This window comes from Marmota marmota, unplaced genomic scaffold, assembly GCF_001458135.2.
Source record: "Marmota marmota marmota unplaced genomic scaffold, marMar, whole genome shotgun sequence".
Classification (NCBI taxonomy): Eukaryota; Metazoa; Chordata; class Mammalia; order Rodentia; family Sciuridae; genus Marmota; species Marmota marmota.
Window position 1 is genome coordinate 32,993,477 of NW_026000174.1, and position 71,606 is coordinate 33,065,082.

The 71,606-nt window shown below is 44.8% G+C and overlaps 2 protein-coding genes across 3 annotated transcripts in view; both read left to right on the plus strand.

The window, feature by feature from the left end:
- Positions 1-5,624: 5,624 nt before the first annotated feature.
- On the plus strand, positions 5,625-56,476 carry Slc6a5 (solute carrier family 6 member 5). The gene is made up of 16 exons (XM_015476395.2): positions 5,625-5,898; positions 7,226-7,762; positions 10,338-10,476; positions 13,045-13,176; positions 13,486-13,659; positions 21,207-21,348; positions 24,063-24,195; positions 31,573-31,707; positions 33,404-33,507; positions 35,302-35,426; positions 41,414-41,526; positions 42,221-42,352; positions 43,262-43,361; positions 49,877-49,977; positions 53,942-54,109; positions 56,253-56,476. The coding sequence occupies exons 1-16, from the start codon at positions 5,896-5,898 to the stop codon at positions 56,406-56,408; spliced, it is 2,394 nt and encodes a 797-aa protein (XP_015331881.1). The 5' UTR covers positions 5,625-5,895; the 3' UTR covers positions 56,409-56,476.
- A 14,979-nt stretch (positions 56,477-71,455) lies between these two features.
- Nell1 (neural EGFL like 1) overlaps positions 71,456-71,606 on the plus strand; it is an 801,023-nt gene continuing 800,872 nt past the window's right edge. The window contains exon 1 of one of the 2 annotated variants that reach the window (XM_048788493.1): positions 71,456-71,606. This exon is cut by the window's right edge and continues 691 nt beyond it. The gene's annotated coding sequence lies outside the window, so the exon portion shown is untranslated. The other variant, XM_048788492.1, reaches the window with a different exon arrangement.

Genomic DNA, 71,606 nt, shown 5'->3' on the forward strand with positions numbered 1-71,606 from the left:
ATTCCTGCTAGGTTTGTCCGCCATTGAACTCAAGATTTTTTTTTCCTGCTAACTAGGACAACCAGAGAAGACTAGGGGGAAAAGAAACATTTAAGAAAGAAAGGGAATAATCTTATTTACCAATGCCACAACACTGCAGACACAAAATATCAGTTCATTTGTACCCATGTATTAGAAATCTATTCTCAATAATAAATATAATTGAGACCTGACATATCTTACAATGCTAGTATTTCCTGTTTGGGGTTTTGGGAGCTAGCAGCAGATGGATAAATACTGAAGACTTACCCCTGAAAGAAGACTACTGAGTATTTACACCAAATCCATGCAAGGAGTAATTCAGAGATTAGAAAAGGAAGGACGGGAGAGAGAGGGGTTGGGGGGAGGGAGAGGGAGGGAAGGAAGAAGTGGGGCGGGGTGGGGAGAGAAAGGGAGCAGGAGAAGAAAGAGATGAATATGATGTTTACCAGAAAAGTATTAATGTTGTCATTATAGAATTATGGAAAAATTAGAAATGAGAAACTTTCAGGTGGGTGTAATATTACTTTATATTTTAGTGTACACTATAAGGCTGAGGTGGAGGGAACACATTGGCTTCATGTATTCCAAGACTGTGTCCTCTGAAGGTCTTAATTATGCCTTGGTTCCACCCCAGCAGAGCTAGGAGATAAAAAACAGAAGGACCTTAGGAAGGAGGATTAGCCAAATATTGGTAGTTAGGATCCTTAATTAACTGAATTCATTTTTCTGAGCTCTACTCCTCTGAGAAAGACAGTAAAATAGATGTAAATTTAATACTTTCTAATGAAAGTAGCCTGTTTGATGAATACTCTCATTAATGAAGGCAATATATTCTGCTAAATTTTTTCTTTAAAAATTTTATATACCTTTTTTTATATAAACTTGTAAATAAAATTATAACCTTTAATTTTTCCCTAGAATACAGTCTTTCTCCCTCTTTTACTTCTTTTGGCTTGGCTCCTCCCTCCTGTCACCTCTATTACACTCATTATGCCCATCTTGTCTATCAGTAATCCTAGTGACTAGTGACTACATAATAGACGTGCTTCTATATTTTACCTAGTGACTACGTAATAGATGTGCTTCTATATTTTACTGGAAAACACACACACACACACATAGGATTTTAATTTTTCTTTGGAATATATTGCTAAGAGGGGGATTGCTGGATCACAAGGATAATATATATGTGTATACACACATACATATACTTTTTTAAAAGAAGAGTTGCTGCTAGATCTTGCTTTTAATATGTCAAGTGGCCTTGAGCATTCTCCTTTTCTTCCTGGACTTCATTTTCTCCCTCAGGCATATGGGATTACAGATGACCTTGAACATCCTTTTCAGACTGTTCTAAACTTCTCTGCGTCTGCGCAGTGCCCACTGCCCTGTGTTCTGCTGCAGTGAAGTGGGAATTGTCACTACTGCTGACTCAGGAGCAAGCGTCCTGCCTGAGTCTCGAGATTTTTGGACGTACAGTTTGCACACAAATGAGCTCCTCAGTGGAAGCCCTGATTTCCAAGTATGGACTCTTCTGATATGCTCTGGTGAAGGAAGATTGCCTTGATTCATTTGTCTCCTCAGCGTGGGGGTCTGGATGAGAACTGGACAGTGAGGCTGAGTACAGAGCTCCAAGCTTCTGCTATTTATGTTGAGATTAACATTGATTTAAACAAAAGGTGCTTCAGGGAACACTCAGTGGCTTCTGTGTTTGAGCAATTTTCCAGGATGCTCCTAATTTTTTTTTAATAAAAGTAATACTTGATTGAGCAACAAGACCACTGAATAAGGAATGAAAAATGATGCAGCATGATTACCTATTTTATGAGGCTTTCTGTTTTGAGCATGTCTACCCATATTAAGCCTTCTGGGGTGGGGGGGGGGACACTGCTTTATTTGCTAAATTCTTGGGGCTTCAAATGTATGATTTATCTAGACTAAATAATGACAACAGCTTATTAAAAGCACACCAGGGAGACAGTCTCAATCTGGGCCCTTCAATTCATTCTCTCAATTAATCATCAAACCCCACCTCCAAGGTACTTAATTCTTATTATCAACATTTTACTGATCAGGAATTCCCTTCGAGGTTACAAAGCCAGGAGGTGGTGCACTCTGTCTGCAGAACCCACATTCTTAACACAGAACAATGCTGCAGTGGAACTGGGCAGTAGTAGACAAGTGGGACAAAATTGCTGCATGGTTCTGGACTACCAGTAAGGTCACCTGAAACCCACACTGAGCTCTCACATCCATCTTCTGTAGAAGTTTTAGGCGATAACAACTCCCTCATGAGAATTGCCTGAACAGACACCCACTCGCATCACAGTTCACATGTTGAAGGATGGTCAGGACCAGGATCAAATCTTAGCTCTGACTGTTGACCCTGGGCAATTTTCCTCGCCTCTCTGCGGAAATGCACTAGCAGCTGTTTCTTGCATGCTGCCCTGAGGACTTGAGGAGGTCGGTGCCACAAGCTCCCAGGGCAGGCACACGCTGCAAAACATCTTGTCCTTTCCTCCTCTTTCCTTTTCCTGGGAGAAGGAGGGTAGCGATCTGCTTGCAGTAGGCCGTCCTCCGGGCCCTCTCCTACCGGGTTTCCAGGTTGCCTTTAGTGTCTGGCACAAACACCAGCGTCTAGGCTCTTGCCTGACGGCCTTTTTTCTTTCAGCTACCCCATACGGCCGGGTGAACGCGGGTTTTCACAAATTGCTATTTATTTGCTTATCAGCAAGAAAGGGTGGGGGGGGGGACAAAGTGATCAAGGACAAAATCAATTACTATTTTTCATCTTTGACAAAGTAATTAAGGCCGTAGTGACTAATTCCGACCCAATGATTGCGCGGTGATGGAGGTGATGGATGCGGATTTACAGCCTCCTTGGCTGCAGCGCGCAGGGCCCGGGATTATCACTCCAAACAGGCGGCTGCGGAGGGCGGGGGCTGAGGCCCCGAGTGGAGAGGACGTGAACCTTTTCTTCTCTGCCTCCCCCGCTTATTTATTAATTAAACACCGCAGCTCCCTCCTCTGAGCTGCCAGGCTCTGACATACAACCCGACGCAGGACAAGCTGCCCCAGGATGGCTTCCTGCCTCCCGACACTCTTTCTCGCCTTCTTACCCCAACCCTCTATCTGTACTGGTGCTGGTCACCCCACTCCCGCGTTGGCCTCAGAGCGACCCCTCTAGACCTCTTAGCTCCTAACACTCCCTCCACACTCCATGCAGCCCCTCCTTTCTAGAATCTTGCGGCTGAAAGTGTGTGAGTGTGGTGGTGGTGGTGGTAGTGGCCACGGCGGCGGCTGCGCAGAGTGGGGTGGGGGGCTTGTGTGGCGAACCCAAGCAGCACCTCCACCAACCCCCACCGCAGCCTTTCCGGCACGTCACCCGCCTCTGCAGGGCCTGACGTGCAGCGGGCCCCACGCTGGAACCCAAGTGCGCATTTGGCCGGGGAGGGCCAGAAGGAGACACGTCAGGCCTCGTGACTGAGCGGGGGCGCCGAGTGCCCAGGGCCGCAACTGGGGGAGGTGAGCAGGCCCGCGCGACTGTTGCACTTCTGTTCAGTACTCTTCCTTCCCACGCGTCCCCCCGCCCCATTCCCAGCTAGGCACGTCCGTGCGCCCCGGAACGTCCCGGTGCCAAGTGAACATTCCATTTGCACTTGGTCCTTTGAGGGGGGTTGCTCAGATGCAAGCCTGGAGACTGGCCAGAACCTTTCGAAGTCGTGACTATTCCTTGTGGAAGTCGGCCCAGGCACGGAAAAAAGGGCGGCCTACGCGGAACTAGGGGAGCGCCTCGTGGCTCAACTTGGGGCTGAGCATTCCGCAGAAGCCAGGGCCTGCCAGGCCTGCCCTATACAGTTGTCGAATTCTGGTCTTGTTCCTTCTTGGAAACTGGGGTCTGATCAGAAGAAGCTCCCCACAAGTTCCCCTTGTGCTAAGGGGTGTTTGCCCGAGCAAACCAGGCCGGAAGTATTCGCCCCTGCGGGATTCTCACCCCAGTGGGCTACCTGAACCTTCTGCAGCCAGGCCACCACAGCGCCACTCCTAACCTCTCATCCCTCCTCCCGAGCTCTCCAGGTTTCCCTCTGAGTAAACCCGGGAAAGATCAGGACTGGCCTCAGCAACTGCCCTGCACAGGATGCTTTAAGGGTTTATCTGGGGGTCGAAAGAGAGACTTTCTGAGACTCCATTTTTCCAATTTTAAAGTTGAGATAGTTTCTCAAGGATTGTTGCCAAGATTAAATGCGATAATCTCATGAAAAGCCCTTGCACAACGGTTTTAATATTGAGATCTCAATAAATATTAACTCGAAACTACAATAAAAAGAGGCCTGAAACCGGCAAGGAGACTCGAAAGGAAGGTCTCTTCAGGAATTCCCCCCGTCCCCCCCCACACCGCGCGCCCCCAGTAGTGCAGATTGTAAGTCCCCAGGTGGCTGCCCTCGGGAGGGGCCCGGCGGGAGGACGAGCGCACAGAGGCGTCCAGCACAGCCGTCCTGGGAGGGTTAGGGAGGAGGAAGGAGCGGCCTCCACAGTGCCCCAGGCGCCCGCCGCAATCTGCCGCCGCAGCCTCCGCCGCCGGCCGCAGCCTCATTGTCCTCCCGCGGTGTGGAGACTGCGCAGCCGAGTGAGATGGTGCGGACCCTGAGGCAGTGGACCCGGCTGCGGGCTGCAGGGAAGGGACAAAGTGCTTTCCATAGCTCTCATTCCCGAGGCTAGGGGTTCCTCCAGCTACAGTGGCAAGAAAAGAAGGATAGGAAAGTATTTTTGCTGCGAATCCCCTTCTATAGTCTCCAACCGACATCTTTTTTGTAAAGGTATTTTCCCTTTTAGGGAGTATTAGCCATTGCTTTGTACTAACAGGAAAGTCCATAGTCAATCGTTTAATTGTCAAGGCCACCCCCAATCCCCGCTGCAGTATGGTTGAATGTCTGCCTGATGGCTTCCCAAACGGCCAACCCCTGACCTCTTGATGTGGGGGGTCTCTAAGACCCTGCGTTTTCAAATTAGGCCTGACTCTTTGTGGGGTTTCATTAAAAGGGCTATGAAGAAAGTGAGTTTCCTTTGCATTTCAAAGGGGCCTGAGAACCAGGTCAGTGATGGAAATAATTTCCTTCTTATTTCTCTAAAATGTTTTTTAGAAGAGCTAAAAATCACAATGAAAACATTCGATGATACTCATGATTTTCTCTCGGTCTAAATTTTTAAGCAAAACCCCAGGATTCCCCCAAGACTGATTGGGAAAGAGGGATGTGATAATCTGAAGTCAGGCAAAGTAGGTACACCCTTGAGCATGCAGGACCCATGCATGTACCGGCCGTTGCAGAGCTGTGGGGCTATGTTCAGACAGACCCTCGGCCGCTTCCGGCACAGTATTTTGGAATCCGCGAAGTCTTGAGAAATAGCAATGGAATTTAGTGGAAAACGGTAGTCAGTTAACCCCCTCCCCGTTCTCAGTGAGACAGCCCAATCCACTCTGTCCGCGGCTGCGCCTCGCCTTGGGTGCAGTGGGACGTGTCCCTCCCATGTTTCCCCTAATTAGGAGGCAAACTTTTGTCGTGCCCTCCCACCCGCTTTGGTTTAGTAATCAGACCCACATGAGTCACGCCAAACACGCAGCCCCCTCCTGCCCAAGTGACAACTGGCCAGCATACTGTAGGCTGTTGTCCCTTTAAAACTCGAATCCAAAGGGGCAATGATTTATCAAACTTGTATTATCAAGAAGATGTCAACCGAAGGGCACCTTGCTATGCACTGACGCAAACCCGGCCTTTCCCACCGAGATATAGAAAGCGCCTCTCCTACCCGAGCCAAACCCAGTCTTACTAATAGCGGGTTTCACTCTACTGGTTCAATCTGTTGCCTGTGTCAGATATGGTGAGTGTTTGCTTTTTGTTTGTTTGTTTTTAAGAGGAAAGGGGGTTAAGGTAATAGGGCAGTTTCATTTAGGATATTTCTTTTCGAAATGTCTGTGCATTGGGCCAGAGGGATCAAGGAAAACAATTTTCGCCTTAAGTACTCTATTTGTACTTAAAGAGCATCACCTGAGGTTAGAAAGAAGCTTCCTAGGCTGTAGACGTGAGGGGTCGGCGGCTCCCCAAGACAGGATCCCGGGCACTGTCCTCGGTGCTGAAAAGTCAGATGCCGGTACACGGGAGAATCGCTGTGGGTCCTAGAGGTTTTCAGATACGAATGATGGCTGAAGTTGTTCTTAGATTTGGTGCAAATTAAGGAGTTCTGATCTGTGAATGTGTAAAAGGGGGTTAGATGAGAGGCACGCGGTTGAGGGGGTGATTAGTTTTTCAGTATAATAAGTATTATTGTTAATGTGTAGGAAGCCCTGAGAGATAACATGAGGGGAGAAAACTGATGGAAAACCCACTGCTGGCAATTTTTTTCATTTGAAATTCAATTAGAAGGAAGCTCATGAAAATTATTCGCGAGTTTTGGTCCTGAGTCAAGCGGGAAGGTGTGTGTGTGTGTGGGGGGGGAGTGCAGCTAAAAAGAAAAATACAAAACTTTGCACGTTCTTCTGTGTTTCTGGTAATCTGTAAGTGAATGTAGGTCATGAAAGATAACAATTCAATTACTAATTTGTGTTTTAAGTCTGGCTTATTGCTTTTTTGTTTGTTATTCTGATCTTGATCTTTATCTTTGCCTTTACTACCTGGTGGGCGGGGGTGGGTTTGGAGCACTGGGCTTCGTACAACCGACGTGGCCTCAAGCCTTGGCTGGTGCCAGGGCATCAGCTTTGTGGTCACAGCTTGTCTATCGGAAAAAAAAAAAAAGGCAATGTGCATTGTTGAATGACAAAGGAAATGGGGCGGAAAATTAAAGAATCTTTCTACAATGGTGATGGAGACGCGGGCACCCCACAACCGTGATTTGAAATCCAAAAGGGGCAGGGAACTCATGGCTGTAGGGCTATTTCCATTCTCCCTTCCCCCCTCAAAAAAAATTCTATTTTTTTTTGTTTCATCCTCCATCAGAGGGAATATTAGCTTCTTTATGTCGTCTGGTTATTGACTCCCTAATTGAGAAATGCTAATTGAACTGGTGAAAGAAAAAAGAATCCAGATTCCATTTGCTCCCCCAGATATTGTGTCTGGACCTGTGTTGTGAAAGTCTTTATATGTAGTCGCATATATTTTTAAGCTGCCGTGACTTTTTTTTTTTTTGCACAAACTTGACGTTGTGTTTGCAGGATTGCAGTGCTTCCAAGGAAAGGAATAAACAACCAGTCAACAGCATGGAAGCGGCGGCCCCGGACCACCGGGAGAGCCCGTGCGCACCAAGAACGAGCCCGGAGCAGGAGCTTCCCTCTGCCGCCGCCGTCGCTGCACCACCACGTGTGCCCAGATCCGCTTCCACCGGCGCCCAAACTTTCCAGTCCGAAGATGCACGAGTCTGCGAGGCCCAGCGGCCAGGAGTGGGGTTTTGCAAACTCAGTAGCCCGCGGGCGCAGGCGGCCTCAGCGGCCCTTCCAGACTTAAGCGAAGGGTACAGCGCGCAGGGCACCCCTCTTTCTGGGGGCGCCGGGCCCGGCAACGCGTTGCACTGTAAGATCCCGGTTCTGCGCGGCCCAGAGGGGGATGAAAACGTGAGTGTGGGCAAGGGCACGTTGGAGCGGAACAATACCCCGTCTGTGGGCTGGGTGAACATGAGCCAGAGCACCGTGGTGCTGGGCACAGATGGGATCGCATCGGTGCTCCCGGGCAGCGTGACCACTACTGCCACACAGGTAAGCTGGTCGTATGCCATCCGTGCCGCCGCCTGCTCTCCAGCCGCGCGAGAGGCAAGCTGAGCCGTGGCGGGTGCACGTGTGCTGATGGGGAGACCGGTTGGCAGTGCCAGGTGGTGGATGCAATAGTCAGCTTTGGGGCTTCAGAAGCTCGCACAGCGCTGGGGTCGTCAGTTCAGGGCGCGAGGGCTGCAGTGACCCTGCCAGAGGGGCCGCGACATGCTCCTTCCCAGCCTCTGTGGTAGCTAGAATATGGGTGCAAATTAAGAAATAGTTGAAGCAGATAGATTCTACCCCTTTATGCAGACACGACTCCCTCGCCTGTCAATGACTGGGTCTTTCGTTTTTGTTTTTGTTTTTTTTTTTAAATTATGATTTAAAAGAAACAGAGAAAAGCCCGTGGGAAGGGTCGGTGGATAATAATATATGTTCTGTAGTCTTTAAACTTCCAGTTAACATTTATCATCTGTGAACTTATTTGGTGAGAGGCGGGTTTACAAGAGCTACTGAAGCTTAAGGTTCAGGGCCAACTTTTGTCTGGACTCTTCCAAAACCATATCAAATTTTGCCCCTAATGTAGACCGCTTCGGTTACATAAATGTCAGGCTCCACCCACCTGGCTCTGCCCCTGCATTTGGTTCTTTACAATTCAACCAGAGGTATGAAAAATCCACAGAGCAGATCCCAATCCCTGGGGTAGGGATGAAGGCAACTGCCTGCTCCTTTATGGGCTTTTGTTTCCATTTTTCCCCAGCCTCTCTCCTTCCTTATCTCTCTCTTCTTTCACTCTCCCCTTCCCATTGCCTGCCTTTTTTCTATCTCCTTCCCAGGGCTCAGGGGCTAGGCCTATGTGGTGTGTGTGTGTGTGTGTGTGTGTGTGTGTGTGTGTATTGGGGGAGGTAGGGGAGAATGCTGGACCAGAATGTCTGCCCATGTGAGATGTGATTTATACACTCATTCTAACCTTAGTCACACTACTGTTTGTGTGTACATAAACACATACATGCACTTGTACGTACATTCTTAATCATTTACAGGCCCACACATCAGAAGCTCAGCTGTTAGGATAACTAGAAATAAATATAAACTTGGACATTCCCACTTGCCCTTGGATTTGGGGTCTATTCCTTGAGCATTGGCCTTTGTGTATTATCTGCCTTTCACAGCATACACTCCACAGTGTGACCCCAGGTGGAGATGAAATTTTGTTTCACATGCTTTGCCTAACCTCCGCACTGCGGCAAAAGGAGCCGGAACTCCCACCCTTTTCAATCTACCCCAAAGATTGGAGGGTGGGGTTAGACGTGGAGATGATAATGTGTGTGGGAGAAGTAAAGCGAAATTTTGCAGATGTTCAGATTCTTGAAAGTTCTTTATTTTTCAACCTGCTCATGTATCTGATTGTGCCTTTCTGGTACCCACCCTGGTCCTTCTCCCTCCCCTGGACTTCCTCTCTTCCTGGAAGCGGCGGCCCCGGACCACTGGGACCACAGATCGGCTGGCCTGTAGAGCAGTGCGGGACTATAGAACAGTGTTAAAATAAAACGTGGAGGAGGTAGAAGTTGTGCAGTGGCCTGAGTCCCTGGAGACCTTGTGCAGTGCCTAGCTACCCTGAACACTTTTAGAAATCATCTGAGGTAGCCCAGCATTTAGTAAAGCATTCCTGAACCAGGTATTGTCCCCCAATAAGTCATTTTATGTGAGTTTGGAGAAGTGAGCCCCCAAAATTCTTTGATTGCTGGAACTGGCAGCTGCCTTATGGGACAATCATTCTAGCCCTTCATTTTACAAATGGGGACACAGAGGTTCTGAGAACAAGTGCCTTGCCTAGGGTTATCTATCTGGCTGATACTAAAGTTTAGAGCACTCAAGGTTTCAGAAAGCCTATCTCACCATCTCTGCCTTCTCTGTTCTCTCTCGTGTTTCACTTCAAATCTCCATCTTGCCCATCTCCCTTGCCCCAGGGTTGAAGGAAGGATTTAATTTGCTGATCAGGCAGGTTCTGCTGCAGGCATTAATAGAGAAAGTGAGGCAGAGGCTCTGGCTGGCTTTAAGCATTGCAGCTCTCTTTCTAGCTTTGGCTCACACTTCAATGAAGAAAGGTGGACAGTGAGGGCTTTTGTGGGGAGGGGAGGAGTTGGTCAGGAACCTGCTTGCTGGGAAATTTAGGCATGATGTTGGGGGACTGCTTGCCAAATGAACTCTTGGTGAAGGGTTGGGATGAAGGGACCTGCTTGCAATCAGTCTACATGTAAAGGTTTGGAAAAGCTGCTTGCTGTGTGCCCTGACTGTAGGGCTTGGGACAGAGGGGCTCAGGGGGGTCTGCTTAAAATGGATCTTCACCTAAAAATTGGGGGCCTGCTTGCTGACTCTCAATGCAGGGTTGAGGGGTGAGGGCCCTGCTTGTAGATGCATCCTTTCTTTAGAATTGGGTTTCTGCTTGCTGATGCATCCTTGGTTGAAAAGTTGGGGACTGCTTGCTGGGAAGGACCCCCAGTTGGGGGGAGGGGAGGAATGGGGCCTGCTTGCGGACCTACCGGGGCTGTTATCCGACAATGTGCTTTTCCGCCCCCAGGAGGACGAGCAAGGGGATGAGAATAAGGCCCGAGGGAACTGGTCCAGCAAACTGGACTTCATCCTGTCCATGGTGGGGTACGCAGTGGGGCTGGGCAATGTCTGGAGGTTTCCCTACCTGGCCTTCCAGAACGGGGGAGGTATGGCTTTTCAGCTCTTTCCGCCTGCGGCGCGGCGGGGCGGGCACTTGAGGGTTGGAGGGGGCCGGAGCCCTCAGGCAGGGGCCGGGAGGGAAAGCTCAGGGTCGCCTCCTGTACTCTAGTTCCTGGCTCCGTAGGTTTGAAAGTAAAGCCAGGAGGCAGGAGCGGTGTAACCTTTGGCTTTAGGTTCCGGAGGCTTTCATCTGGAGATGGCTCAGGGGCCCCAGGAACCTCTACTGGCCCAGTTTGGGGGACCGGGTCCTGAGCCAAGTGGACAAGGGCGCAGGGAAGTTCGGTGCCAAGTATTAAGGAAGTGTTGGTACTCCCCGCACGGAATCACCTTTAGATTCAGTAGCCCTGCAGTCCTGGCAACCCGAATTAAAAACCTTTGATATTATAATGTGGAAAGCAGAACTTCCTTTGGAGACTTTGGGAATGTGTGCAGAATGCATTCTAGCCAAGGGCTGCCAGCCGAGAGGGGCTGGAGGTCGTACATACCCTCTGAGACTCTCAGAAGCATCCCACCCCAACACACTCCTAAGCAAAAGCAGGGCATATTTTCATTTCAGCAAACTCCCTTAGCAAAAACATGTTTGCTACCTTTTGTCCTCAACTTAGTGAAATACACTGCTGCTGAACGAAAACCATTCCGGTTATGGGGCCACTAGAATTCGTTGTACAAGGAGAAAAGATCCCACATAGCGGGAGTCCCCTTGGTTGCCTGCCCATGGTGGAGGCACCACAGGGAAGGTGGCTAGCCCCCAGGTCAGCTAACTGACAAGTCCCCTCTAGGAAAGGACTTTGCCCTAGAGCTCCCTTCCATGTCTTCTCAATTGAACCAAAGGGAGGAGACGCGTGGCCCCATCCATAGGTCTTTTTTCTTACTCATTTTCCCCCTCTTTTTGTCTTTTGGGTCTGGCTCTAGGCCGAATTTGGTGCACAAGGAGGGACAGGTGCTGCGCCAGGGCACAATTAAAATGGGTAATAGATGAGATCTCTATTCCAAATTAGGACACGTTGACAAGTACTTATGAGGACCGCAGAGCTTTTGCAATAGGGGTGCCCTGGAAGCAGAAGAATTTGTGCTAGCCGCGGGAATGGAGACATCCTACCTGGGTTTCTATTTCATTTCCCACAGGGAGTCCTCAGAACAGTGTGCAGAAAGTGGGCAGGAGGTGCCATAAGAAGCTTAGGGACCTAAAGGGAGTTGGGTATGGGAATGAAGGGTGGGAAGGGGATTCAGCATGCCAATTTGGTCCACGGGTAATCTGCAGAGTGCGGGATTGTGCCTGCAGTACGGTTCCCAGGTGCATCTGAGCCGAGCCAGGCACCTGGAGGTGCGGAGGCAGCCTTTTCCGCACTGCGGATCCTGATACCTACTGCAGCCCTCAGGGTTGGTGGGGAGCTGGCCCCTTCCTCAGGAGCAGGATTGCACAATCCACATCTTTCTCAAAAACCCCATTTAGAGAGGATTACAGCAGGATCCTGGGTTTTATTCCCTGGCTCCTGCTGGACCTTGGTGGTTGTGAGAACCATTGGGCAGAAAGGCCCTTCTGGTGGACAGAAAGTTGGAAGAAATGTGGGAATAACACTAGGACTCCCAAGGATCAGTTTTTTTTTTTTTTTCATGATTTTTTTGACTGAGCAGTGTTCTGAGCTCTGGCATCCCTAGTCCCCTGAATTAACCTTGACCCTTGCAAAGTCACTTTCTGCTGAAAACCTTTTCAAAGGTCATGGCAATTCCTCAAGCTTCTCTCAAACAACTTCAAAGAATCCTCCAAGGGAAAGAACCCTAGAGAACCCAGCAAGCCTGTGGAGACCCTCCAAGTACTGTTGGCCTAGGTAGTGCATTCTGGGAAACCTATATTGAAGAGCTTCAGGGGGCTCCTAGCCTAGACAAGATACCCACATAAATACTTTGGAGTGCCTGGGGCCAGGTACTGTGGAAGGACACAGAAGGGAGATTACCTGAAGGAAGGAGCACTTGTCAACCCTGAAGGATGGAAGGGAGGAGGTCTCATGTAAAGGAAGCTGAGACATGTGTGATGGTGGTGGTGGGGAGAGGGAAGGGGTCTGGCTGCCTGTGGAGCAGAGCCGGGCTCTACCTGGTTGTCAGATGTGCAGGTAACATAAAGGAGGGTCTCTGGAGACTAGCTGAGCAGACTTTAAGTCCTTGAAGGTCTCAGCTCTGATGAGATTTTACCAGATCTAACTCCAATAGTGAGTCGAAGGCATGACTTTTTGAACCCCGGAAAGACTTTATTTTGGGAAATTGAATGACTGTAAAGAAAAGTTCACCAACATATAACCCCTAGCATCCTGTCTGGTGAGAAATTGAAATGAGGAGTGTTTTTGCCTGTCTACCCTTATAGTATTTTGAGAAAAGTTCTAACATGTCTTGTGGGTGCTTCTTGTTGATTTAGAATATCAAACACGTCTTCAGAAAAGAGGATAAATTGTCCTTTAGTTTATTGAGAGGAGGCCCAGCTCCTAACCCAGAGGGTTAAGGTGGGCCAGAGCCATGCCTTTGCCTTCCGGGGCTCTCACGTCCAACTCTTTCTTTCCAAGGTGCTTTCCTCATTCCTTATCTGATGATGCTGGCACTGGCTGGGTTGCCTATCTTCTTCCTAGAGGTGTCACTGGGCCAGTTTGCCAGCCAGGGGCCAGTGTCTGTGTGGAAGGCTATCCCAGCTTTACAAGGTGAGTCCAGACCTTCTCTTATTCCTGCCCTCTCTGCCACCACACAGCTCTGGGAAGGAAGTTCTATTTTCATGATTGATGGAACTCCCTAGTATTTAACCCTAGTAAAGAATAGCCCAAGATCAAGTCTGTCATTGTTGAATTCCTGGCATTATGTCTCAATGCCCCAGGTAGACATAGACTCACTTCCACTGTTAGTGCATCCATCTGCACAAGAGAGTCAAGACCAAGGTCCTCACCCTGTGCCCAACCGTTAGCATTCAATAGGATTTGAGGTGGAATGAACCCCTGGAATTTTTGTTTTTGCAGGCTGTGGCATCGCAATGCTGATCATCTCTGTCCTAATAGCCATATACTACAATGTGATTATTTGCTACACACTTTTCTACCTGTTTGCCTCCTTTGTGTCTGTGCTACCCTGGGGCTCCTGCAACAACCCTTGGAACACGCCAGAATGCAAAGATAAAACCAAACTCTTATTAGGTAAGTTTGGACGTACTTCAGTTGTGTGTGTTTTGAGCAACTTATTAATTTAACAAAGATTAATTGAGCACATATTATGCATGCCAAGTCCTATACTAGGTTCTGGGGGCACAAAGCCAATTTCTAATAACCAGACATACTTAATTTAAGCATTTAAGGAATTCATGGTTCTGTGGAGGAATGGTCAATTTTTGTTTGCTCATGAATAGCTTAATGTTTGTTAAAAATGCAGATTCATAGTCCTACCCAGGATGCAGTTGGCTTAATGAAATTGAGTGGGGTCAGGAAATTTCAAGCTTTACAAAGTAGTCTAGGTTCTTCTTTTGTTTCGTAGAGTGTTTGTCAGACTAGCGGCATTACTTGGGAGGGGTTTGAAAGCCTCTCTCTAGCCTTCTGGAATTAGAAGTTGCATTTTGTCAAGATCAAGCACAGCACAATTTGAAAAGTGATGCTCTAGGTTCTAGAGTCTAGGAGAGTGATACAAGTGATCCTAGGGACACCCTTCACAAAGTACTGCTCAGCCCAAGGTCAATATGGGAGCAAACACATAGGCCTAGATCTTGGAGATAAGTGTGCATAACACAGTGCCTGGAGGAGGGCACATCTGCTGGGAAGTCAGGGGGTGTTCCTGGAAGACTTTGCAGGTGTGAAATCCATTAGGACTTGAGGTCTTGGGGTCAACTGTCAGTCTCTTGGGTGGAGGGCAAGAATGAAAGGGAGGAGAAACAGGGCAGATATGTGAGCAAGACTCTGGTCTATAAGCTGTCTCTGCTTCTGACTGTATGTATGTCTGGGCCAAATAATTTCTCTCTGCATCTCTGTTTTCCTCATCTGAGAAATAGAAATAATATTATTCTGCACCCTATCTATCTTATGGGCTATTGTATGGAGAAAAGACATGAGGGATATGATGGCAGTTGCAAAGGTATAAAACTCTACAAATAGAAGGCATTAGTATCAGTCAATTTTGAAAGCTTTGGTCATTTTCATGGGGACCTTAAGCAAAGGGTTTACTTTTTCCCTGGTAGATCTGTGTTCTCCTTAAGCTGAGTTCATGCTGAGGCCATGTGCTTATGCTATCTATGATTGGCTCTTGGTATTGGCCTCCCAAACCAGCTCTTTCCCCACTGTATTCTGCCAGTGCCAGTGCAGCACTCAGGCAATGTTTGACTCTTTGTGTGTAAGAGCAAAGGATAAACACCCCCCAACCCCCAAGAGAGCCATACACACCTAAAGATAGCAGTTCCCACTGGAGTGTGTTTACCCTCAGGTGCCTGTACATACACACTATGTCCAGCCTCCACCTGGAGAAGCTTTGAGTAAGACTGAAGGGGAACTAAAACTAGAGACACGTGCCCATTGAATCCAAACCCTGTGTACCTGGAAGAGCTCAGGAATAGAGGGGTGGAGATTTAGGAAGGTTTCCAGAGGTGCGATTCTTTGGTTATATGACCAAGAGTCTGTTCCTTAGTCTCTGTGAGCCATGGTGTGCTCATCTGTACCATTTCCGTGATTCTTAGGTTCTGGGGGCACAAAGCTGATTTCTAACAACCAGACATACTTAATTTAAGCATTTAAGGAGTTGGTTATATGACCAAGAGTCTGTTCCTTAGTCTCTCTAAGGTTCTCAAGCTCAGCTGCTGAATGTTAGTATTACCCGAGAACCAACAAATCAAAACATTATTTAGGGTTCACCCACACCAATTAAAATCAAATTATTTAGGGACAGAGGCTAGGGATCTGTATGACTAAAGTTCTCCAGGTGCAACCAAGGAGAAGAACCATTAGGCCCACATCTGTGTGCATGTGTGTATGCGTGCTGGGGACTGAATCCAGGGCCACTCCACATTCTTTAATTAGGCTCCCCTTAGACAGTTTTGGAATGGAGTAGCCCACATTCTTTGCCCTGCACAGAAGTTAGCTCTGCAAAGCTGCTGTATGGGACAATCCCACTTGGTAGCTGTATAGAGTCACAACCAATAATCAGTTGCCAGAACAGTTTCCTGAAGATGGTTGCCATGTTAGAATGCAGAACTACCTCATGATCCCAACTCATCCCAGAGTCCTGCTTGTCCTTTCCAGATTGTGTCTGTGAGGGAAGTGACTTTCCAAGAGGTTGCCTGATAGAGCTGGGCTGTTGGGTCATTCAGGCTCTATGGGATTCTTCCCTGGGGACTCGCCTCAGGGATAACATGAGTCATAGTGACAGTGTCCTGCAGCTGTCCTTCGGGAGGAATAGTAGTTTAGAAACACCATTCTCCTCTACTAACAATACTTGCTAATATAAGTGCATCCCTTACTCCACAGCAAGCACCAACTTTAACACTTTTATTGAATTATCAATGTCAAGGTGGACAACAAATAACATATGAGTTCTATTGTTGTTTCCATTTTACAGGCGAAAAAATTTGAGCTCAAAGTCATAGAGTTAGCCATGTGTAGACATGGGATTTGAATCCAAGTTTACCCACTTTCCAAAGCCATGGACCTAAACACTATGCTAAATGCTTTCCAATCTACAAAGTGGCTTTATAAATGTTTCTGTCATTCCTTATGGGAGCCCTCTGAGTTCCAAATGTCAGGTGGCATGATCACTATTTTGCAGGTGGCAAAATGGACTCTAAGGTTCAAGCTTTAAGTTACAAGGTAGAACCAGTACTAGAATTTGGGTCTCGTAACCTCTGACTTTCTGTTTGTCCGGGGTTCTTGAAAAATCTTTGGTCCAAGGTTCTATTCCATAAGTCCCAGCAAAATGATATTACTCCAGTTGTTCTCTAACTGATGTTTGATATTGAAATTCTATGGGATAAGAAGAAAGCTTGGGTGAATTGTCAGTTTCCACTTCTAGAAGTCTATTTTATGAGGGAAATTAGGGTCAGGTAAATACTATACAAAATTGTTAATTACAGTTATGCTTGTAATATTGGAAAACAGTAGAAGCACTTAAATATTTGACAGAATTCATACAATTATCAAGTTATTCCATAGTTTAAACATGGGAATATTCTCATCATATCATGTTAAATGTTACAGCAAGATGTGAATTTTAGAATAATTTTATCTTTACTAGTAATATGCACATGGATATGCATATTACTAGTAAATAATAGTAATATGAATATTAACAGTGGTGGATTTGAGACCATTCTTTTCTGTATTTTCTATCATGCTCTTATTTTATAGTAAGTACCTCCCCTCCATTTTAAAAAGTAAATTGAGCTTGTCAGTTGGACCACACACGAGGGTAGGGGCCCGAGACAGGCAAGATCCTGCCCTGGTTTGGTTTTGTTGTTTCCGGTCTGACTCATAGCAACATAAAAGGCACAGTAGAGACATAACACAGCTAAGCTTTGGTCGACTGGTACAAACCATAAAAACTGTGCAAGCTCTGAGCGGAGACAATGGACATTTTTCACTTTGATTATTCCCTGTGAGCCTATGGGCAGGCTCAGCAGATCCTATCTCATCCTTAGCCATTGCTTTAATTTTTTTTTTGTTAAAAGAACAAGGTGTCAAACCCCCACTCTTCCTCTGTGCAGCCCCTCCATCTCTCATTTGGTTTTATCTGCGCCTGGGAGTGTTCCATTCCCAGGGGTCATGCTGTCACTTGCAGGAGGACTGATATTGTGGGGTTCTTGTATGATTTAGAAAAGGTGATAGTGACCTGACCTGCAGAGATGCAGACAGCTGTAGAGCCATCTGCTCTGCTGGACAATTGTTAGTCCAGACAACAGATATTCCTGTACAATTTCCCAAGTGAACACACCAAGTGAGGCTTACTTAGGAGACAGAAAAATCTTTTTGCCCCAAATGTATGTCCCAAATGGCCTTCAGGTTCACTTCTCCTTCTCAACCCCTTTTACAGCTAGGTAAAAGGACTTGTCCTAGGAGAGAGGGGATAAATGGCCCATCATTGTGACCTTCAACCACAGGAGGCGAATGGTTGTCCCATGTGTCTCTCAGTGCTGCTAGGGATATGCTATCTGGGAGCTCTACCTCACCACAGAGCAGCCAGGGCATTGTACCTAGGTCTACCCATGGGTAGAGGTTGAGTTTTACACCTATTTTCTAAGGTGCAATTTGTAGAAGACACTATTTTGGGTTGACTCAACCCTCCAAGTATCTATAATGGAGAACAACTAATCTATGCCCTGCCAAGTAAGACCAGCAACCGCTTTGTGAAAATAGGAGCTAGTAGGGTCACTCCAAATGGGAACAACATAAATATCATTTCTATTTCTGGAATGGCTCAATTTTCATTAGAACTTTAATTAAATGATTCCTATTCTCCCTAGTCTTCCCATTTATTAATAATTGCCCGAATAAAGAGAATCCCATTCCAACAGCTTTTCAATTTAGCACGATCATTATCACTGTTCTTTGTTCGGGGTTGCTGGGCCGCAGCTCAGTGATGAGAAAGGCCCATCCATCGTTTTCGCTTGCAGACATAACGGAGCCCTGCGCTGGGAAGCGTGCTCCTGCCGCCCAGTGGTAGGAAGGGATATTGCAGGAGACTTGAGGCTGCAGACAGTGAACGAGCAGAGGCTGCTGCATTGCTGCAGCAACTGTCACCTTGAACTGCTGCAGCGCAGTGATCCAGAAACCTCCAGAGGCGCTATTTAGGGAAGGAGCCTGCCTGCTCCACAATGGCAATTTTGGAAGCAGGAATTTGACATTTGCCCAAGTATTAGAGATCTCTGGTCCTCGGAGATGGACACCATTTGGGGGCAGGAGGGAGAGAAAGAATTCCTGCGCTTACTTGCCAAAGAGGGTTATGGATAGCGCTTTAATTGCCTTGGTTCAGTTTGTTGCTAGGGGGAACAAAATCTTCCCGAGTAAATATTTGATTATTAGCTGGGAATCCTCCTGAAACTGTTATTTGATTAAACTAAAGAAGATAATATTGAATAGAAAGCTACTTAGAGATATCTAAAAGCAGAGTTTCTCCGCCCAGGATTTTATGGGGGGCATCTGGCAGTGTTCCAGAGACATATTTGGTTGTTGCAACTGGGCAGGGTGTGAATGCTCCTGACATTTAGTGAGCAGAGGATGGGGTGCTGCTAAACAGCCTGCAATATGCAGGACAGCTTCCTGAAAAAGTTATCTGACCCCAAGTGGCCTTAGGAATGCTGTTGAAAAATCCTAGTCTGAAGAATTCAGCAAAGGGAAAGGAGTCTTATGATTATTGTTTTACTCTTTACCCAATATTCTGAGGCATTGTGGAGGATGTGTGGAAGGCAGTAGGTAATTTATGGAGGCTACTGGGCTTGGGGGAGATGATATTGAGGATCAGAGATGTTCACTGCATGAAAAGCTGTAACAGTGATGATTGAGTTATGGCTAAAAAGTTATTGAGTGCCAGCCAACTGCATGCCAAACATCTTGTGAAAAAAAAAATTCTCTCTCTCTCTTATTTACTTATACTATTGGGAATTGAATCCAGGCACACTCCACCACTGAGCTACACCACCAGTCCTTTTCATGTTTTCTTTTTCTGTTTTTTTAAATTTTGAGACAGCATTTTGATAAGTTGAGCAGCTTGCTTCTAACTTTGATCCTCTGCCTCATTTTCCCAAGCTCTGGGATTGCAGGTGTGCCTCATTTCACCCAGCAAATTTTTTTTTTTTAATTCATGATCTCATTAATTTGAAACTTGCAACAATGCTGTAAACTAGATATGACTATTACTGGAAGATGGAGGCATGGACAAATAAAAGAACTTAATCAAGCTGTCCTTAACCTGTAGGCTTGCCTGCCTTGCTGTTCCACAGAGGGCAGATATTGGGTATAGACACACTGGCCAGATATTGGCTGCATATGATTTCCCTCCTGAGATATTTTAAAACAATTGTAACTCATTTCCAGCATTTTATTTATTTTTAGTGGTACTGGGGCTCTAACCCAAGGCTTTGAACATATGAGGAAAATGTCATACCACTAAGCTATACCCCCAGCTGTCAACGTTTTAAAATTGAAAGATCTCACACAAATATCTAAATTTTCTGCCAGAATATCTGAAAAAGCCTGGCACTGATTGGCTGGAGTACTCTGTTGGCCACGGTCCCCGCCTCTCTCTGTGTCCTCCATTCTGTGCCCTCCTTGTTGGTGTTGCCATCCTGGGGTCGGTCTACAGGTGTCTGAGGTCATGATCCTTTCTCTTTATTTCATAGCAGAGAATTTAAGAGGACGGATTCCAAAGAGAGGGTGCTTGTTTGCTTTGTGACTTGATGTACGACCCTGTGAGCATCTCTCTGGGCTCTAGTTTCCTTTCTTTGTAACACAAAGATAATTACAGTACCTATCTCAGAGGGGTGGTGTGAAGCTTAAATTAGCCTGTGGTTATAAGACACTTAAAAGAGTGTCTAAGCCACGATCAGTGCTGTACAAGTGATGGTTGTTATTACTGTTTACTCCTTTACAAAACAGTATCTTTTAGGATTAGGCCTGGTGGACTCTTTGTTTAAAATATCTGTCAATTTATCTGTATTTTATTATAAAGCTATTAGACATTATAATGTGGTAAGAAATACTTCAGCTTCTTCCTATTTAAAATGAAGATAATAAAATGCACCTCCTGGGTTTTATGAAGATTTTGTGAGCTAATAATAATTGTTAAAAGGGTCCAGCGTCGTGCCTGACATAGTACGATTCACATGGTAATTCCCACTTCTTATCCCAGGCCTTCTCAGCCACACCACTACTGACATTTTGTGCTGGGTAATTCTTTGTTTTGGGGGACTAACTTGGTACATTTTAGAATATTTAGTAGCATCCTATGACTTCTACCCACTAGATGCCAGTAGCACCCAGTTCCCTGATATGAAAGTTAAAAATGTCTCCGGACGTCACCAAATGTCCCAGGGGGTTCGGATTCCTTGAGTAACACTATGTCAGATCTTGTTGCAGGTTTTCCTGAGCATAGTGTGGTTGCTGCCTCCATTCACCTCCCCCCCCGCCCCCAGGTCAGGGGAACAGAGTAGGGATCTTAGAGTGCTTCTGGTGGGTTGGCTGTGGTGCCCAGCAGGGGGTCTGGGATGAGCTTGCTAAGCTTCTGTGGCTGTAACCCTTCAGGAAGTTTGCTTATCTCTGATTAAACTCATTCATACAATTCATTTGTTTTCTGTAGAGTCACAATGACCTCCAGGTTTGAATTCAAATTCTTTTCTTCATTTGCTATATGACTTTGGTAAAGTTACTTAACCTCTTGAAGCCCATTTCTATATTTTAAAAATGGAGATAATAGTACCTGCTGTGTACATTGTTGTGAGCAGTCAAATGAGATAATGCTTGCAAAGTGCTTAGATCCCACATAAATGTGAGCCATTGTTATCAGTACAAGGTCCTGCTGGGCATATGGGAGTGGGGTGGGGGCCACAATGAGTAGAACACAATTCTGTGCTTCTACATCTTGGTTAACACTTTCCCAAATTTACCCTCTAATACTTGGCAAGTGTATTTGGCTTATATTTAAACGGAGACCGACAGACAGAGGTATATATTCTCTGTACAGATTTCACTGTGTTTCTCTTCCATCCTCTCCTAAACAGATTCCTGTGTTATTAGTGAGCATCCCAAAATACAAATCAAGAACTCGACGTTTTGCATGACTGCCTATCCCAACTTGACAATGGTTAACTTCAGCAGCCAGGCCAACAAGACGTTTGTCAGTGGGAGTGAAGAGTACTTCAAGTAAGATGGCTGGGGAGTGTGTGTGTGTGTGTGTGTGTGTGTGTGAACTTCCTAAGAGAAGCCCAGTGAGTTATAGATGTTCATTTTAAAGACTAGAGGTGAGGGGGTGGCGTGGTGGGTCACTTCCATGTATATCTTGATGGTTCAGGGAAATACATTTTTTCCGGGTTTGGCTTCCAGATGCAGATTGTGATACATTGGAGGCCTTGAGATGAGGGTTGGCTGGAAGATGGCTGGTGGGAACAAGATCAATACTTCTGTAATTCATCATGATAATGGAAAAAAATTGTAACCTTGATCCAGTGTGATCAAGGCAGGCCTTCAGCTAACCAGATAATTTTTTTTTCCAACTTCTCTTTACTTTCAGGGAAGAAAGGCAAAAAATAAGAAATCTAGTCATTATCAAAGTTTTAATGTAAATAAGAATGAATTTCCTCCTCTCTCTTTCTCTCTCTCTCTATAGCTTAGTTTTGTATTTTCTATATCTATATTACTGTACATTGAATACTGAGGCTCAAAGATACTAGAAAATACTCAGCTACTTTAGGAAGATTTAGAAAATTTCATGAAATTTTATCTTAAGGAAGGTAAATGTAGACATTTCAACCAAGGGTAAAAAATGAGTATTTTCCAGCTAACCTTTAAGTAAGGAATTGTAAACTCAAATGCGCTCAGGGACCTGGTAGGGAATATAAATGAGTAAAGCACAGTCACATAAGACTATAGAGAATGGTGGGGACTGTGAAAAACTGAAGAGGACACCTGCCCTGTGTAAGGGAAGCCAGCGATGCTCAGCCCCATCTCATCACTGCCTGTGGGAATATGGATCAGCATCATCAGAGCTTCCCTTTCCCAAGAGAAGTTGGAAATATAACCTAGATTTTTATGTGATCTCTCCCATTTTAAACGTTAGTAAAAAATAATTCAAATAAAACACTGGAGCCAAATAAAATACCTATATTGATGGCCCTCCAGTTAGTTATGCAGATTGTGATATTGGAGGGTACAGGGGTGGGGTGGGGGCCACAATGAATAGAACACAATTCTGTGCTTCTACATCTGGGTTAGCAGTTAGTGGCCTTTACTAGATGGTAAGAAGTGGTCACTCATACCTCGCTATTTCTCCCAGTTGCCATTAATTTCCATTTCAGATTTTCTTTTCTGTATGGTCTCAAAAGGTGCATGGTTGTCCCCTGCAGGATAGAAGGGAGATTAAGGATGAGTGATTGATCCTCTGAAGACAGTTCTCATAGGGGTGATATGGGTGGCCTTCAATTCACTCTGAGCAATGAAAATCTGAGCCTGGCCTGGTGGTATCTGACAAAATCTGACCACACAATCTGTGTGGTTGGGTATCCTGGAAAATGATTTGTGAACCTGCTTTTGGTGGTTGTTACTGATCCCCTGGGGCCAGTTTTAATTTCTAAGAAGAAATGTTATCAGGAGCTTTTTGGGACTTGTCCCAGGTCTCTTACTGAAGCACAGAGTAGTTGAGATGGCCAAGGCACTGTGCAATTGTTGAATAAGTGGATTTTTTCAGCAATGGGGACATGGGGGAAATCTCCCCCCAACCTTGGGAAATTTGATCCCCAAGGTTGTACCATGGAGCTAAGTTAAGTTCTTCTATTGGTTAGTCCTGCTCAAATTTTGAGCCCATTTGCTCCCAGGTTTGGGACTGAAGGAGGCTCTTTCCTCACAAAACCTGGCCCTGCCTGTTTTGAAGGGCATGACTGAGTGTGGCAGAACAGCCCGAAGGAGGCTCTGGCTAGCTGGCAGGAGGCTGTGAAGCTGGCCAGGTCAGGAATGGCACCACCATCTGCATTTCCCTCGGCAGGTCAGAACCTGTACAGCCCTGTGGAGTCTGGTTTCTTGATGGCGCTTTGTTCAGGACACAGAAAAATGTGGACCTACAAATAGCAATTTCATACAGCAGGCGTGGCTAGGTTGTCACTGAGTCAAAGTGACTGAATATGCTATCAGGCTCAGTGACCTTGAAATTGACTCCTGGTCTCAGGATGGAGGCTGCCCTGCTAGCCATCCAGCCAGGCTCCATTCACCTGCTAGGGATGTGGGAGAGGCCAGGCAGGCTGTGACTTCTTCATTGACACAGGTTGTCAATAGCAGCTGCAGATGACCAGCAGCCTGCTTCTGTTGGCACCTGTATATCTGCTTTGAATACAATGCTTGAATAAGGTCAGGCCACCCCTTCTTGTACATTGTAGCTGACCTCAGCTTCAGGACCTGCGCAGCGCAACCTGAACTAAAATACAGAGCATTTCTAGTCATTTAGCATAAGCAGTTTCTACTGTGTACTAATTTTTCAAATTTAGCATTATGCAAATATTCTTATAACCCACTAGAACAATGTAGAAAACACACAGAAATTATGCTTGACAGTTTGGAATTTCAATTGCACTTCTGCGGCAGTTCCAGATGATGGTGGGCTGACTGTCTGGCTCAGAATTGTGCCGAGGGCCACAAGTGTCCTCCTAGCACATCATTAAGAGCACAGTAGATCCAGCTGGTGTCTCTGCAGACAGCTATGGGCGAGGGCCCAGATCTGCAAATCCCTCACAACCTGATCTGATTAGGTCCCTGGTGAGGAGGCTGGGGGACATTGCTGGGTTTGTTCAAAGCTCCTGGCTCTGCTGGGGACTGTCACTTCCTCTTCTTTCCCTCTCATTCCTCTCCCTCCCTTCTCTTTTAATCCTCAGGTACTTCGTGCTGAAGATTTCTGCTGGGATTGAGTATCCTGGGGAGATCAGGTGGCCACTAGCTTTCTGCCTCTTCCTGGCTTGGGTAATCGTGTACGCATCCCTGGCTAAAGGAATCAAGACTTCAGGAAAAGTAAGAACTTAGGTTTATCTAAGTAAGAGAAAGCTGTGGAACGCCCAGGGGTGGCTGTGTCATAGAGCAGGCAACAGAACAATGGGAAGGGAGTCTGTGGATGTGGGTGCTAATTCTGATTCTGCCCCATGGTAGCTGTGGAGCTCTGGGAAAGTGACTTCACTCCTGTCTGTAAAATGGGGATAGTAACACTGTTCTTGTAGGGACCCAATAAGACAGATGTGTTCAGAGCTCTAGGTACTGTGATCAGTTTCCTCCCTGTCCCATTAGGGCAGACACTCCTTCCACAGATGGATGTGATTTGGTTGCTTCCCTTAAACTCTCAAGTTCGTGCTTTTGTTTACTTGCCTCTGGGTCTGACTGCCAGGTCAGATATTGCTTCTGCCAAGAAGATGGTTGCAGATCAAAACTGCAGGGGAGTCCTTCTCATTCCACCATCATGTTGTTGGTTTTCATGCCCTTCTTCCAGCACCCAGCTTGACACTTTCTCAACCCTCAGGCCCCCAGCACTAAAGGAGGACAGTTCCTGTCAGTGGGACTGACTGAGCCAATGCTGGGCTAGTCTCACTGAGCAGTCTCTTGGTTGGGCCCCTGGGAAACTATGAAACTCCCTCTGCAGCTCATTTCCAAGCCACAGAAGGCCGGGAGTTCAGGCAATCCCAAGCCACACTGGCCATTGTTATAGGGCCACATTGACGTTTTTCTGTCCTCCTGCTGTCTTGGAAAAACCCCACTGATGGGTTGACCAAATCCTTTTTTGCATTACAAAACAACCAGTAATATCTGGTGACTCCAAAAGGCACTTGCATGCTTCAGAATGAAAATGAAAACGTCTTTAAGACCCAAGGAATGAATATGTAATGGTGGACTCTGAGATCATAGGGTGTGCAGTGAGATTTGGTTCAAGTATCCAGGCCAGGGCTTTCTGTGGTGACATTATCACCAACTGATTTTGGAAGGATCAGACCGTGTGGGGAGGCTGGTCTGTCCACCTCCAATCCTCAGTCCTCAGAATGCACCCAACCAGATACTCAAACCTGGCTGGCACCCCTTGGCCACATAAGCCAATCTGTGTTCTCTCTGGGCATATGGACCTGCTCCTGGGTGCCCTTTGATTACAGGTCTTTCTGGTTCTTTCTAGATAATCTAGTGCCACAGGGATGTAAATCATGAGCATTGGCAGGTATGTCATGGTCACCTGAGACAGGTCGCAGAACTCAAATCGCACAATGTGGGAAGAGTCAAGCCAGCTAGAGACAATCAGACTGTGAGGGAGGGGACCTGTGTTCTTGATCTTGGGGACTTCTCCTGGTGTTTGCTGAAGAGGGACATCTCCACTTGGGCTGTGAAACTTGATGGGGTTTTTAATTTGCTCTAAGATTTTGTTTGTTCTTGTCAACAAATGAAAAGAGAATGTTTTCATCTTAGCTATTTTAGGAAATTTTGGTTTCCTCATTTCTAAGGGGAAGGCAGGTGGGTGACGTCTAAGGCCCTCTATCTTTAGCATTATCCTGTCTGAACACTTGCTGAGTGCGCTGGGGAGGTGGTGTCACTTTCTTCTCTGACTTCGGTTTATCCTTCTATAATAAGAGCTGGGATTAGCTCAGAGTACTAGAGGCTGGATCGTGGCTTTTTAAGGCTATAGGAAGATAGGACAATGTTAAAGTGACCCTAACAACAATGCCCAGAGTGGCCTTAGATTTCCTGGAGTCCTTGTCTTCTGTGGCTTGGCACTGAGCTAGGAAGGGAATTCCATTGTCCTCAAAGGGCCCAGCCAAGGGATTGGTCAACAAGACTAGCCAAGTGTTTGTTGGACCAATATTCCACCAGCAGGATTGCCTCTTGTGGCTAAGGGTGGAGACTGCCCTTATCACTAAACCGTGATCTAGTGGCTAGGCTAGAAGGTGAAGATGTGCCTGGCTGGAGAAGAGGTGATGAATGAGGAGCAGAGAGAACAGCAGCCTTCTTGGTGGCGTGAGGAAAAATGACCTGGTGCCTCCAGAGTCAGACCAATCTGAGTTCAAGTACCGACTTGGACAAGCTATTTAACCTTTGGAAACTGGCTCCTTATCTGTATATTGAGGATGACAGTACATGCCTCATAGGATTGCTGTGAGGAACGAATGAGATAGTGCATGTGTAAACCTGGCGTATGACATTAGCTCCTTTCATTTTTTTTAAACATTTATTTTTTAGAAGTAGTTGGACACAACTCACTCACTCACTCCCTTCCTTCCTTCCTTCCTTTCTTTCTTGTGGTGCTGAGGATCGAACCCAGGACCTCGCACGTGCTAGGCGAGCGCTCTACTGCTGAGCCACAGTCCCAGCCCCTCTTTTCATTTTTATTATTATAAATGTCTATGTATTAAGGGGGTCTTGTGCCACGGTGGCATCTCAAAAACAGTGCTGTTTTGGAGGAAATGGGAAGAGAAAGGGAGTTTTGTGCAACAGCTGTGCCAGGCACTATGTTGACAGTTGCACAAGCATTTGTTCATTCAACTTTCACAACCCCCTGCTGGGGTAAGTACATTGGTTACATTTTATAAGCTCATCAAGGGAGACCAAATTGCCTGAGGTCACAGTCTTCCACGGCTGTTAGAATTTGAACCCAAGTCTGTCTTGCTATGAGGCCTAGATTCTGTCTGGCCTTCTCTTCAAGGAGGGACTGCTGGTGGGAAATGTGAATTGGGAATCCATCATCCTCCCACTGTGGGTCAGGACCTCCATACTCCTCTCCAGTCTCTGCAACTCAACATGTGACTTGGGAAATCCCAGGATGCATCTGGACCTTACTTTTCTCATTTGCAAAGTCAAGGGCCTGAGTAAACATTCGCTAGGATTCTTTTAAGCCTTGCTCTTCTGTGCTGTTTTGGAATGCCTTATAATCAGTTCTTCCAGCCAATTCAGAATTTATTCCTTGATGCTGAATTTTGTAGCCTTTCTAGGAGAGGATGTCCTGAGCAGGTTTTTATTTTCTTTAGATCTGTTAACTTATCCCCTCTTTATTGAGGAAGTCTTCTGACCAAAGATCAATGACCAATTTTTTTTTTTCAATGTGGGATACCAGAAATAATGAACCACAATTTATTATCCTGGCCTGGGTTGTACAGATATTAATCATGAAAATTATTTGAGAGCCAAGGTGAATGTGAATGGCATGACTGAAGCTGCTCATTATGGCAAACTCCTTTGTCATTGAAATTCCCCCAGCACAGTCATTTCTATGCCACAGAGATGTCCTTCCTTTCCTGCAGCACAATAAACTCAGTTCCTCTTATTTAGGACCTGAGGAGACAATAATGGTTGGTTGTTTCTTCTGAGACCAAAGCCTTTAAGCAGCTAGAGCTCTAGAGACAGGGGCGACCAGCAGACAGCCTGAAGGTCAAGCACAGCCCATCTGACCACAGGGGCTGCTCTTCCTGAAAGTTATGGCAACAGAGCAAAGCTCACCTAATTAGCTCGTGCGGCCGTACCACCTGTTCAGGGACCCTGTTGTGAGAAGGATGCCTCAAGGATTCAGGCCGACAGACTGAGACCAACTAGTCAGTCACTCCTGCCAAGTATAATTCATTATTGTTCAAGTTTAATTCCTTTGACAGTCCATCCTGAAATAGTTACATTCTCAAGTTTCCCCAACACAGGGAATGAACTGGGCTTGAAGCTTCTGTGGACACCTCTCTTGCATTTGAGGCATTCTCAGGATTTATAAACCAAACTGTCAGCCCTCTCAGGTCACCAAGACCTGAGAGGTATTCTTTTCTTCGAAATGGGACTAATATATCTGGTCCATAGCAGAACTCCAGGCGTGGCGGTGTCTAAACATTGTCAACAGTCAAATGGGAACAGCTCTCAGCTGGTTAGGCTGGGAGGAGTCCTGGTGTTTCCTCCTGCAGGCTCCTCAGTTGCAGCGTCCCCTGCCACTATTGTCTTGGGGTGAGGTTGGAAGTCAGACTGGTAAAGGCCATCCCTGGCTTGTGACTTCTCCTCCCTCTAGTCCTGTCTCACAGCTAAGAGTGCAGGTGCACCAGCCCAGGGTGGGGCGATTTTCTCCTGAGATGTCAGATGTCCTTGGGTTTTGTAACATCTCTGTGCACAAAGGTTTCACTTTCTCTCACCCTTAAAAGGGAAGAGAGAAGCAGGTTTGCAGGAATAGGAGGGAGCTGTTGCTGTCTCTTGCCCACAATCCTTAGCATTGTGAGACTGCTGTCCTGGGGGGCAGGGAAGAGGCATCCTGTCCTGGTGGTGGCAGTGGAGAGGTGAAGAGGCCAGCCTGTCCCTGGGTCTGCAGCTAGAAAGTAAGAGGTTGGCCTTGAGTAATTGGGTTTAGCATCAAAAGTAACTTCCCCATTCCATTTGCTGAGACCACACACCTTGGAGTCATCCTTGACTCTTCTTTTTCTCACATTAGATATGTAGGACATTCTCTTGGCTCTCCTTGAAATCATGTCCAGTCTGATGGTTTCTTATCAGCTCTACTGATCTCCTGGGGGAGCCATCGCCATCCCTTGCTTGGTTTGCTGACAGGTTTCCTCCTGTTATTGCCCCTCCCTTGCTCCTGGCAGTACCTGCAGAAGGTGACACTGTTAAATATGACATTATGTTACTAATCTGCCCAAACCCCTGCTGCAGCCTTCCTTCTTCCACAAAATGAAAACCAGAGTCCTTAACAGTTCATCTGGCTCTGTGAGACCTGCTCCTCTCTGCCTTGACTGCAGGCTTCCTCTCTCCTACTCCTCTCTCATTCCAGGCCAGCCTCCTTGATATCCCTATAGAGCACACATCTGCCCTTCTTAGGACCATTATTCCAGCTCTTTCCTCTATCTAGCATGCTCTCCCAGACACCTGGTTGGCTCACATTCACTTCTCAATGAGGCCTTCCCTGGCCGCCCATTTCATTTTGCTGGTGGTATTGGAACCCAGGACCTCACATATGTCAGGCAAGTGCTCTGTCATTGCCCTCTATCCCCAGCCTGTGGCCACCCATTTTAATATGGCCATTTTCCTAACCATTTATGCAGTATGCCTGTCTCCTTTTCCTGCTCTATTTTTCCCCCAATAGATGTATCACCTGCTTTGTTTACTGATATGTCCCAGATGCATAACTGTGCATGGCTCATATTACCTGTCCTATGTATTCATCTATTTGTTTGTTTATTTGAATAAAGGAACTGACCCCAGGACTTTAACCTTTCCCAATCCATCTCTTTTGAAGTTTCCATTTTAGTTCCCATCCCTTGAAATCTCAGTTCCTTTCCCTAGCTGCCAGGCTGGAGCCCCCAGCCAGGTACTAGAGTCTATACAGCCGGTGTGTGTCAAGAATTCTGCTCCCACTCACAGGGGCCAGTGTTCTAGTTAGATGGAACACTTCCAGGATGGAAGATGCAGGAGGAAAGGAGATGGCTCTAAGCCAACAGTACTCCCTCAGCTATAATGCCCACCCATGGGTAAGAGAGGACTTTTGTGGGCTCTCATTTCACCAAGCATCTTATGATACATTTTTGGGATATAGCCTGCTTGTGAGCTAAGGGTTCTTGGTGTTGTTAAATTTAGGACTGGCGAGTTCTAGGCAAGGCTCTGAAGTGGCACTTTTGTTTCTAGTGTTTCAGGTCCATACTCTTTGTATGATTGTTCCAATGTCCTCTTTTAGTGGCCCCGTGAGGAGCGTACTGGGAGCACCACCTTGCAGTGTGGACACTGGGACTCAGAGAGCTTAAGTCACTTTTCAAGGTGACCCAGCTTGTAAGTGGTGGAGTCAGGGTTAGCTCTCAGGCCCACGTGACCCTAGAGCCTGAGCTACTACAGTCTGCTCTCTTCCCCATCTACCATCTTAATCCCAAGCCCTTCCTTAACCTGAGGCTTGATTGACAGGTAAGGAAGGAAAGTACCTCCAACACATCCCCATCCAACAAGTCCCTAAGTTCTGCTGATGTTACCTCCCAATGCTTGTTGACCCTTGTCCCCCACTTCCAGAACCCACCATTGTAATCTGGGACACTCACGGTCACTCCAATGTCACTAGCCTCCCCTTTCTCCACTCTCAGCCCCAACTTTGTACTCTTCTAAGAGTGAGTAGTGCTTTGCCCTCTCACACCTGCCTTGCCCACTTTCTCCCTTCACCTTCCGACCTTGCTTTCCTACCTTGAAGTCACACTCATCTTCTAAGATCCAGCTCAGAGTCATCTCCAGAAATCTTTTAGAAACTCCCAGGCTGGACACAGTGCCCTTCCCTGGACTTCTGCAGTGTCCTGTGTGTAACTGCTTTGCCTGTTATTCAGACCTTGTCTCTAGGTCTTCTACATTGTAAGCCTCTTCATCTTTAGGCAACAAATGCCTGACATGCTAGCCAGTGGGTAGGAGGCCCTCAACAAATGCCTGTTGAACTTCACCGTATCTGGTGACCATCCGTTTGTTATAGATCAGGTGCATGCCAGCTGCTGTCCAGGCATTAGCTCATTTAATCCTCACAGTTATTTGTAAGAAAAGTACTTTGGGGGCTGGGGATGTGGCTCAAGCGGTAGCGCGCTCGCCTGGTATGCGTGCGGCCCGGGTTCGATCCTCAGCACCACATACACACAAAGATGTTGTGTCCGCCGAAAATTAAACAATAAAAAAATTATAAAAAAAAAAAGTACTTTTGTCCCCAGAAACTGAGATTCAGAGAACTCAGTAACTTGTCCAATGTCATATAATTACTTAGTACTAGAGGTTCAATTTCACCTGAACCAAATGTGTCTAAATCTGATCTTTTTACCTTACTGGGCTGCCACATGTAAGGTGTCTGCATAGGCAGGGATAGAGGCTTAAGCTAAAAAAATTCCTCTTCCTGGGATTGGTGGCACATGCCTGCAATCCTAGCTATTAGGGAGGCTGAGGCAGGCGAATCAAAAGTTCAAGGCCAGCCTCAGCAACTTAGCAAGACCCTGTTTTAAAATAAAAAATAAAAAGGACTGGGGATGTCCTTCAGTGACAAAGCATCCCTGAGTTCAGTCCCCAGTACCAAAGTGGGGAGCAGGGGGAACATTGATCTCTAATGGGGGCGGTGAGGGCCTTCACCAGGCAGTGGGGTGGGAGTTTGGGGAAGGGAGGTTAAAAAGCCTTCCTCCTTCCCTTGAGGTTCCTCAGGGAATTGTCCACTCAGAGGCTGGGCAGAGTGACATCTCCCCACCAGCCCTCTGACTCAAGGACGACACACCTCGCAGCCTTGGGTGTTCTGGATGCTGTATTTCTGGCCCTCTCTGACTCACCTTTGGTCCTTGTCCTCTCCCTGTGCCCCCAGCCCTGGCAGAGTCTGGGGAGAACTCACAGCAGGCCCATGTGCCTGGGTGACAATCTGCTGCAGGTGTGCTCATTCTGCCCCTCTGCCTGTGGCTCTTCCAGGTGGTATACTTCACGGCCACATTCCCCTATGTTGTGCTGGTGATCCTCCTCATCCGAGGAGTCACCCTGCCTGGAGCTGGAGCTGGGATCTGGTACTTCATCACACCCAAGTGGGAGAAACTCACAGATGCCACGGTGGGCTCACTGTTTCATTTATAGTGGACCCTGGGTGGGGGGAGCCTTCAGGGATAGGTCTCCCTGGGATGGTGTTTGGCAGAAAGGGTCAGATCTCCTCCCCCAGGGAATCTCACTGTCTGCTTCTACAAACCCCTGATAATCTTGGCACATTATGCGCTCAGGAAATATTTAATGGGTAGCTGAGGGTTTTCAGATTCCTGGAATAGTTGTCCTATAGCTGGAGAAGTCACAAAGGCTGATAATTAAGAATGAAATCCCTTTGGTAGCTCTGGGCCACCTCACACAACTTACCTGTTATGAATTATAGTGCACATAGTTTTGTTGGTTGGAATATAGCAGCACTTAGGTACACTGCAAGCAGTGCTGTTGCTTTAAAAGCCACAGACACATTTGACTACTTCTTGTACACACACAGAAGACGCATACATGCTTGACCTTTCCCTTTGCCTATTCAGTACAGGCACATCTTACTCAAAATTCACAGTCCCCAAAGCCCCAGATGAGGGGGTGATTGTTTAATGAGAGATGAATTTTTCTCACCTTAAAGAAAGCTCTGCTTTTTCAGAGTATGTTAAAAAACACATAACTAGGATGGAATTTGGCTGCACATAACAGAAGATCTCCATCTAATATCAGTTTAAACAAGATATAATTAATTTGTTCCTCATGCACTATGGTGATAGTCAAGGACCTGTTGAGTGACCCCCCTGGTGTCATCAGAGACCAGGTTCCTCTCTTTCTGCCCCACCATCCTCAATGATCAGCATCCATATAGCTGCTAGAGCTCTAGTCATCATAACAGCATTCCAGGTAGCACAAAGGGTAGGGGTAGAGAAAAGCAGCCTCCTTCTCTTTTAAAGAGGAGAAGCCCCAGAAGTCCAACATAACAATTTACTTTCGGACATTTGGCCAGAAATAAAGTCATGTTATTTCTCTCCCTAGGTGGGGAAGCTGGACATACAGATGCCCTTAAATCAAATCACAACTTTGCTTCTAGGAAGACATCGAGGAGTGAATATTGAGGCAGGCGCAGACTTTGCCAGCACGCACTTGAACTTTCTTTGTGTTGATAAGCACAATTTAAAAATAGAATTTAATTTACACAGATGATAGGAAACCTACCATATAAATCACATAAGGCTATAGCTTGAACTCTTGAGTGACCTGGAGTTTTATGAAGACAATCAAGAAGAATTACCTAACAGAACCAAGATGTGGCATCAGCCAAGCTCAGGAAGGGTGTGGCACTGTGAGGTCTACTCTCTTGTGGCACCAGGTTTTCTTTACTATCACCGGGGGTCATAGAATTTCAGGTTTTTAATAGCAGTTGTTGTAATCCATAGTAATATCAACTTAAAAGGCTTTTTATGACTATATTTTGCTGTTGTAAATTATTCTTCTAAAGAAAGGGCTCTCCTCTTACGTCTGGGTTTATGTGGTAGGAAATATGAGCATGAAATGTGCATATGGCTTATCAAGTTCCTCCCTTTTGATTAGAGGGAGTTAAAAATCTCTCAGGTAATTTACTGGCACAAGTGAGATATATTTCTCATTTATGTTGGTGTCCAATGTCATCTTGCCTTGTCTGCCTTTTCCCTGGGAAGATGATGTGCCATTGGGCATGTAAGATGGCCCCTCCCCCAAAGCCAGTCTCCTTCGGTGACCTTGACTCTTCTCTCCTTTGGCCTTCCAGGTGTGGAAAGATGCTGCCACTCAGATTTTCTTCTCTTTATCTGCCGCATGGGGAGGTCTGATCACTCTTTCTTCTTATAACAAATTCCATAACAATTGCTACAGGTAAGTGGAGGCCCTCCCAAGAGCCAGAGGTAGCTGGTGAGTGAAAAATAGGGTTGGGGTGGAACAACTGACTGAGTTATCAGGAATCTGATACCACACCCTCACACCTTACCTGATGTACAGATCTCTAGATTTGCCTCTGGCCTAGCAGAAGCCACCTGCCAAGCCTGGCTGCCAACTTCCAGACCCCAACTTGCACTGCTGACTCTGACACATGTTGGTGGCTCAGTGGCTGTTTAGAGGATGGGATTGAGGCCCTCTGGAGATCGCCATGCAGCCAGCTGCATCCCCTGAGAGTCATTTGTGAACTACTATCCACATAATATCAAATAGTAATCAACCACCTACTAAGTATGGTCGTCGGTCACTTGACAAATATTTTTTTAGAGACTCTCCACAGGAAAGACGGGATGGTACACTAGAAAGATCACCTTGGAAGTCAGAGTGCACTTGACTATGAATCCACCATTTTGTAAACCTCCCAGACAAGGATAGATACATCCGTCTTGGAACATCTGTTTCTTATCTACGAAACACACATGATAATATTTTGTTGAGGGGTGAGAGATGTTGTATGCGAAGCCCTCAGAGCAATATTTTGCCCATAGTTGATGCTCAATAAATGGAAGTATTGTTTATTATTACTTTAAAAATACTGCATGAGATATTTTATGAGATATTTTGAAATATTCATGATATGTTCGTGATTGTTTGTTAAATATTTATTTATTTTATTTAATAAATATTTTATGAGATATTTTATAAATTATTTAAAAAATACTATATGAGGTACTTTATGAACCAAGAAAGAGACAGAAAGATTCAAAATGTCCCAGTCTTCACAAAGCTTAGGATCAAGGTGAAGAGGTGTAAGATCATGGGTATGGTTTCAGGTTCAGATTGTCAGACACACTCACTAGACTCAACACATTCATGGAATACAAGTTTAGTTGATTTTAAGAAGGGGTATTCAGCAGGGTGCATAGCCATGCACAGCAATAGGACCTAGGAGACCTCTGGCACCTAGACTCAGCTTTCAATGTCTCAAGCACCTTATAGCACAACTTTGGGAATAGAGGATGGTGATGAGCCATGCGAGTGCTGCTCATATTAGAGTGGCTTAAACACCTCTAGTCACCTGGTCTTGGGAGGGTGCAGCCCTGCTCCCATTTGTTTGTAGCTGCCCCCACACATTCTAGGTCATGCATAAAGCAATGCTGGCAACCGGGTGTGGTGAGCTCAGGCTCATGGTTGGATGGAGAGTTTTAGTCCATAGCATCTGCCATAGGAATCCATTAACTCACTGGTTAAACTTTCCTTAAGCATCTCTGAAACTACAGGAAGAGATGACAGCTGTGTTGTGGCCTGCATGGTCTGGCACAGCCTTGTGAGGTGAGATTTAGACTGGGCTGAATTTCAGCAGGTGCAAAGGGCGAGGGGGTACAATTTCCAAGTGCAGAAGCAGCCTAAGGTAGAAATGAGTAGGAATGAGTGGGAGAGGGGTGTGTGGAGAGACAGGATTGGAGAGATGTTCAAGATTAAGGTGCCAGAACATTCAGTGTCTGGTGAGCGTTCACCAGGGAACCGAGACAGTATCTCTGGAGCTGAGAGTGAGCCCCCCCCCCACCAGATACTGAATCTTCTGGCCCCTAAAAAAATGGAGTTGGTTAGGTCAGTGGCTGAGTTCTCCTCCTTCATGCAAACATGCACACACATACGCATATGCACACACCACATGTTACGCATTTGTCCTTCCCACTCACTTAATGGCAAACGCTGGTCTCTCCCTTCCAGGGACACTCTAATTGTAACCTGCACCAACAGTGCCACAAGCATCTTTGCCGGCTTCGTCATCTTCTCCGTTATCGGCTTCATGGCCAATGAACGCAAAGTCAACATTGAGAATGTGGCGGACCAAGGTATGGGGACTTGGTCCCCTGCTGTGTCAGGGAGGTTCGGGGGTCACCTGACTTTCTGGAACAGGTGGAGGGTGGGGAGCCTGAGTGCGCCTCTACAGAGGGACCAAGACAGGCTTCAGGGGGAAGCCCACAGCAGCATGAGTTGACCTGTCTCTAACCAGAGAGATGGCTTTAAAAAGCCTCATTTCCTTTCCCCCCTCCTCCGTCTTCCCTTCCTTCTCTTAACGCCACCCAGCCTGAGTGAGTAAGGTCTCTACCTGTCATACCTGTTAGGTACGAGTAGAGGACTAATTAAGCAAATCAGTGCCCCTGGAGCTGATGTGGCCACAGCCTGCCACAGGATGACATTCCTCTCAGAGGGCTGTGTGGGAACCAGGCATGAACACTTAATGAGCACTGGCTTGCGAGGAGCCTTTTCCTTACAAAGCACTTTCCCGATGGTTAGGTCAGATGTGTTCTCGAGGCCTTCTGCTTAGTTAGCAATGCAGACCTGCTCTTTCATTTTCCCCAGTGAGTGGAAAGGTTGGATGATGGTGGCTGGTGGGAGGGGGGGGCTGTGGAATAATTGTTCTCTCTACCCAAGTGATGCTTGTATTCATGGCTAACATTTATATGGTGCTTTCAAGTTTACAGCTTTCACTTTTATTTATTCCATATTTCTAGAATTAGCATTTACAGAGAGAGCATTGAAGATTTTTATTTAACTCTTTGTTTTCCACCTACTCTGGCTCTCAATAAAGGGTCTGGGTATTTAGAGGGTTTGGGGGATGGAGGGATTTCGCTGTGGTTATTGCTTGTCACTATGGTCTTACTCTCTAATTAGGCACTTGTGAGGTGCCTCAGTGTGCAGGGGTTGTGCCAGGTACTAAGGGGCACGTTCCTGGCTCCCCGGCCATCCAGAGGTGAACCTGTGCCAGGATCGTCTGGCAGTCATCTTTTCTACAAGGACCTCATTGCTGTTCTCACATAATGGCTCGGATGTCATTAGAGGAGAGAAGGAAGCTCTAGAAATGTCACCTTTTGGGTGGGCTGATCGATTTCTTCTGTTTCCTTGAGGATAATTAATTGTGGCTTTAATTTGTGCTGACAGAGCCTCAAAGAGTTAAAGAGCAGCTCTATTGCACTGTTGGGGGGGTGTGCTTGCTCTCCCTGGGGAGAGTGTGAAGCCCATGAAACCCTGAGGGATGTTTGGTTCTGCAGCAGTGTGCTAAATTAGAGGGGCCGCTAAATTAGAGGGGCCCTGGGAGCTCAGCAAATGCTTTTTCCTGCAAACTCTTTGTGAGGCAGAGAGAGGAAGGAGGTGAGAAGGCTCTGTCCTCAGGAGTGTCTGAGCCACCCCCAGCTGTCCTGTAACCTCATTTCCTCCCAGCAGAGTTGCTGAAGCAGATGCATGTGCCCCACTTTCTAGCACTTATCTGAGGCATCTTGCTATTTTTTTTTTTGTGACATTACTGAGCTTGTTGGAAACAAATGGCCAAGCTGCCAGAAATAGTGATTTTTTGAGATGCAGGCCACATAAGTTAACAGTTCTGAGCTCTTTCCTGCCCTCAGAAAGGAATCTGGGTTGGACATGTGGCTCAAATTCCAATAGAATTTGGCTTATTCTCTGTGTGAAGAGCAGCAGACAATTGTCTGTGTTTCTGGAATTTTCCCTTTCCAGTGTTTTTCAGTATTCCTCTGATCTAACAGGGAGAAGAGCACATCTAGAAGGTCTAGCCTGTGGCACTGATACTTGGTCTTTGGTACAGAAACAGTGGGCTTCCTTCCCCAAAGGAGAGAAAGCAGTGGCCCATGGGACTGTCCCCTAGATCCCTTAGGGTAGCTATTTCTGCTCATCTGAACTTGCATATATTCTTATGTGTACTTTACAAGTTTATTACCTCTGGTATAAAGAAGGTTCTGCAGAATCCAGGTCAGATACTTGGGATCAGACTTGCCTTGAATTTCACCCATATTGTAATATGCAACATTATTCGCCTGAAGACATTCAGGATATTTTTGCTAAACCAACGTTGGTAACTAAGCTTTGGTCTTTAGTCAAAAACAGGTTCTCCTTAATGACCGAACACTGTTCTGATTCATTCACTACTCCCTTCTAAGGGAGGCATTTCTTTCAAAATTATGACCCCAAATCTTTTTTTTTTTTTTTAATTTTTTTTTATTGGTTGTTGAAAAACATTATAAAGCTCTTGACATATCATATTTCATACATTAGATTCAAGTTGGTTATGAACTCCCAATTTTACCCCAAATACAGATTGCAGAATCACATCGGTTACACATCCACATTTTTACATAATGCCCTATTAGTAACTGTTGTATTCTGCTACCTTTCCTATCCTCTACCATCCCCCCTCCCTCCCCTCCCATCTTCTCTCTCTACCCCATCCACTGTAATTCATATTTCTCCTTGTTTATTTTCCCATTCCCCTCACAACCTCTTATATGTAATTTTGTATAACAATGAGGGTCTCCCTCCATTACCATGTAATTTCCCTTTTCTCTCCCTTTCCATCCCACCTCATGTATCTGTTTAATGTTAATCTTTTCTTCCTGCTCTTCCTCCCTGCTCTGTTCTTAGTTGCTCTCATTATATCAAAGAAGACATTTGGTATTTGTTTTTTAGGGATTGGCTAGCTTCACTAAGCATAATCTGCTCTAGTGCCATCCATTTCCCTGCAAATTCTATGATTTTGTCATTTTTTAGTGCTGCGTAATACTCCATGGTGTATAAATGCCACATTTTTTTTATCCATTCATCTATTGAAGGGCATCTGGGTTGGTTCCACAGTCTAGCAATTGTGAATTGTGCTGCTATGAACATCGATGTAGCAGTATCCCTGTAGTACGCTCTTTTAAGGTCTTCAGGGAAAAGTCCAAGAAGGGCAATAGCTGGGTCAAATGGTGGTTCCATTCCCAGCTTTCCCAGGAATCTCCATACTGCTTTCCAGATTGGCCGCACCAGTTTGCAGTCCCACCAGCAATGTACAAGAGTACCCTTTCCCCCACATCCTCTCCAGCATTTGTTGTTGTTTGACTTCATAATGGCTGCCAATCTTACTGGAGTGAGATGGTATCTTAGGGTGGTTTTGATTTGCATTTCTCTGACTGCTAGAGATGGTGAGCATTTTTTCATGTACTTGTTGATTGATTGTATGTCCTCCTCTGAGAAGTGTCTGTTCAGGTCTTTGGCCCATTTGTTGATTGGGTTATTTGTTTTCTTATTGTTTAATTTTTTGAGTTCTTTGTATACTCTGGATATTAGGGCTCTATCTGAAGTGTGAGGAGTAAAAATTTGTTCCCATGATGTAGGCTCCCTATTTACCTCTTTTATTGTTTCTCTTGCTGAGAGAAAACTGACCCCAAATCTTGACCACATCAGAAATTGGGGTGGGGGGCTGAAGGTGGTATTGATGATGATACCAAATGTGCTCTACTTTTATGACAGGCATAGGGAAGGGAGTCTTCCCAGGGGTCTACTCCAGAAATGAACACTCCAAAGGAGACTGCTTTTTGAGTGCCATCTCCTGCCCATCTGTATCACTGCCTATGGAACAGTGATTCATTTTCTGAAAGCTCTACAAAGATGCTTATCCAATAGCAGAAAGACTGGGTTCAACTCGAGCAGACAAACACAATTTTATTTAGAATTCCCAAATATTGATTGGTGGCAACTCCCAATAAACCAGACTAGGCACATCCTAATAGTTCAGAGATCAAATCAAACCCCCTCAAGACTGATTCCACCTTCATCCAACCACATGTACATGCCCTGCATTCCAATCCTTCTGCCCCCAGGCACAGGGTGCAGGTGATGTGTTCTCAGAGAACTCATCCCATTTGAGATAAGTGTCACAGCTGAGTGGCCACCCATGCTGTGCTGCGGGTCTGCATGTATTGCTTTGGCCAGAGACCCATGCTTTGTCTTCAGGGGTGCTCTGCAGTAAGGGAGGCTCTCACTGTGCCATTTCCATAGGCCCTATCTCCACAAGTTACCGGGATGCAGAACTCTATTCATCTCCTGTGACGGGAAGAGTAATAAATAAAGGTCTATGTTTCCTGCATTCTTGCAATGTCCAGGCATGCTCCAGGCCATTTGCTTATATTGACAGATTTCATTCTCACAGAGCACTACAAGGGTAGGGGCTATTGTTATCTTCATTGCTTGAGAAGGAAACTCAGGTTTGTCCAGAAAGGTCAAGTGACTCACCTGTGGTACCATGGCTATTAAAAAATAGTATTATTTTCTAGACAATTCCACTCCCCAGGCAACATGGGTAAGTGAAGTTTGCTTTAATGTAGCTTGAAAAAAGAACCTTCATTTGAGTCCTTTAGGGAGACAGCTGAAATTGAAGCAGGCCTAATATTTTGAAACCAACCCCCCTGGGAAGTAGTAACACCCCAAAGGATTGAATCCTGTTTAAGTTTCCTGCTGAGGTCCTGTGGCAGTGGCCATTTAAGACCTTGTCAGCTTTATGGGACTGACTGTCATCAGAGCACTGTGCTGGCTTCCTTGTTCTGCATGTGAGACCTATTTTGAACTGTAGTTTAATACAGACTTTTCTTTTATGGTTCACATAGGGAGCCTTTAGAGTCTGGCCATACAGTCTGTTCACTAAATGCATAAAGCAGGGGTATTTTAGGCATTTGAGTCTTTATATTTCAAATGCCCTGAGGCCCTAGGCAACATTAGAAACTAATAACCTGATAAATTTCAGTTTTTTAAAAAATGCCATTATGCTTGAGTTATAAAAACTGCAGATGCTGGGGTTTCTGGTTTCCAGATATGGGATGGCTGTGGGTTATCCAGCACTGGTGTTCACTGGTCTCTGCCCATATCATTTCGCTTTCTACTTACAAAGAAACTCACACCTGTCATGTCTTTGGCTATGGTTGGTCATGATGATCTTTCCAGTGAGACCACAAGGCAGGAGGGGATGGCCACAGAGCTTTACAGCAGCTGAGAAAACTCTAAGTTGGACAGCTCCCCAGCAGGGCAGCCTGTGGGATTCTTAGGAAGCTCTGAATCAGAACCTCTAATTGCCAAGTTCATTGTCTTCCTAATAAGAGCTAATGTTATGTGAACTTTGATGATGTGCAGGGGTACCGCACTCAGCGTATCACCTGCATTTTAAAATGTGCTCTTCATAACAACATTGTTGATTGAGTTGAGATACTACTGTTATTCCCATTTTTACAGATGGGTAAATTTAAGGCTTCTGGCAATTAAGTAACCCACCTAGGGTTGCGCAGCTGGTAAGTGGTAGAGTCTGGATGTGGATCAGATCTGCCTGACCTTTAGGGACCAAATTCAACCCACACCATGCTTCACTGTCCCTCTTCTTAACGAATTACAGGTGGACTAACATAGCCCCATCTTTACCAAGTAGGGCAAGATCCTAAAGGTGGTGGAGAGATTCATGTTTTTTTTGGGAGTGGCTTCTGTTGGAGAACTGAGTAGGAGGGAGTATAGCTAAATGGGGAGATATGTCATTCTGGTGATGTCCTAGCCTTTGGAGCAGTGATCTCTACATCAGCACTGTTGACATTGGGGTTGGGCAATCCTTTGTTGGCGGGAGACTGCCGTGTGCATTGAAGGTTGTCTAGTTGTATCCCTGGCTGTACCCACTAGATGCTGGCAGCCATACTAATCCACTATAGTTGTGAGAATCAGAAATGTCTCCAGACATTGCCAAATATCTCTTGGTGGTGGGGGGCAATATCATTTCTGACTGAGAACCACTGTTTTAGAGGGTAATTATTATAATCAATAAAACATAATAATCCAACAGAAATGTAGTTTCATATGTTATTTGCATGGAAGACAGCCTGGTCTAATTGGGGAAGCTGGTGGAGATGAGTAAAAAATAAAAACAGTGGACTCAGCATAGAATGAGGAAGAATTCAGGGTCTCCATGGTCAGAAGGCTCTGGAAAGAGGGACCTGGAGCTGAGTAGGCCTGCAATCATCTGTCTCCTTCCTCCCAGGGCCAGGCATCGCATTTGTGGTTTACCCCGAAGCCTTAACCAGGCTGCCCCTCTCTCCGTTCTGGGCCATCATCTTTTTCCTGATGCTCCTCACTCTGGGACTTGACACCATGGTGAGCCCTTTCCCCTTCTGCCCCTGTCCCAGGTTCCTTCTGAAGACCCTCTTTCCTGGGTCAAGCCTGCAGTAAAGAGGTGACTGAAGGCTTCCCCCGAGCAATGTGGGGAAGGTGAGGTGCCCATCCAGGGCTCAGGATTACTTGGGCAGAGGAGTCACCCTCTCCCTTCCTTCCCTCTCCTGGTTCTCCATGCTAAGTTTTAACCTGCATGTGTCCTGTCTTGGCATCATTTTCCTGAAGTAAATTCCATGGGGCTGGATAAGGGAGAATATTGTAAAGTGAATTTTAGGGAAATTGCTGTGGGGCTGAGAATACTACAAATCATGCCGACAGGTGCTTAAAGTTCAGTGGTTGGTGCAAAGAGGGTTTTTCCTCAAATAGAAGATCAAATGCAAGGTAACTGGAGGAGAGGAATTTACATCTCATGAATACAAAACGAAGCTTAAAGTGACCTGATGAATGAATATGAGTGTATTCTCCAGGGGCTTGAAAGCACAGTTTCTAAAGCTCATATCCTGCTTGAATTCTCCCAGCCGGCTATGTGAGCTGGGCCCTTTTAGAACCATCAAAAGAATACCATCCTAAAAACCAAACCTAGCCCAGATTTCCCTGGGGAGACACGCAAACGGCTTTTGAGGGCCTTCCGAGTGGGAAAGTTTGACTCAGATACTGTTTCTCGACACTGCTGCAGTTTGCCACCATCGAGACCATAGTGACCTCCATCTCGGATGAGTTCCCCAAGTACCTGCGCACACACAAGCCGGTCTTCACTCTGGGCTGCTGCATTTGTTTCTTCATCATGGGCTTTCCCATGATCACCCAGGTAAGAGGCCTGCTGGACACAGGTCTGGGGTGGCCCAGGTGACTCTCGTTCCCTTTACCCTTAATTCTCGGGCCTCACAACCATAGCTGAATCACTGCCATTTTCATGTAGAGGGAACCAGCCCATTAGGAATTCGAGTAGAGAGGTAAATATGCCATCTTGGCTACTGATGGTGCTTCTGGCATTTTGTAATTAAGATGTAGCCTTCTTGAGCCAACAAGACAGGTGTGTCCCATTTAAGATGGAAAACTTAAAAAATTCGAGTTGCCATTTACCAACCAGATACATTTCCAAGATATTACTCATCACACAAGCTTCCTCCAGTCCTGAATGTCTTGGTAAATTGGACATGAGCTCCCGTAGTATCTACACTGCTCCTGTTGTCTCTGTGACCTTGAGCAAGTCACTAATCTGGGCCTTAGTTTATGTACAAAATGATGGATTGAAATAAGATGGCCTCTAAACCTCATTGATTATAGGGAGACTTGAAAAGTAAAAAAGAGACACATGGGGATGTGTGAGGACTGCTCAGAGATATTCAAAGGTTGTATGAAGGTCAATCAAACTCAGATACACTGGTGGAAATGATCATGGATTGCTTAAAGCAAAAAAGGAAGCCCTCCGGCTGCTTTCACATATATAACTCAGATGTTGACTTTGCCTTTGAAAAATAAGGTGTTAAAATACTTTTTTTTTGATGCTTTCTTTATTGTCTAATTCACAGACTGTCAAGGGGCTGCTTTGTTAACTGGCAAGGGCTTCCAGTTTACAACTTGACCAGGTGTAGATTACTGCTCTTGAGAGAGGGGAGATTCTTTGACTACTGTTCGCACCTGACTCTTCTCAGGATGGAGACAGAACCCAGCTCCTAGATTCATTTTGATGTTGGTTGTTTCTCTCTCCTGTTAGGGTGGGATTTACATGTTTCAGCTTGTGGACACGTATGCTGCCTCCTACGCCCTCGTCATCATTGCCATATTTGAGCTTGTTGGGATCTCCTATGTGTACGGTAAGGGAATCGCTGTGTCTGCTCTCCAGGTAGAACTTCAGTGTCTCTAAGGCATTCCTTGCAAGAAGATTCCACATATTTAAAAAGGCAATTAAAGATTTAATTGCACCTTTATATCCGAGCTTGTCAGGACCACTGTGATCCAGACTTAATAGAGAAATAAACAGTAGCTGATGGTGAAACTCTGAAACTTTGTGTCAGAAACTCCAGGACCCTGTCTTTGGTTATGGTCTGACATGTGAACAGTTAATGCCTGTGGACAGTGGCTAGGGAAGGGAGGAGGAGGGCCACTTTGTAGGTGTGAAATTATTTCTTGCAATGTCTGCATAGCTGGAGGTGTGGGGGAATTCTGCATCTGGTCTCCGGATACAATCATGAGAACAGAGACCCCTTGGCTCACAGATCCTTAGGAAATTATTAGCACAAGGAGAGCTTGTGACCCAATATCTTAATCTCAGATTTTCCCAGGAATAAACTACCAGTTCCCTTATGATTTACTCATCCTACTATCACCATAGCAACCTGTATCCCATAATCAGTGGAGCTGTTGTCAAGAACAACGGGAGTGCTGAGCCACCAGATGCCATCTTTGTCCTTTGTGTGAAGGTGCTTGTCCTTGGGCTCTCACCAGGGCGTCTCCTGGACCCTGTCAGTCAGGACAAGGAAGACCTATTTGATTCAAGGAACTGTTGACTTCTGTGTTTCTGAAAGTCTGCTCAGAACTGTCCCTACACTAAAGCCTCCCTAATATTGATATGGCCACCAAAGCAAATATCAAATAGGTGAAAATTTCCAGTTCAGACTATCTAACTGTATTTCAACTCCCCCAAAGAGATAGCAACATGCTCTGATCAAAAAGGTGAAGCAGTGGTCGCTTGGAGTGCAGGGTGTAAGGGCCCTCAGATGCATCCCATGAATCCCAGAGGAAGAGGGGTCCAGGCCAGAACCAGGGGTACTTTCAGAGTTCTTCCCTTTAAACTGGGGCCCAATAAAGCTCACCCTGGCTGCCATGTGTTCTTGATATGAGCATCTTTTAATGTAATCATTAGTTTTTCACTCAACAGGTGATCAATGTTTTTTTTTTTTTTTACTTTCCTGGAAAATTCCTTAAGATGGAGGAGGATGGTTAGGAATCAAGGAAACCTTGGTACCCCAGAAACGGGAAAATACTGAAGTCAGTTTTGAGTATTGGTTGAAAGGGAATTTGTCTCAGACTAGATATCATATCCCTAAAAGGAAGAGTTTAGTTCCTGGCAAGAGGAGTGGGTAGGTCTGCCAGCCTTCCTGAGGAGATCAGAGACCAACCTGCCAACATGTTTGGCTGAATAGACAGCCTGGACCCTGCAGTAATGCTGCGATGGAAGATCTGATGTCAGAGTGAGGGTGAAGCTTCAAAGCACTTTCTATCGGAGCAGAGAATGGCAGAAGCCCAGTGAGATCCAGCACAGTGGATCTTAACTGTCTGCCCAGATACCAAAGGGCTTGTCTTAGGCAAGGAGAGGTCTCTGAGGTCCTGATTTGGAAACTCAAACCCTGGTGGGTCCACATATTAGTGAAATCACCAGATGGTCTGTCGGTAGAGTCAGGAAAGCACTTCCTTTGCAGCGCTGGCCCAAGTGCAGAGAGAGTTATCTCATTTACCTCCTCCTTTACCTGTTTCCTAACTGCTAATTGCTGCATAAAGTACATTTGCACAGTTCTCTCCTGTAAAATAGGTCTTTTCAGTATAGTTTAAAAGCATCATTAAATATAGAAACCTTTTAATGTTTCTGTTTTTAGAAGTTAAATGGCTTTCTTTCCCCTTCCCTCATATAAATCTGGTAGTAGATCTCTTGGTTTGAAAGGAATAAATAAATCCTGAGTGCTTCAGTTCCTGGTTCATGATGGATTTACAGGAGACAGAAAACCCTGGGTCTTTAAGGGTACTGATACTGGGTAGCCTCCAGAATCAGGTTGACTCCATGCTAGACTCAGGCTAGACTTGGATCTAGATGGAGTTTGAAGAAACAAAATTTCAGGAAGAAATAGTTAATTAAGCTAACAGTTGTCAGAGATGAAAGGAAAAGCCTGCACAAATATGTAATCATATTCCCGAGGACAGTGCACTCTATTGAGATCGTGAGGCCCCAGACCTCGAGGTTAGTGTGAGGCAGTTGAACACAGAACTGTGAAGAATGAGCATGAACCTGATCAATTTGGTGCATCTCCTTTCAGGCTGCAGAATCTTAAAAATAAGCAAGTAAATTACAGAGATTTGTGTTTTCTGTTTATTTTTGATAGTGTCTACATTCTAGAGGATGCCTCTCAATCCGTTGATATATGGTGTAGGCAGTTTTCAAGTTTTATCATTAGACTAAAAGAGCTGACCCAAATTCTTAGATTAACATGCCTCAGAGGCCAATCCCCAGGTTGGAGGGACCCAGGGTTAAAGGTAGAACTCCCCGAGTGTGGTATAGGAGTGATCCTTTTAATTGGCTTTTTTTGGGGGTGGTGTGGCGGGGAGGAGGTACCAGGGATTGAACTCAGGGGCACTTAACCACTAAGCCACATCCCCAGTCCTATTTTTCATTTTATTTAGAGACAGGGTCTCACTGAGTTGCTTAGTGTCTTGTTTTTGCTGAGGCTGGCTTTGTCTTTGTGGTACTAGGGATTGAACCCAGGGCTTATGTGCATTGGAGGCAAGCACTCTACCAACTGAGCTATACTCCCAGCCCCCTGAGGGTGGCTTTGAACTCCCCCTCCTTCTGCATCAGCCTCCCAAGCCACTGGGATTATAGGTGTGTGCCACCGTGCCTGGCAACTTCAACTGGCTTTTTAACCAAAGGAGAGTCACTTTGAAAAAGTGAAGTGCATGTTTCTGGGAGCCAGCAGGGGACCTTCTGGCTGGAGAAACAAGGTGATTGAACAGTGTCCACTGAGGCATCACACCTACTGACCGCTTGCCTCTGACTCCTTGCTAGGTACAATCATCTTCCTCTGTTTTCCACTTGAGTTGGTTGGTGCTTTAGCACCCCACCCCTAGCCTGCTCTCTCCACACCCTGTGAGAGTTGTTGGTTTTCCACCAACCAACTTTCCACCAAAAGCCACGGCTTTTACAAGATGGCATGTGTTTTCTTCAGTTCTTGTTGCTCATTTTGCTGGCAGAACTTCATAAGATTTTTAAAGTACAAAACAAAACAAAATAAAACAAAACATAAACAAAGAGCAAACAAAAGCTGCTCCCCCATGAATTCTGAAAATCCAAGCTTCGTTTTTTTTTTTTTTTTCCCTTCATGGCCCCCGTACCTGAACTCCATCTTTACTTGTGTTTCAGTTGAAATGACTCTGTATATACCTCCCACTTTAGGATGTAGCATTCCCAAGCTCCATATCCTGGGGTTCAGTATGCATTAGAAATGAGAGACTTCAGTCCATTAATAACTCACACTGTGAATATGTGTGAGTAAATAACCAAGTATTTATTAAGTGCTTACTTTGTGCTCCCAGAAAAGGGAGTAGTGAGGGGAAGGGGTGGTTTCTTACATTCATGGTATTTGCTCACTAGTTACCAAGGCAGAGCAAACACACTGAGGACATTGAGAAGAAGGTCAGGGCTAAGCTGGGCACCTGGCTGTGAAACCTTTAACTATCCAGAGATGAAGGAGAGCCTCTGTAGTTAGGAAAACCTTGAGAAGGTGGTGTCTCAGAGATAATAGAAAAACAAGCAAATAAATACTGAGACTTAGGGAGTGCTAAGCTGAATTCCCCACCAAAGCAGGGAAATCCTAGTTAACAGAGGGATTTGACTCTCAGCAGGGTAGGGCCTTCACAGTAGCTATTAGAGGAATAATATGGGGGTTTACTTGTCTGGAGCCTACACACAGAATGGAGGCATAATTTCTGGGACCCAGCACAAAATTAAAATATGGAGTCTCTTATTAAAAATCATGTAAGGATTTCAAGGTGGTGGTAGTAGAGCAATAAGCAAGGGGAGGGGGGTGTCTTTCTGGGTCCCAGTGAGTCTGCATAGCTCAAGGCCAGAAGCCGCTCTGGCTGCTCCCAGAAACTACATCCAGGCCAGGGGCAGGGACATGACTTATCAGCACAAAAGCCCCTAATTACATAAGCACAAGTCTACCCAGTCTAGGATTGGTTGTCTGCATGCAGCTTGTTGGGGGTTGGTTTCTGAGTCTCACATCTGTTTGTTGAGTCTAGAATAGTTGGCATGAGTTCAGCTTTTTTTTTTTTTTTCTCCTCCTGTTTTTCTGATAATTCAGACTAGTGATTGAGAGGTGGTGGTTCAGATTCCTTTGGGGCCCAACTACTTGCTGTCCTATATTTCTAGGCTCAAGGACAGGCAGCAGATAAGTCTTTTGAACATGCTCAAGGCTCCATGAACAATTTGTTTATTGTAAGTTAGGCTTTGAAGGCAAGATGGAATTGGATTGGTGGAAAGCATGGAGCAGGCAGGGGAAGCCAAATAAAAAAGGCCTAAGGTGAAGATAGCCACTAACTCAGTAAGAGACTCAGGTGGGGGCTGGGGTGTGAGCCAGGACATGGGCGGGCTGGGGCTGAAGGGATGGGAGATCTTGACTCAGGAATGGGCACAAGGCAGGAGGGTTGCCCAGTGGCTCCCAACTGGTACCCCTTGGCTGCATCTGCAAGGGCAGCTTTTAAGCTGGCAGAACAAGCAGCCATCACAGGACCTGGAGCTGTCAGAGGTAGAGGCCGGGTCCCTTGTATGAGGTCCAGGGAGGAAGATGAACTGGCCTGGGAGCCCAAGCCTTTGCACTGCCAGTCCTGGGACTGCTCCTCTGCATGGGGCTCCCTCTTGCCATCATCCCTCCCTTCCCACAGCTGGGGACCAGTTCTTCGTCCCCTCTGGGAAAACTGAACATTTTAACCATGATCCCTTCCTCTAGGATGAGGCTTCCAGCTGTCCCCCTCAGGTCTAACTTTGACCTTGTCATGTCAGTGTCCCCATTCAAGCCACACATCACCATCTCTTGGGGATAGTTTTATGGTGAAGAACTTGGCAATAGGGTTAGCTGATAACAGAAATTTCTAGCACCTTACTTTGTCATTTTTGTTTCTTTCATTCAACTGAGATCTGATTTCAGTGTTTTGGTTTCGAGGGCCTCAGCTTCACCGTCTGTTTCTTTGGTTCTCTCCTTTCATGGAAGCCCAAGGGGCCTAGTGTCTGGTGGTCACTTATCTGAAGGCGTTTGATAGAACACTAAAGGAAACAAATGAGAAAACAAATCCAAAGTTGGCATGGCCCACTATTCAAAACATTCAGTAATTACTGGTAGATGCGAAAAAGCAAAGCAGAGCCTCCTTGCACCACGGATGGACCTCTGGACAGGCCTTAAGTTGGCTCAGTCTCCTCAATAAACCAATGAAAGATCAGAGAGGGAGGACTTACGTAAGGTCACACAGCGAGTTAGTTGCAGAATTGGGGTTCAAGTTTTAGATCCTAACATACTGATTTCAAATCCTTTGGATATAGATTGAGTAGTAGGACTGCTGGATCTTATGGTAACTATTTTTTAATTTTTTGAGAGCCTCCAGAAGGTTATCCATAATGGCTATACTAATTTATATTCCCGTCAACAGTGTACTAGGGTTCCTTCTTCTCTGCAAGGAGCACATATCTTGAGTATACAGCTGGATGAATTTTCAGAACTGCTAAATACAAAGGAGCTTGAACTTGGGGGACCTTTACGGTTCCTTTGGCATATTCATTCCACAGATCTGAGAAGGCCACACTTCTGACAAGCTCAGGAAAGAATGCAGGGAACAGCTCAGCTCCAAGACATTTTTCAATGGCCTTTCCTTTCCAGGAAGCTTTCCTAAATCGAGTGGGTGCAGGGATGGTGTTGGGTGGGGCCAAAATTACTGTCACTTCTGCATTTTACTTTATACAGTTGTCCAAGAGGACAGCAGCCCTTTAGTCCCAACACAGTGGGTGACGCCCACTTGGAATTTGCGTGGGGTTTCCCCTGCCATGATTGTCTTAAAAAGGGCAAAGATAACTGGGCTCACTGGAGGAGTTTTATTGGGAGAGTGGGGACATGAAACCAGTGTACAGTGACTCTCACTCTAAATCCCAGGGCTTTTATAATACACTCTGTTTATTGACCACAATCTTAATTGGTTTTGCCAGACTAGTCACTAAGCACATAAGGCCATCTCACAAAACAGCCTCTTGCACTTGAACATGGCAGGCTGTGGCAGTGCTAAGACACTTGGGTTGGGCTGGAAATGAGCTTTTTAGATGTCATTGTGGGCTGACATTTTTGAACCTCACTGCAGAGAGTATGTAATATCTATTTAAATGTTCAATTTGCCCTAATCTTCCTGGCAACGAGTCATTTGTCTGCTCTTTCCCTGCATAATAGGGGTCATGTTGACACCAGGCTGGGGCCATCCCTAGCCAATGGCTCTCGAGTAAGGGGCTTGAGTGCCTGCCCTCTGCTCTCTCCTTAGCCCCTGCCACTGCACCTCAGACTTGGTCTCTGCTTGTCTATTGCAGGCTTGCAAAGATTCTGTGAAGATATAGAGATGATGATTGGATTCCAGCCTAACATTTTCTGGAAAGTCTGCTGGGCGTTTGTAACTCCAACCATTTTAACTGTAAGGATTGCATGCTTTCTCATGCAAATAGCACCGTGTGTGTGTGTGTGTGTGTGTGTGTGTGTGTGTGTGTGTGTGTGTGTGTATGCAATGTTTGATGTTTGAAAACCTGTATGTATGAGTCTGGGAAGCTGGTGGGATGGGTATTATTCTTTTAGGTGAAGAAACTGAGGTTCAGAGAGGTGAAATGACATGCCTGAAGGTGCTTAAATGGTCAGGGATTAGTGCATAGGCTTTTGGAGTACCCCAGCAGAACACTGACCCTTCCTTATATCTGCCTGCCTTAAGTATTGACAGCATTCATAGCCCAAAGCTGCCACACACTAACCATGTTTCAGGCTGTGTTCAAGGTGCTTTATATGTATAGCCTCATTTCCATCTCACAGTATTCCCGTGAGGCAGGCATTATAATTAACATCCATTTTTCAGGTGAGGAAACTGAAACCCAGAGGATATGACTTGTACACTAATAATTAGCAACAGCCTGGATTTGAACCCAGGCAGTCTGGCTCCTAACCACTACTCAGTACAGCTTCTGTACAGATAAGAGAGCATTAATTAGATCATTATTGTTCATTTTTATTGCTTTGGAGAACTATCTTTTCATCCTCAAGTGTGAAGATGACATTTTGGGATCATCAGACATTCATCTTTTTAAAGATCAGAACTTTTCACGTGTCAGTAAATCTGCATAGGGGCTTATACTTGCATCTTGTCACCTTTGTTATTGTGCCATAAGCCGTCAATTTCGCCTCGCTTTGCTCTCCAAGCACAGTCATTAACAGAGATCTTGCCCTTCCCCTTCGGCTTGCCTTTCTCCTCTTTGGCTTGGGAGTGTCATGTTGGCAAGGCTAGAGGAGGCAGTTATTTTTGCTTGACCCAGTAGGTGGCAGTAGAAACCAGATTAAGACCTTTGAATGCAGGATACCAGCTTTGCTTATGAAACACAAGACAGGGCGGATGAAAGTATAATCGCAAAGAAAATTTCCTTCCTTCCTTCCTTCCTTCCTTCCTTCCTTCCTTCCTTCCTTCCTTCCTTCCTTCCTTCCTTCTTTCCAGAGTAAAATATAATCATAATACTTCTTCCTGAAAAGCTAGAAATTTAGACACAAAAACTATTAATTCCCCAGATCAACATCATATCCACATTGGAACCCCTATTTTAGAGGCTGTAATTAGTCTGAATAGCCCCACCAGCTTGGGACATGAATAGGAAAGGATTAAGATAGCTTTCACCCCCTTGAGTTCAGGTCTGAGGTGTGTGTGAAGATCCTCCTTATTGCTGGGGGCAACACTCCCACAGAATGCCTTCTGCTGTCAGAGACCCTCTGGACAGTAGCGTTCCCTGTCTCTGCTGAGCATTGATATTTTCCCAGTTATTATCCCTCATGATTTATTCTTCTCTTTTGCTTCTTCCGATCCTAGGAGAGCTTCAGAGAATTTGATTATATTCTGCAGAAAAAAATCCCACAATAATAACCAGCACTCCTCTGTGTTGAGGTTTATTACAATTTAAAACATTATCCCCAAAGTCCATGGCCACTCTGCCTGGTGGGTGATTCTCTCTCCAATTCACAGCTGTGTTCACTGAGGCTTGAAGAGGTTAAGGAACTTGCCCTGGGCTAGAAGGCTTGTAGAGCCAGTAATTGAACCTAGGGCTTTCTAGGCTTGAAGTTCATGCTCTAATACATTTCTAACACCTAGGCTCTCATTTCCGAATGGAGTTTGGCCAGTTTGGATTAAAACAGTTCTAGTCTTTGTGAACAGAATGCCAGGGAAGAGGAATTATAGGAACTTCTTGTGTTTTTTGAGACAGTTTCTCAATTATGCTATAATTTCCTAGATTTTCATTATATGAATCCTGAGAAAGTTGTGGAGCGGTCTCAGAAAATATTTGAACCAGATTGCCCTTCCGTGTTGTTTGGAACGTAGGGACAATTTGAAGCCATTTAATCTATTATCACCATCAACCTACGGGTCTCTTTCTGGTACCTTCTTTGGCTGCCATCAGCAAAAGGTCAGGATGACTTGGTGGCTATATTATCATCTCTAACAGCCAGACCCAGTGAGGTCTTGATAAATCTCCCCCCCCCTTTTTTTAAAATCAAACCTGGCTTGGAAAAGGGAACAAGTTTGGCAAAGAATAAGTTTGTGCCTATAAGTTTGACGTGATATTTGTGTAACTAGAAATGGGTGTCAAAGGACTAAGTCCAACACTTAGTTTTTGCCATTTACCCTTGTGTAAAATGGTTAGTTGTGGTGTGCTGGAATAGGCTAAGATTATGGGTTTAAATTACCTCAGAGCCCCTGAAATAAAATTGATCATTTTTATATGTGCCTTCGTGGATTTATAGAGTTATAAATATTCTCCATGCAATTATTGTATACATAGTCAGATCACGTTACTGAGTTATGCACACACATAAGCAGATGTATTGCTATTTATATAGTAAATGAAATGGAGCAGCTTACCATAATTACATTAGGCCATACTTCCAATAGACTGGTTAATAAAGCTTATAACTCTAGGGGCAAGTGTTTAAAAGGAGGACTAAAGACTAAAGGAGACATCTCTTTCCATAGAAGCATTTTTTCAACAGTTGTCTTCAGACTCATGTTGCTTTGAATTGGTATATTTAATTATTGTTACATTGAAATAATCACTTGTCCTGGTCACTTGGGCTTTGCAATGATAACATAGATGCCTAGCATTTATATAGTGTTTCATGCTTTTCCAAAATATGTCCAGATATAATTTTTTTTGTTACATAATTCCCTTTGATCTTTTCTGGGGCAGTTATTTTATAGCTTAGGATAGGATGAGAAATGTGGAATTGAGAAGAGGACTTCAGTGGGTGAATTGGTCCCGGCTGATGCTGCTGTAGGAAGAATGCATACAGGAGTCACAGGAGTCACATAATTTTTCTCAGGATATGCCCTCCCCCCCCAAAAAAAACAAAAACAAACAAACAAACAAAAAAAACGCTTGGCCAGAGCAGTTAGAAGCCTTGCTCTGTCTTTGCAGGTGCCCAGCATCTGCATCCCTTGCTCCTCTCCAGCTGCACTGGCCAGGCCTTCACAGGAACCTCATGGCAGCTGCAGCCAAAGTGGATAGTGACAGGAAATAATGGGCAGAAAATAAATCATGACCTCTCTTAAAATCGAAGGGGGACTCTTGAGTAAATACTAGACTGTTTTCCCCAGAAAACCCCTGTGCTTTATTCACACTGTGAAATATATCCGTTTTATAGCAGAGAAGTCTGAGACATAAAGGTCCCTCAGCTAATTAGTGGAGGACCAAGATTAGCCTTCAGGTCTCTGGGGTCTAGCTGGATGTTGGGTGGTGACGCCCATTCACCTTGAGTCCATTGACAGGGGAGCTGTGCATCTTCTCTCTTTGTCCCACAGCTTATTATAGGTAGGAGCAGGCTTCCAGCTCAGTCACTGCTTGGGGACCGCTTTGGGTCTTATTTAGCGAGCTTTAGAGATAGCTCCTGGATGTGGGCCATTCCCCATGCAAGGAAAAAGCCAAGTAGATTCAAATTTTTTTAAAAAAATAAAATGTGTAAATTTAACCATTTTTTTTCTTTTATAACAAAGCTTGATTATCCACTATAGGAAGTACAGACTACCCCATAGAACCTCCCCTGCCTCACCATTAGTTGCTTTAGTGTGAATCCTTTCCACTTATCCTCTCAGCCTGTCTGTGTGAATATACATGCATACATATGGCTCAGCTCCTAGGGGGCAGCAAATGCAGGGGCAGCAGCTAACTCTGTGTGATCTTCATTTCCTGGAAATTCAGTTTCTTCCTTTGGAAAATTCTGTTTCAGAGTTGACATGGTATAAAATGAGATAATAGATACAAATGCATCCATCTCATAACAGGTTCGGCGCATGCCTGTTGAAGGAGTGAGTAATCACTTCACTACCCTAATGCATATCTTTTCTCTTTTCTTCCTAGTTTATCCTTTGCTTCAGCTTTTACCAGTGGGAGCCCATGACCTATGGATCTTACCGCTACCCTAACTGGTCCATGGTGCTGGGCTGGCTAATGCTTGCCTGTTCTGTTATCTGGATCCCAATTATGTTTGTGATAAAAATGTATCTGGCACCTGGCAGATTTATTGAGGTAATTCTACCCGCTCCCTTCCTCTGCCATCCTCTCCCAAGGGAAAGCCCCTAAAAGCTCTGTGCATTAAAAAACAAAAGATTCAGTAAACTTATTCAAGAGGGAGACTCGGTGATTAAGTGATTACAGTTGCCACTGTTTCTATTAATCCCATTTTTATTATGTATTATTCCTCTAATGGAGGGGCTCAGCCAATCCACAGGCTGAGCTGTTATTATGCTATTCCTCAGTGTGGTGACAGCTCTGGGGAATAAATGATCGGAGTGCCTCCTCCTCTCCCCTCATCCACAATTTAAATCCCAGTGTTTGTTTTAACCACACATCAGATTTCTCTTTCCTGATGTTCCTCTCTGTCCAAGCCTCCTCTTTCCCGAACATTTATTACCGTTAAGCTTGAAATTACTACCCCTTCCTACTGTCCCTGTGTTAGGAATGACTGAGGGTCCAGACTGATTAATGTCAATATTATAGAATGTAGTAAGTTCCGGGATATAACTGGAATGAGGTGAGACTTGTGTTTCTTTATCAAGCAAATCCTTGCTGGACCCATTCCCATTTGTAATGCAGAGTATCCCCGCCTTCACCCAGAGCAGATGGGAAGGGAACTGCTGCTTGCTGAGCCACTGTGAAGAATGCTCAGGTTATTTTTGAGAAGCCACTTGCTCAGGTGTGCTAGGAACCAATCAGCCCTGCCTCCATCTTGAAGGCCTGGCGTTTTACAATAGACCATTGCTACCTAGGGTGTGGGGGAGGGCCCACCAGGGAGCTGGTTGGAAATGTGAACCATCAGGATATAGGCAGTTCCACTGAACCAGGATCCTGAAGAAAGGGAACCCTGGCATCATCTCCAGATGATTTAGGCGCACCTGTCAGTAGAGGGCAGAGAAGAACAGCTGTCTGGGCTTTGCCTTTGGGCAGCCAGAATGATAAAAGGAAGAGGCTTGGGAGGGAAGAAGCAGGACGGAAGTAAGATGCATAGGAAGTCCACAGCACAGATGTCCACTTAAGGGTGGGGGTAGTTTTTGCTTTTATTTGGCCTACAGATGGAGACAGAATTGGTAAGGAGAGGTGTAGGAAGTCTTCTTACTGAAGCAGTACTCCAGTTTGAATCCTTAGGAAACTCCGTTCATTCATTATCCCTTTGAGATAAATTAACCCTGGCCCCATTCACCCCCAGGGGCTCCTCACCCCCACCTCAGATCAAGCTCCCCACCAATAGGCGCAAAGAAAGATCTCTTTCCCTCTGAACAGAACCTGGGTCAGCCTCTGCTGCTGTTGTCTTAGGATGAAATTCTCTAAACTGATGAGTCGGCTCTATAAATTTATTATGGTTGATTTGGGACACAAAGGTTGCAAACTGATGATTAAGGGGAGATTAAACTAACAGCTATAAGAACCAGCTTCACTTTAATAGGTAATAAACACATAATTATTCCCTCTTATGTAGTCAGAAATATGTTTTCTTTCCTTTTCCTAGAAAATGTTCCAGTCAAATTATGTTTTCCATAAAAATTTCAGTTGAAGGAGTAGAGACACTCCCATTATTTTCAGCTTGCCTGCAAGAACCAATACTGCTGAACCAAGTCAGAAGCATATATTTTTGTCAACAGATAATTAAAATCTCTGCTCACTCTTGGCGACGTATCTTTGGGGTTGGGATTTTTTTTTTCCCGGTCATTTATATACTTTGGGGAAATATGCTAAAGAAAATCCAATTATTTTGATGCAGCAACCCACTGTTGAGACTACAGAACAAAAGTAATTGAGCACATGTCTTTTTCAGGCTGAATTCAGCAGTGGAGAGGAATCTCACAGATTCCCTTCATTTGGAAGGAAAAAAAATGTATAATTAAAATCTGGGCCCTTTATCCTCTATTAATCTTATACAAGGCAAACATGGAAATATTGTAATATCGCTTTCAGGAAGATGTAAATAATTTCAAGTGAACCAAGCAGTCTCCTCTTTATTTGTCCCTGACCTAGCTCAGTAACAGGGCTGATCTTCCTAACTGCCCATTTTGTGGGGGGCCTCGTGGCCAAGCAGGGACTCTGGCAAATGTCCTAAGCAGCTTGGGTGGGGTGGCCCCTAAGGGAGGGAGGTGCATTACTTCTGTAACCATGTGTGTCTTTGACTTCTCCACAGAGGCTGAAGTTGGTGTGCTCGCCACAGCCCGACTGGGGCCCATTCTTAGCCCAACACCGCGGGGAACGTTACAAGAACATGATCGACCCCTTGGGCACCTCTTCCCTGGGACTCAAACTGCCAGTAAAGGATTTGGAACTGGGCACCCAGTGCTAGTCCAATGCTGTGGGATATTCCAGACTTAATCCTGTTTCCTGTCTGCCTCTGCCTAAGATTTTCCCCAGCTTTCCTCCCATTTTCCTTCTTTCTCCCCACATCTTGGTTCACAGCCATGCATGAGATGGTCACATAGAAAAGTAAGGCATAGTGACGCGTGACGCATGCTGTAGTGAGAGCCACACGGGCCACTTGGAGCGCTACTTGCCTGTGTCCATGGTGTCGGTGTCTGGAGGGGTTGGTCCCCTGAGCATGTGCTTCATCATGCAGGGGTGGGTCAACTAGGTGAATGCAGGCTGGTATGTGTGGTTTGGTCAGTAGACAGACATCCACTGTGTGTTGTCCTTGGGGTGCCAGTCAGGCATGCGTTGAATGGCAGAATTTTAGGACTATCAATTTGGACTCATCAGCATCGTAGTGATTTCATTCAGACACAAAAAGTTCAGGACAGGGTACATTTAGAGGGATAGCAGTGGCCAGGAATTATTTTGGATGCGAGACAAGGCCAGTAGACTCAGATGCCACAAGTGGTTAAGCTCATATTTCTAGTCACAATTGGTCATCTCCTTCTTTCATCTGGACCAGGTGTACCATGAAATCATGTGCTTCACTCTCTACACATGTTGGATCCTAGTGAAGTGTCTATTCTCTTCCCTCAGTTATCGTTAAATTCTTTTTAACAACTATACTTGTGAGTACAGTTGGCCATCTCTTCCTCCTCCCTCCAAGGAGCCATCCTGTGATTTGTGTCTCATTTCATACGTCACCAGTAGAGCACCATTCTAATTTCTGCGTGACATTAGCACTGTGGTTCAATGTCACGTTCCTTTGTTTCTTCTCTTCTAAATGTCTTTCTATAAGCTGTAGATACCTTGTCTTTCAGACTCTGGAAAAATAAAATTTACCCTGGTTTGTCTAGGTATTATACACACTGGCCACACACTCTTCAAAGATAATTCTTCAATTTTTACTCTTAACTTTTTCATTCATAGTCAATGCCAATTGTGGTCATGGAGGAATCAAAGAAGTGAAAAGTTTAATAGAAAGCAACCACAATATTCACTGCTCTGGTAGTATATCTTAGGTCATCGTATTTACAGAAATTTCTGATAAATACAGCTTTGGTAGGTAGTGAGTGAGCCAATTAAGACTGTAGCTTTTAAGACTACATTTAGCCAATTCAATTTTAAGAGTTCCCTATTCACAGTGCTCATTGTAACTGCACTCTAATGAGAGCAGATCATGTGTCTGCGGAGATTGGCGAAGCTGTAACCTTTATTATCTTCTTGTATCCTGAACATGCATATATGAAATTTTAAAAATGTGATATGTGCTCATGTAGTGTGTACTTGTAGTGGTGTTTTCTGTCCTTATAAATATCTTATGAATCACTATAGAGATGGTGAGTTTAGAATAGCGTAGTCTGGGTTTTATTTTTTTCCCCTTACAGTATTAATATCTAAACCTAAGATTGTTTCCTTTAGGGGAGACCATTTCAATCATTTTCTCACTCATTTGTCTTCTTATTACAGGGTCTCAGGCAAAGTTTTCAGTTCAAATCTTGTATATTGGCATGACATTTTCATCCTGTTTGACAGTAATGAAACCCAACAACAGACTTTAATGTAACATTTTTTGAGAAGTGACTTCATTTGTATAAAGTGTCCCAACTCATTTTCCTGAGCTCTCTCTTTTCTAGGGCAAATATCATTGCCATTTGCCAACAATGATTCGAATTTCTAGTTTTCCAGAGTGGCCTGTGAAAGGTGTTGGGAAAGGAAACAAAACTGAGTTTTGAAGTGTAGGTTTGCGTGTCTTTCGTTTGCAGTGTGTTCCCCTTGTTCTCCTTTCTTCCCTGTCTCCCAAAGCTAGACCTTGTTGGACTCTATCACAGAGAATAGATCCTGAGCTTCCCCTAATCTCAGTTTTAGGAAGCTAAGCTGTGGCCTCACCTGTCCAGGGTTTGCTGTCCTGACCTGTCTGCCCTCAACCCTGATTTTCCCAAGAAAGCCATACTGATGAGAAGCCCCCATTCCTGCACCAGATGTTGTAGAGTTGTAGCAAAAATCAGCCTCTACAATTGCTGTCTGGCAGAGTGAGAGATGGGGGAGGAATTAGTTAGGCCTGGAAATTGTCTGCAGTCTTTCTAATTTGAAGGTTGAAGCAAAGAGCTTAAATTGATGAACATTCTCTCATGGGATTGATGTTTGTGTCAGGGTGAATGGGTTTTGGCTTTCCTCTTGCCACTTGGTAAAATGGAGTACGATGCCGGACACCAATCCAATACCCACTAATTATAGCCGTTGTGATTAAAGAAAGTGGGGAGGGGGGCCTCATGGAGGCTGCCAGGTACAAATTGAAAGTTGACTTAATTCTGAGGATAGAGAACTCCTCATTAGCCAGTATGTTTTGTATTTGGAGGTAGTTATATTTGTGTTCATTAGAATTTGTCTAGGAAAGACCCAGTAGCTGCCCACCGAGCAGCTGGGGCTTCTCTTGTTTCTCTTTTTCCTGTGATTTTTCAAGTTTCATATAAAATTTGCTTAAAGGGACACACTCAGGTGAAAGATTCTGAACTTACCTGGAAATGATTACCAGGTTGATTTTTATAGCCACGTTCACCTTTGAGGCTCCCCCTGGCAGGGATGTGTTCAGTTCTGAGCTGTCAGTCTTCATGTATCTACAGTGTTACACCTCCCGTGGACTGGGCTGGGATGCTTAGAGCTGAGATATGTACCACCAGATGGATCGTTTCCATGCTATTAAAATGCACAGTCACTTGGAAGAAAAAAAAAAGAATGAGTAAAAAGAAAATGAATAGCACTGTCATAAACTGCCACCTGAGGGTTTCCCTTCAAATGGAAGGAAAAATGGATTTTTTTTTTTTAGGAAAGACTTTCACTGGTTCACTTGTGCAGAGTGGTGGGTACTTTCCACTTGTGAGTTAATTTCATAACACCACAAATGCCAGAAACCCATTCTGAGAAAAACAAGCCATATGTGAAAAATTGTAACCCTATAATATCCTTAAAGGAGGAAAAAAATGTATATTTCTTAATTATTGCTATTGTGGCTTCTTATGCAAATGTTTGTCTCACATATTCATAACTTTTAATCTAATCTCTTTAGGGTCGTGTTTGTCAAGTCCAAATGTGTCCAGTTCTGGTCTTTTGTAATCGTCCTTTCTTTTTCCTTTGTATTTATTTATTGCATGAAATCTGTGGTCAATGCAAAATCTTGATGACCTCAATATATTTGAAATTTTCAATGTGATTTTAATATGTAAGACATGAGAGCGACTTGTTTTTCCGTGAGCAGCACTTTAAAAAGAGTTCAACACGATGATCTTTAAATGAATAAGACTGGAGTTGTCCTTATGCCAACGTGGCTTTGGGAGGTGAATTTTGTCTGTTTTTGTTCTGTTATCTACGTGTGCCTCAGTCCTTCTTGTCCACCTTCTCCGGTTGGGATGCCTAATGTTAAGGTTTTTCTTTCCTCTTTGTTCCCTTGGCCATTGGTCTCTGTCCTCTTCCCAGAGGCTAGCACAATAAATGTTGTTCCCTGTACTCAAAAAGGCAGGATCACACCTGGAGTTGAGTCACCATGTGCTTCTTTGAGGCAGATGACTCTAGCAAAGGTGTTCTGCAAGGGAGGGGGTGTCTTGCAGGGACAAAGGGTCAAGGCCAACAAATGAGCGTTTCCTGTGTTTCACACTGGGTATCATGCAGAAAACTTCCAGGCTGGACACAAAGGCAGACGATTTAGTGTTGATACTCATCCCCCCACAGAGTGACCCTAAAATTTGTGAAAATGAAGCTTCCTGTCTTTCCCAGATTTTGCTTTGGTTGTCCAGAAAGGCCAAGTAATTGTGAAAGGTGGTCTCTGCTCAGCCACTTTTGAGTAGCCTGCAGCCAAAGAGGAAGTGTTTTCAGATTGGCATTCATCACCTCTGCAAAGCAAGCAGTGGTAGGATTTGCCTGCCCTGGATGAAATACATCTTCAGGTAACCATTTGCCTTATAGATGTATTTTATTGTTAGGGTGATATGTAGTAATTGACTAGAAACTGTTTGTCTCTCATTTGTTGGTCTTTTTTTGCACTTTATTATGGACCTATCAAGGAATAGGTGAATTCTTAAATTGTGTACTTGGATAATGTCCTAAATGCAAGCATCTTATGTGGGTACTGTTGCCCATGAATAAAGATATGTTCCCCTAATCAGGTCCTTCTATTTTTTCATTAACTGTACATGAAGAAAATATATTATGTTACAAATGATGCATCATATATATATATCTTATAGAGTACATATTATATACTGTGCATTATTCATTTAAGAAATCATTATTCTTGAGGCCCTACCTCAAATTTTGTATTTATGTGTACAAATGCAATTTATTGTATTATATATTTGCCTATTATATACTGATATAAATTAGAATTTATCCTAATAATGTATGAGTCCACAAACCCTAAATAAATGTCAGTGTTTAAAACATGATGATTGCGGTATTGTGTCTGTTACAAAACCCTTACCCACCACATTTTTTTTTCCTTAACAGAAGGGCTTCAGGTATCCCCAGGATTGATCTATTTTATTGTGCAAAACCTGGAACAGCCGTGGAAAATTGCCCTCCTGGGAAAATGAGAGATTGTTGTGCTGCTACAGAAACAAATATCAATTAAGTTGTTATATTCTTAACCATCAGAATGCACTATTGTTTGCTGAATTATTAATTACTCCTCATGGGGAAGAAAGCAAGAAAATGAGAGAGAGGAGAGGGGGAGGAGGGAAGAGAAGGGAACAGTGAGAGAGAAATGGGAATGTGAGTAGATCTGAGATCTGAACAGAAGGACTGGGCATGTTAAAGCCTTGTGTTCTGATGATTATTTTTGTCAGTTTTCAATTCAGCTTTATTTCAATTCAGCAAACATCTACATAGCTCCTACATAGTGCTAGGCCCTAGGCAAAATTGAATAACAACAGTCCCAGATCTCAAGGAACTCAGAGCCTGGTAGAAAGACTACCCATATTAAATAATCAAACCAATGAACAAATGCCATTTCTCTCCTTTTGATTGGGTGGGATCCCCATGTTTTCTGCCTGGAGATGGGGCCTTGTGGTCCTGTGTCATGACTCCTCTCATCTGATCATGTCAACACAGAAGCCTAACTCTGTCCTCAAATGAACATAACATATATATGCTCTGCCTCCGATTTCCACTTCAGTGTTAGATGGCTGAGGGATGATCTGGACCAGCCTCAGTGGGAACGGAAAGCCCTGGTAGCTGCTGCATGCCAAGAACAAGATGTCCAACCTGTGGTCAAGCCCCAGTCTAGGAGAGGCCTGTGGTAATGAGAATTACTCACACACAAGGATGGGCCATCAACCTGTACTTCAGCAGGTGCACAGAGAAGCAAATACCACATCCTGTGTCATGTCTTATCTTCCCAGCCAGGGTCTGCTGGCAGGAAGAAGCCTTGCTCTGTGGGATCAGAACTTGATGCTAGCTCATCACTCTCTGTCTTTTCCCTGAGTTTCTTGGCTCATTTTTTTTTAAACTTTTTAGTCTGAAAATTCTCAGGCCTACATAAAACTGGAGAGAATCCTAATAATGTTGTCAACTCGTACCCAGTTTTTATTTTTCTCTTTTCCCCTCCCTGAATGGCATTTCTCTGGAATATTTCAAAGCAGATACTGGATACCATGGAATTTCAGTTGGGAATGCTCTGTTGTGGTTTTGTAATTGTTTGAACTAATCTTTTCCCGACATGGGGATAAGGACAAATGTGGAAGCTTAGAGGTCACACATCCATGGCAGGAGCAACCTACTCTGGGCTGTTAGAAAGAAGGGGTAGGAGAATCTGTCTGGAAGGAGCTCATGTGCTGTCTGCTCTGAGAACAAGCCTGGCTTCCCCCATCCAATCTTTCAACCATTTTCATTTGATTGGCAACTATTCCTGCCCTTGGACTTGGCTGCATTTTCTTTTCCAGCTTTCTTTTACTCCCTTGAAGAGTTCTCTGCCTTTTTTATGCTTCTCCTCCTATGCCTAGATGTCTCTCCTGCAACCAGAGATTCAGAATCTCACAGTTGGGTGGAATTCCCAGGTCATTTATTCCAGCATTTCTGAGACATGAACTCTGTCATAATAGTCTATTTAGTGGGAATTGGATTAACAAAGAGATGTGCCTGGGGTGAGTAGTTGCCATCTTAAGAATTCACAGTGAGGGCCTGTTACAATAGAAAACTCTTTTAGAGCCATTGAAATGGCCTGACTTTACAAAAATTGGATTTACTCCTCTGTTTACACATTCCACTGTGTAAACCAGAGACCCTGTGTGTGGTTTGGGTCACTTTTTTTTTTTCTTGCCTTTTAGTGTAGTTTGTAGCTCTAAAAGAATTTTGATATTACAAGTAATTTAACACATACCCATTCCTTTTTCCAGAAAACTTCTTCCTACCAACACTAGTAGAATTAAGAAGAAATAAATGTCTGGAACAGAATCACAATTTTGTCAGTCAAATTCATTCATGTATTTTCACATTATACTCAATATCTTAATTATTTAATGTGTTTCTAGCACCTAACAGTTTGTCACATAATAGATGCTCAGTAATGCATTTTTAAACTGAATAAACAAAAATTGAGTATTGGCTCTGTACAAGGAACAGGGCTCCATGTTATAATATGAAGGAAATATGAGTAAGACTAGGTCCCTACCTCAGGTTTATTCACAGTGACCTACATGTACATTGCTATAACATGGTGGAAAGTGCTAGGAGCCGCAGAAGGACTGATGACAGGAAGGGGCTTGTCATATTGAGGGGGAGCAGAGGAAGAAATTCCCTCTGGCTGTGGATTAGGATGTCATGAAATAGACACTGGTACACAGGGAGGACTTTGACCATTAGTGTGGGGTAGTAGAACGGTTTTCCTGAAGAATGGCAGCATGGTGTGAGGCAGATCATTTAAAGAATGAATGAAGGATGAATTTGGAAAGTGTCATATATGCTGATGGGAATTAAGAACTAAGGCTGAAAATGTAGCTTAAGACTTGCAATCAAGTGCCTTTGGTGGCAACCTAGAGCTCAGATATTACATGGCAGGCCACAGGGAGCCTTGAAGGCCACAGAAGCACCGATTCGTATCTCCTGTCAGAGGCCTCTTCGCTGCCAGAGTCAAAGCACTGTAATAGGTTCAAGTGCCAGCTTTTTCCTTATTAATATAACCTCAGTTTTTTTCCTTTGTAAAATTGAAATAATTATACACATTTCACACAGTTGTTATGAAGATTGAATTAGAATTTGTAGGTGAAATTGTTTTCTGAACAGTAACTCCTCATATACATATTGGCTATGTACTGTTAGAGTCAGTTCTACCTGTCTGGAAAGTTAACTGGTCACAGTGTCAATGAACTGGAGTGGGGGGAGATTTGTGGTAAGGCCACTGATTTGACTGCATACAAAGCCTGCTTTTTGAAAGCATTTGGAGCGAATTCCAAGATACTGAGTCACACATCTAAAGGTCTTTGGGTAGAAGTCTCCCTTCTGATTCCTGTGACGGAGGCCATAGGGAGTCAAACTGTAAAATCGGAGCAGTCACTGTGAACAGGACATCAGTCAATAGGAACGGACAAGGCAGCGAGGTGGAGCACCATCCTGGTACTCTTGCCATGGCAGATGCTGCCATGTTAGTTGCTGGATCACGGCAGAATCTGGGAGTCCCAGGGAGGTGTGGTGCATGTAGGACCTTGGAGGAGGGCTCAGCAGCCTTAGGGACAGGCCAGATATTGTAACACCATAATTTGGTTCCTTCTGTCTCTCCTCTCTATCAGAAAATAGGCTGAGGGATTCTGTGATTATTTATGGGGGGTATTGATTTGCACGATTTTCCTCCAAGCTGCCTGCTGTTTCTATCCGGTAGCTCTCATTGCTGCTGTTCTAGAGGGAGACACCGAGAGAGGCTTGGGCCCTAACTTCTAAAATTGCATGGATTTTATTTTTTCTGGCTTAGGGCTCTGAGATAGCCCATATGAAAAAAACCACCCTGCCTCACCTGCTCCAAAATGGAGAACCTTGATAGGTAAGTAAAGGACCTTGCCAATCTTGGTGTGCACCCCTCTTGCCTTCTTGTGAGTGGTTGTTAACTCTTTTCACAGAGGTGAAGGGTAAGAAGTTGCACGTGGCAGATATTGCTATTTCACAGAGTTGGTGTAATGCAAGGGAGTGTGGGAGAGATGGATAACTGCCCCGGATTTTGCCCTGTTTGAGTCACATCTCTGATTTTAGCCATTCTAACCAAACATGACATTTCCAGGGACCCTGGTAGCCAGATATGGTAGATAGATCTGGTTCCATTTCCTTAGCCTATCCAGATCATTCTCTTGCTATGTCCTCATAGGCAGATTGTTCTACCTCCCCTTGACTTTGGGCTTGGTCACACGCCTGTGCTTGTGAGCAGAAGTGGCAGTGAGCCAGTGTTGTGTCTAGATCTCAACCGGCCTCACCTATTTCCACATGCTCTTTGGTGTCTCTTTGAGCTTTGAGGAAAATACATCCTGGCTAGTCTGTTGGCTCAAGGAAGATAAAAGGCAGATGGACAGAGTCACTCAACTGAAACACAGACCAGCAGTGAGCAGTAGAATCAGCCCTGTCCCTAGAGCCTGAAGCAGAACTGCCCATCGACACCAGCCTGGATGAGCTGAACCCTAGCCAACCTGCAGATATGTGAGAATAAATGCTTAGTGATGTTGACTAGTCTGGACATTTTAACAATATTAATTCTTTCCATGTGTCAATCAGAAAAAAGCTAAATGTTAATGTTGTACATCATAAAAAATTTTGTGGTTGGATGTTGTGCAGCAATAGGGTAACAGACAAATATGGAGTGGTTTTGTGACTAGATTCTGCTCAAATATAAGGGGAATGATACACGAGACTCCCTGGCATGTCCTTCTCTTTCCCTTCATTCTCGTCCACAGTTTGTATGAATGTGGAAATAATGGCTGGAGGACCTGCAGATCTATTGAACCACGAGGGCAAGAACTATAATCTAGCAATGGTGGAGGAGAGATCTAGAAAGAACCTGGGTCCCTGAGGACTTCATAGAGCAACCAAATGTCTAACCCTAGGATTCTTTTATCTGGGAGAGTATTAAACATCTATTATTTAAGTTTCTATGATATGGTGGTAACTGTTAATGAAGCCAGACAGCATCCTGACTGACGTGGGGAGTAGGATGAGCGCCATGACTAAAGGGAAACCGAAGGAACCTCTGGGAATGCGGGGGAGTTTATTGTCATTTTACTGCCAAGGAGACATTTTTTTTGGTCAGTGTTTCCTCACTTCTCAGTGAGGTCTCTTTTGCTTTCTGTCTTCATCCTGATCAGTGGGACAGATGGCTGTGGCAAGGTGCAGCCCAGAGGGAGGGCAGATGGCCAGTCCATTTTGGCATTCACATGAGGCCATGCTGTTCCAGCACTGTCTCTATATTAATGAAGGTGACGCTTTGCCTTCTGCTGGTTCTCTTGTCTTATTTTCTCAATTGGTTCAGAGCTCAGGCACAAGACCTTGAGCTCCCACAAGATCTCAACCAGGAGAATGCACAGGCTTCACCCCAGGAGAAAAGGTGGAATTTAATAATTGAGTGCACAGACTGCGGTCATACTGCCTGGGTGTGAAACTTGGTTTAAATACTTAATTGACCAACGGGCTCTGTTTCCATATCTGTAAATAGGTGTAACGATCCTACGGGTCTAATTGGATTGTTTTGAAAAACAAATGAGTTCATTTACAGAAAACATTGAGCAGTGACCCACCAATAGTTAAAATTAATAAATGTAGCCTGTGCCACTGTGGTTGGGCTAGAATGAGGCCTCTTTCCAGGACCTCTTGTAGGAAAACGTGTGTTTACCTAACACGTCTATGATCTAGATCTGTACGCACCTTGGATCTTGTCATCAGAAACCTGAAGCTTTCCCAAGATTGTTGATATCATGGATCAGAACAGTCTCATCCAGAGAACAATGAGATGCCTTTATCTATAGGCTATCTATAGATTTTTCTACCTATATTTTTTTTATAGATTGATATCCAGCTTTGTTCTAAAAGTGTTTGAAGTTATAAGATAGAAGGGCAATAGTTAATTTAGCAAAATGTAGGGCCCTCTAATCTGGCTGTTATTGAGGTTGATTGTAGTGATTAAAGCAAAGCACTAATATAGTCACCCAAGCCCTCTCCATGAATGCACATACATTTCAGGAAAGAATACCCACCCAAGTCGGGCTTGCACAGTTCCACAGGGTACTGAGACTGCTGTGTTTGTGAAAGAAACTTAGATGTTTTTATACATTCCTGGCCCTGCAAACAAATTGGCACTTATATTAGTTTCTTAGGGCTGTCATAACAAAACACTACAAACTGGGAAACTTAAAGCAACAGAAATTCAGTTTTTCACAGTTCTGGAGGTTATACGCCTGAAATCAAGGGTCTGCAGGGCCAAGCTCCCTCTGAGCCTTGCAGCGGAGGATCCTTTCTTCTCTCTTCCAGGCTCTGGGAGCCCCAGGCTCTCCTTGGCTATAGTTGCTGCACTTCAAGTTCTGCCTCCACCACCACGTGACATTCTCCCTGCGTGTCTCTTCTTCCCTGCTCTCCCATGGAATTTTCCTCTTCTCCTCAGGACATCAGTCATTTTTGGATTGGGGCCAACCCTCATGACCTTGCCTTAACTTCAGGAGAGCGATAAAGATTCAATTTGCAGATAAGGTCACATTCACAGGTGCCAGCAGTTAGGACGTCAGTATATCTTTTGGGACAGGGTGGGAGGCACGATCCAGTTCCTAACAGCACCACCCTTTCACTTTTGCCTGTTTTATAAGGAAACTTGTTATATGTCCTTAATACAAAGGGAGCTATAAGGCCAGACAAAGGAGAGTCACTGAGGGAGGGGAGTTGTGTGAGCAGAAAATGAGATGGGTACTTCTCAGGCTTGAACTTATCTAGTTTATGGATTTTGTTTGGATAGTAAAAAGGAATCCTTCTCATTCTTCCTCTGTGGGATCTGCTGCCCCACTTAGAGTCAGCAATGGAGCAGCTCTGGGGGCCAGTGGGACTAGGCAGTCTGGCTGTTGCCTTGGTGACAGCCAATGAGAAGAGTCAGTTCTCCAGGTTGCTTCCTACCAGAGCATCCATTGCTTCATTCATTCAACAAACAATCGTCGAGATGCTAAAATGTGCTGGGCACAGCCTTAGGTGGAAAGACATTGTGGTGAACAAGAAAGAAAAGAGCTCGCATTATACTGGGGGAGACAGAGAATATCTAAGTATCCAGATAAATCATTTCAGATAATAGGAAGCACAGTTAAAAACTAAAGCAGAGTATTGGAAGTGAAGTGAGACCCTTCTGTAGGTAGGGTCTCCCTGAGGAGTTTGCATTTGAGCAGAGATTTGAGTCACAATTAAGAGGGAACCATGCAAAGATTTATGGAAGGAACACTCCAGGTAGAGAGAACAGCAGGCTCAAAGACAGTGAGGAAGGTATGAACTTGGTATGTTTGAGGAACAGCAAGAAAGCCCCCCTGGAGTGAGCAAGGGGGAGAAAGGGGAAAGAGAAATCCAGGGAGATAGGCAAGAGTCTTGTAAACTATTAGGATTTTTCCAAAAATATGATGACAGCAGGGGAATTTTTGGGCAAGGAATATAATTTGATACATGTTTATAAAAACAGATCACGACAGCTGGAGGGTGACTGAATTACAGGGGGCAATAATGGAGGCAACAAGAAGACTCTGTGGGTGTAGTTCAAGGAAGAGATGATGATGTATTAGAGGAAACTGGGAACAGTGGGGATGGCGAGAAGTGATTGCCTTGGACTTTGTCTTTAGGGTATACTGGCTTTGATGTAGGACATAAGGAAGTGAGTTAAGGATAACCATGGGTTATTTGGTTGGATCACTTGGTAAATTCTGATGCCATCCCCTTAGAAGTTGTCAGGGGGCAAATCTGGAAGGAGGTAAAAATCAAAAGTCCTGCTTGACCACATTACAATCTTTTGCTGTTTGTCATGATCACTAAAGAAGCGATCAGCTTTATTGAGGTCTAATCCATATCCCATACAATTCCTCCTTTGAAAGTACACAGTTCAGTAGCTTGCAATATAATGGGCCTGTGAGTATTTTGGATGTGTAATACTGTTTAACACAAGCAACTTTAGAACATTTTCATGATCCCCCAAATCATCCCCACACACCACAGCTGTTTCCCCCTAATCTTCTCCACCAGCTCTAGGCAAATGTTAATTAACTTTTATCATCTATAGATTTGCCTTTCTGCACATTATGGACATGGAATCAGAGACTATATGGTTCTTTGTTGCTGGCTTCTTTCAATTAGCAAAATGTTTTCAAGGTTTATCTATGTTCCACTGGGTATCAGTACTTAATTTCTCTTTGTTGTTGAATAATATTTCATGGTAAAGATATACTACATTTATTTATTCAACATCAGATGAATATTTTGGTTGTTTCTACTTTTTGGCTATTTTGAATTATGCTATAAATATATGTGTATGTTAGCATGTGAACATACATATTCATTTTTCCTATGTAAATATTTAGGAATAAAATTGTTGAATCAGATGACAATGTTTAACTGTTTGAAGAACCATTTGACATTTTCACTAGTAGTAGAAATTCCTCCATATCTTTTCCAAATGCTTATCAGTCTTCTTGATTCTAGTTTTAGTATGTGCAAAGCAATATCTCATAGTGATTTTAATTTGCATTTTCCAGATGGATAAGGATGCCGATCATCTTTTCATCAGTTTTCTGGTCACTTGTACATCTTCTCTGGAGAACTGTCTATTTATACCCTATGCCCATTTTCATACTGGAACTTTTATTATTTAGTTATAATAGATTTTTAGTAGCTACAAGTCCCAATCAGATACAGAACTTGCAAAAACTGTTTCTCATTCTTCAGGTTATCTTTTTATTTCCCTAATGGGTATCATTTGAAGTATGTTTTAATTGTGGTATGTTTCAATGTTATACTTAAGATGCCTAGTAAGTAGTTGGGCATGTAAGCCTAGGATTCAAAGGAGAGACTGGGGTTGGAAATACACATTTGAGAGTCATTCAATTTTAGACATTCAATTCCATGAATCTGGATAAAAATCACAGGGAGTGAGTATATTTCTCTGGAAGAAAAAAACTGAGGACTGAGCCCCAGAACTCCCCAATATTTAGGGGTGAAGAAGAAGCAGTGGAGAGATGATCAAATGAAGCTACCAGTTCCTGGAGAAACCAGGGAGCTAGGTCATGATCAAGGGGAAGGTATACTGGGATATGACATTTGGTAAGACAACTCTTGCTGCTGTCCCCACTGAGACAGGTCCCAGTGCAACATCCTATCACACATAGCCATGTGATCCCTCCATCAACATTTTATGGGCCTACTCTGTGATTGTTTTCTTAGCCTAATGGGATTACACATCCAAAATCCCTACTCAGAAATACACTTATGGGAGCAGATTGAAATATTAGTTATCTAGGAAAGATTTATGACCTTGTTGAGATTAACTCTAGTTAATGGATGTGATGCTACAAAGCTATGACAGAACATATGTCTCACTTTATTTTTTAATGGAAAGAGCAAAAGCCCCACCCCACAGGACCAGCTAACTACATAGAGACTTGGAGGTACAGAGCTCTAAAAGACCTACCCAGACCAGCCTTTTCCCCTTGCTGGAATCACTGCAGCTTTTAGGGAATCTGGGATTTCTGAGAAGAAAAGAACCTTGAGAAGAGTGGTCCAAAGCCACTAAGGGCTGATGAGGTGCAGAGAGGGAACCTGGCTCTGAAAACACAGGGGGTTTGGTGTCCTTGCTCACAAGGCCCAGCTAGGCTTGGGAGATCCTATTTTCTGCAAAGTGTGTGATTTTAAGTTAGCTTAAATATAACATGTTCCAAGCAGAAGGAAAAAAATCTTGAGTCTGATGAAGACCCAGCATGGAGGCAGAGAGGACCCCTCTGGGGCCAAGCTGAATTGTTGTGAAGTTGAAGAATCAGCTGAATCAAGAGTCAGTTTACCTCTTAATCTTTCTATTCAGCTTCTGGATTGAGTAGTATAGTTCTTGAGCAAGAATTTACCTATTTGTTCACGTTCTTTTTCATCTTCCAAGGGACCAATATATATATACAGGGCCAAGTGGGACAGTGGCTTGCATACAGAAATACCTGGAAAAATAGGGCAGAAACCAGACGAGCATGTGGGTAAGATCTTCTCTCTTAATGAGATGTGTTGCTAATTTGGTGACCATTATTGGGGCTCCCTGGGTCAAAGTTGTCTGGAGTTTAAGGATATCCGAAGTGAGAGGGTGGGCAAAAAGTGAGAAAGGCAGGTATTTATTCTTGAAGAGGATTCTGAATTGGTTCCTAGGAAATGAGGGAGGGTTATTGGGAGTTTTCTTTTTCTCTTCTGGGATTTTTCTTGTGGGTGTTGCAAGGGTAGTGTTGAGGGGCAGGGGCTTGGAGGTAGAGTTGACCAAGTTGGGGAGCTTAAATCATGTAGAGCTCATTTGGTATAAATCAGAGGTTCTGTCATTTCCCGATTTCACGACTCCACATTCCAGTTATAAATAACATTCCTGGGTAGAAGTGGGACAAATAAGCAATGGGACAGAGATCTCCAACCTGGAAATTCTCATCGGGAAGGTTCCGTCTCCAAGGGGTAGTAGCATTTTATCTTCAGAGAATGGTGTGTGTGTGTGTGTGTGGGGAGGGTAGAGGTGTTCCCAGAGGAACTGCAGGAGAGGCCAAAATATTACTAGTAAACGAGAGTGGGTTTTTGACAAAACCATCAAGAAAGTCACGCAAGGAAAAAAAAAATGGTTGAGAATTTCCCCTATGTGGCAGCATTTGCCCTGCAGAACAAGGTTTGCAAATAGACTCCCCAAACCTCAACCCTAATCTCTTTAGGGATCCCCTTTCCTGGCACCTTCCTCCTCAGTTCTCTCTTCCTGCACCCCAAAAGCGTACACCCAGTTATAAGGTTCCGCCTAACGAGAAGAGACAGAGGTACAGGTGGTGAGCAGGGTCTCAGCCATCATCTCCTTCAGGTCCCCATCCGCCGCTCCCCACCCAGTTGCCAGAGCGAATCCCGAGTAATTGTTTTCCGAGGTGGTGCTGGGCACGCTCGG

What these genes read in the sequence shown, in the direction of transcription:
- Slc6a5 (XM_015476395.2), top strand. An exon ending in TGACCACTACTGCCACACAG is followed by an intron (nt 7,763 to 10,337) that starts GTAAGCTGGTCG and finishes TTCCGCCCCCAG; the next exon opens with GAGGACGAGCAAGGGGATGA. An exon ending in TTCCATAACAATTGCTACAG is followed by an intron (nt 33,508 to 35,301) that starts GTAAGTGGAGGC and finishes TCTCCCTTCCAG; the next exon opens with GGACACTCTAATTGTAACCT.